This window comes from Nicotiana tabacum, chromosome 18 (genome assembly GCF_000715075.1).
Source record: "Nicotiana tabacum cultivar K326 chromosome 18, ASM71507v2, whole genome shotgun sequence".
Classification (NCBI taxonomy): Eukaryota; Viridiplantae; Streptophyta; class Magnoliopsida; order Solanales; family Solanaceae; genus Nicotiana; species Nicotiana tabacum.
Window position 1 is genome coordinate 23894352 of NC_134097.1, and position 72089 is coordinate 23966440.

At 33.3% G+C, this 72089-nt stretch overlaps 3 protein-coding genes across 11 annotated transcripts; 1 reads left to right on the top strand and 2 right to left on the bottom strand.

Moving 5' to 3' along the window:
• Positions 1 to 7117: 7117 nt before the first annotated feature.
• Positions 7118 to 11810, top strand: LOC107784251 (choline monooxygenase, chloroplastic). Of its 3 annotated transcripts, none has more exons than XM_075236681.1 (10): positions 7118 to 7469; positions 8569 to 8614; positions 8790 to 8925; positions 9280 to 9354; positions 9453 to 9665; positions 9750 to 9845; positions 9974 to 10098; positions 10191 to 10284; positions 11355 to 11405; positions 11537 to 11810. In XM_075236681.1, the coding sequence occupies exons 1-10, from the start codon at positions 7157 to 7159 to the stop codon at positions 11672 to 11674; spliced, it is 1287 nt and encodes a 428-aa protein (XP_075092782.1). In that variant the 5' UTR covers positions 7118 to 7156; the 3' UTR covers positions 11675 to 11810. The 3 variants fall into 3 exon arrangements, with proteins under 3 accessions (XP_075092782.1, XP_016460838.1, XP_075092783.1); XM_016605352.2 differs by having other exon boundaries at positions 9977 to 10098; XM_075236682.1 differs by lacking the exon at positions 7118 to 7469 and adding an exon at positions 7527 to 8455.
• Positions 11811 to 13290: 1480 nt separating this feature from the next.
• LOC107774818 (calcium-transporting ATPase 8, plasma membrane-type) lies at positions 13291 to 47532 on the bottom strand. Of its 7 annotated transcripts, none has more exons than XM_075236687.1 (36): positions 47343 to 47532; positions 46935 to 47014; positions 33478 to 33555; positions 29425 to 29607; positions 27549 to 27665; positions 27418 to 27457; positions 26740 to 26864; positions 26506 to 26637; positions 26305 to 26394; positions 25774 to 25843; positions 24669 to 24739; positions 24486 to 24569; positions 24325 to 24402; positions 24182 to 24253; positions 23834 to 23917; positions 23671 to 23753; positions 23482 to 23590; positions 23350 to 23405; positions 23083 to 23125; positions 22926 to 23009; positions 22600 to 22737; positions 21092 to 21157; positions 20918 to 21016; positions 20222 to 20332; positions 19664 to 19831; positions 18367 to 18426; positions 17052 to 17216; positions 16860 to 16976; positions 16431 to 16529; positions 15803 to 15940; positions 15590 to 15690; positions 14913 to 14958; positions 14686 to 14820; positions 13921 to 14028; positions 13748 to 13839; positions 13291 to 13668 (listed from the first exon to the last, which is right to left on the bottom strand). In XM_075236687.1, exons 4-36 carry the CDS (start codon positions 29596 to 29598, stop codon positions 13560 to 13562), a joined length of 3264 nt encoding a protein of 1087 aa, XP_075092788.1. In that variant the 5' UTR covers positions 29599 to 29607; positions 33478 to 33555; positions 46935 to 47014; positions 47343 to 47532; the 3' UTR covers positions 13291 to 13559. The 7 variants fall into 7 exon arrangements, with proteins under 7 accessions (XP_075092788.1, XP_075092784.1, XP_075092787.1 ...); XM_075236683.1 differs by having other exon boundaries at positions 29425 to 29659; XM_075236686.1 differs by lacking the exon at positions 33478 to 33555 and having other exon boundaries at positions 29425 to 29659.
• A 4320-nt stretch (positions 47533 to 51852) lies between these two features.
• On the bottom strand, positions 51853 to 57280 carry LOC107774819 (uncharacterized). Its single transcript, XM_016594469.2, has 8 exons — positions 56881 to 57280; positions 54820 to 54884; positions 54238 to 54278; positions 53929 to 54119; positions 53435 to 53827; positions 53045 to 53134; positions 52870 to 52931; positions 51853 to 52271 (listed from the first exon to the last, which is right to left on the bottom strand). The coding sequence occupies exons 1-8, from the start codon at positions 57136 to 57138 to the stop codon at positions 52166 to 52168; spliced, it is 1206 nt and encodes a 401-aa protein (XP_016449955.1). The 5' UTR covers positions 57139 to 57280; the 3' UTR covers positions 51853 to 52165.
• Positions 57281 to 72089: the final 14809 nt, after the last annotated feature.

Consider the following 72089-nt stretch of genomic DNA (forward strand, 5'->3'; position numbering starts at 1 on the left):
TCAATTAAGCATGTAGCAATTAAGACATGAAACAAGATATAGGTTATGAAGTAACATCAACATGGAAGAAAGTAACATAACGGTGTATATACACTCGTCACCTCGCATATGCGTTGTTTCCCACATAATACACATAACATGTAGCTCAAGGGTCCCTATTTCCCTCAAATCAAGGTTAGACCCAACACTTACCTCACTTCGCAATCAACTCAAAGCTCAACCACGGTCTTGCCCTTTGAACAAGCCTCCGAATCAACCAAATCTAGAAAATTATTGACCAAATGATTCAAAATAAGCTTTAGAAACTACCCGAATGAAAGAGGTTCAATTTAGATCATTTTCTAAAAAGTCAACAAAAGTCAACCGGGGCTCGCTTGGGTCAAAATCGAGATTCAGACCAAAACTCGATTACCCATACACCCCCGAGCCCGATTGTGTAATTTATTTTGAAATCCAACCTCAATTCGAGGTCTAAATCTCAATTTTACAAAAATCCCTAATTCTACCCATATCCCTAATTTTTACCATGAAATTCCTACATTTGATACTGGAATCTCATGAAATGAAATGGGTAATTGAAAAGAAATAGATTAAAGTCACTTACCAATGAATTTAGGAAGAAAAATATATTGGAAAATCGCCTCTAGGGTGTTCATCGATGAGAAAATGTGAAAAATGAACTAAGTCCCATTTTTCTCCTCTTTTACCCAGATGTGGATGTCACAATTGCGATGTCTTGTTCGCATTTGCGAACATCACAAATGTGAGAAAAGGGTCGTAATTGCGAACCCTGTCTAAGAGTCACAGAAGTCGCAATTATGATATTTTGTTCGTAATTGTGAACACCCACCCTTCGCAATTGCGACAATTGCTTCACAAATGCGAAGCCTGCTCTACGATTGTTGAGTCGCAAATGTGACTCTTTGATCGCAATTGCGATCACTGTCTAGTTCGCAAATGCGAGTCCACCCAAGCCAGCCCATGCTCACAAATGCGAACATTTGTTCGCAATTGCGAGCCAGATCTCGCAATCTGCAGGAGTTCACCAGAAATGACATTGTACCAGTAGTTCTAGCCTTAGCCAAACTCATCCGAATCATGTCTGAAACTCACCCAAGCCCATCGGGCTCCAAACCAAATATGCACAGAAGTGTAATACCATCATAAGAACTTGCTCGTGCAATCAAATCACCAAAATAACATCTAAATCTACAAATCAATCCTCAAAACGAAAACTTTAACAGTGAAACTCAAGAACACTAGAATCACATTTAAGTGTCTGAATCACGCCAAATTTCCAAATTTTGCAGACAAATTTCAAATAACAATACGGAACTATTCCAAGTTTTAATATCAAAATCCGAACTCGTTAGCTAAGAAGTCAACTTTTGGCCAAACCTTGAAATTCTTCAACTTTCAAAAGAATCAAAACAAGTTAGGGACTTCCGAATTAAATTTCCGGCATACACCCAAGTCCCAAATTACAACACAGACCTGCCGAGTCTGTGAAAATACTGATTCGGGTCCGTTTATAAAATATTGACCGTAGTCAACTCAAATTATTTTTTAAGGTTAAAAATTATATTTTCTTCAATTGTTCACATAAAAAAATTTTGGAATAAGACACGGATGGTGCGTGCAAGTCGAGACACGCTAAATAGAGTTAATCAAGGTCTCGGAACATAGAAATGAAGGCTAAAACTCAAAATGACTTATCGAGCCATCACATTGAGGATGCCGGGTTGAAGAAGTTTGTAGCTACAAAATTTCTAGACTATAAAACGGTAGATAGCAAGTCTTTTATTACCCAAGTCTAGGAATTGCAAGTGATTATTCATGATCTCGTTGCTGAAGGTATAATTCAAACTAATACTTTTGTTGAAAGTATTAATTATGCTATTATTACTAATATAATTTTCATTGAAGGTTTGGTCATCAATGAAGCATTCCAAGTTACAGCTCTGATTGAGTAGTTTCCTCCTTTGTGGAAGGACTTAAAAAATTACTTGAAACACAAATACAAAGAGATATCGCTCGAAGATCTCATTCTTCGGTTGATGATCGAAGAGGACAACAAAGTTGCTGAAGTGTCATGGAAACTCAACAATAATGGAAGCAAACATTGTTGAGATACTTCACAACATAATCAAAAGAGAAAGAAGCCTTCTGGACCAAAAAATAACCCAAGCAAGAAGAGGTTCAAAGTAAATTGCTACAACTACGGTAAAGCTGGACACAAGTCTGCAAATTGTCATTCTCTAAAGAAAGACAGGAACAAGGGTCAAGTGAACATGGTTGAAAAGTACGAGGATATTGATGACTTGTGTTTTATGATTATTGAATGTAACTGGTAGGAAATCCCAAGAAATGATGGATTAATTTAGAACCACTCGTCATGTTTGTGCTGTTAGAGAATTGTTTGCTATATATGCTCCCATTGGACCCGAAGGGATACTTTCTATAGGAAATTTTGCAACAACCAAGATTGAAGGATGTGGAAAGATATTTCTGAAAATGACATCTTGCAAGGTGGTGACTCTGAACAACGTCCTTCATGTTCCTGAAAGAAGAAGAACTTAGTATCTACTGCACTTCTCGTCAAGAACGGGTTTAAATGCATTTTTGTATCAGATAAAGTTGTAATAAATAAGAGCGTGATATTTGTAGGAAAAAAGTAACTTTACTGAGGGCCTTTTCAAACTAAATGTAATGGTTGTTGAGAATAATAAAATTCTAACTTCTTCTTACTTAATTGAGTCAAATGATTTATGGCATATATGCTTGGGATATATCAATTATAAAACCTTGCGCAAAATGATTAATTTGGAAGTATTCTCTAAGTTTGAATGCAACAAATCAAAATGTCAAATATGTATAGAATCTAAGCATGTTAAACATCCTTATAAGTTAGTTGAAAGGAATTCAACTCCTTTAGACTTCATTCACACAAATATTTGTGGCATAAAGTCAATACCATCTTGCGGTGGAAAGAAGTATTTCATAATTTTTATTGACGAATGTACTCGATATTGCTACATTTACTTACTTAGTAGTAAAGATGAAGCAATAGATGCATTCAAGCCATACAAAAATGAAGTTGAAACCCAACTTAACAAGAAAATTAAAATGATAAGAAGTGATAGGGGTGGTGAATACGAATCTCCTTTTAAAAAAATATGTTTAAAATATGGAATTATTCATCAAACAATGACCCCTTACATGATCCAATCCAATGGGATTGCGAAAAGAAAGAATCGTTCATTAAAGGAGATGATAAACACTATGTTGGTAAGTTCTAGTTGGCCACAGAACTTATGGGGGGAATCCATTTTCACGGCTAGCCAAATACGTAACCGAGTACCACATAGCAAAACACAATCCATTTCATGTGAAAAGTGGAAAGGAAAAATCCCAACTTGAATTTTTTTAAAGTATGGGGGTGTTTGGTAAAAATGTAAGTTCCTAAACCCAAAAGGGTAAAGATAGAAATGAAAACCATTGATTGTATTTTCATAGGATATGCAACCAATAGTAAATCATATTGATTTCTGGTTCATAAATCAGAAAATCCTGACATTCATAATAATACGGTTATAGAATCAGATAATGTTGAATTCGTTGAAAATAGATATTCGTATAAAATAGAATGTGCGTCAATTGGTGAATGATCTAAATGACCTCGAGAAGGAACAAAAGATAGTACATTTAATGAGGAGGATCCAAAATGTAGTAAAGGTCAAAGAATGTATACTTTATTTGGATCAGATTTTGTGACTTTCTTATTGGAAAATGAGTCTCGAATATTTAAAGAAGCTATGTCTTCTTCGGAATTATTATTTTGGAAAGAGGTGGTCAATTGTGATAGAATCCATACTAAAAATCATACTTGAGTATTGGTTGATCTACCTCCCGGTAACAAACCGTTATGTTCTAAATGGATTTTTAAGAGAAATTGAAAGATGATGGCACTATTGACAAGTATAAGGCAAGATTTGTTATAAAAGGGTATAGACAATGAGAAAGCCTTAATGTTTTTGACACATACTCACTTATTACAAGAATTACATTCATACGGACGTTAGTAGCATTAGTTGCATTGTATGGTCTTGAAATCCGTCAAATGGACATTAAGGCGGCCTTCTTAAATGAAGATTTGGAGGAAGAAATTTACATGGAACAACCTAAAAGGTTTGCAGTTTCGGGCAAAGAAAAGAAGGTATGGAAACTTGTTAAGTCGCTTTACAGAGTAAAACAAGCAACCAAATAATGGCATGCAAAATTTGACCACATAATATTGTCAAATGGTTTTATAATTAATGAATGTGATAAATGTGTATACATTAAAAAGGCTCCAAATCACATAGTCATCGTTTGATTATATGTGGATGATATGTTGATAACGAGTAATGACATTGCCAACATAAATGCGACTAAGCGTATGCTAACTAACAAGTTTGATATGAAAGAATTGGGAGTGCCGATTTAATCTTTAGTATTAAGATCCATAGGACTCCTCAAGGTTTGGCATTGTAACAATCTCATTACATTAAAACAGTACTTGAAATGTTCACGCACTTAGGTTTTAAAGCTACAAATACTCCAATTGACGTGAATCTTACGCTTGAAAGGGCAAAGGTCAAAGCATATCACAATTGGATTATGCTCATGTGTTAGGATATTTAATGCATATCATGAATTGTACAAGATCAGATATAGCTTGTGCTATAAGTAAATTGAGTCAATACACGAGTAATCCGGGTCAATCTAATTGGATGGCATTGAAATGAGTTTTGGGGTATTTAAAACATACCTAAGACTTTGCTTTGCACTACATTAAATATCCTGCGATGATTGAGGGATACTTTGATGCAAATTGGATCACCGGTTCAACTGATTCTAAGTCCACAAGTGGATATGTATTCACTATCGGTGGAGGAGTGTTATCTTGAAAGTTATCGAAAAGAACTTGTATTGCATGCTCTACAATGGAGGCTGAGTTCATAACCTTAAATAAAGCCGGCGAAGAATCTAAATGGCTCCGAAATTTCTTGAAAGACATTCCATTTGGCCCAAACCATTAGCATCAATATGTATATATTGCGATAGTCAAGCAGCAATCGGAATGGCTGAGAGAGTTATGTATAACGAAAAATCTCATCATATACGATGAAGACATAAAACCGTTAGGAAATTACTCTCTAGAGGAATTATCACAATTGACTATGTGAAGTCAAGTGATAACATATCGGATCCACTTACAAAAGGCCTAACTAGAGAGGTAGTTGAAAGATCATCGAGGGAAATGGGACTATGACCGAGGACAAGTCATTGTGGCGGTAACTCTGCCTAGAAGACCGGAGATCCCAAGTTCTAGGTTCAAAGAGATCAAACAAAGTCATTAATAACAATTCAACATTGTTAGCTAAAATTTTGGTCCATTCTCGTAATGATATAATATTCAGTACCAAGGATAAAGAATTAAGGTTTTTAATGATTTTTAAATTTGATACGGGATATATCAAATAGTATATCTATGGGATGACACGTTTAGGAATCATCTATGTAAGTGTGAAGTGTTAGCCGCTTCAAGGAGAATTCTTTAAGGCCAGTTCTCTACGCACTTATGAAATCAGACGGTGTTTATGGATGACACGAACACAATAGTGAGACCCAAATACGGTTAAGGGTTGATTATGTAACTTATGGTTGTCTAGGTATACACCAAAGTTCAACGGTTCAAAGATATTAAATCTACCGATTGACCGAGTATATCCGACATAAGTTCACTACGAAAGCTCAAAGGAAAACTTACTTATCCAGATGCGATTAATCCTTGCTTGCGAATCACACAATTTTTCATGCATATTTCCGTTGTATAACCACTCCCCATTCATGTGGAGGATTGTTGGTTTTTTAGTTCAAAAATTGAGGTGAATAGGAAATGGAGGGGAAAATGAAATTGTGATTGTCCTTCATTTACAATGGAACATTATCCCATATTGAAGGAGGAAAGCTCATTTGTTGGGTGTATATATAGTTGCATTTCTTCTTACTCTTTACAAGTTAGAAAGCATCGCACCGTTTTCGTCGCTCGCCCGGCTCGGCTTCGACTTCGGATTCAGATTTGGATTTGGATTTAGCCAAATGATTTGATTGATGGATTAATTTTTTGGACTAAATTTATTTGTTAAATAGTCAAATTAAATTAATATTGTTAATCTAAATCAACTATTTCTATAACGGCAATTTGATTTTCCTCTGTTTTGATTTTTCCGTTTTATTTTGCGTAAATAGCCATTTACGTAATAGTCGTTTTATGCGAAATGTCATCTTGAAGAGTTGCACCTCTTTGTTTGAACACAACCTGTTGGCTATAAATACTAGGTCATTCCTTTAGATTCTCCTTACAAAAATTCTGAAATCTCTTCTTCCTTGCTGCATTGTTTTATTGCAAAAACAAATAAAGTAAGTGTGATTGCTGCCGCCATTTATGTTCGCTGAAACACTGGGGTTTGATGTACCACTACATGAGTGTGTAATCCGTTCTATCTTGGGAAGAAATAATCCAAAACATCGGGTATTAGGAGGGGATTAAGTTCCTTAATTAAGGAAATACTGTGAATTCAGTTGGCTCGGATTAATTTTTGCTTCTTCTACATTTTTATTTTTTACGTTATTTTTCTATCCAGAATTATTTTACGAATACAAATTACTAAAAGTCAAAAATATCGAAACAAACAAGATTGTTATAGAGAAATTTGGTTATTATAACACTCCAAGTTAATAACAACCTTGCTTGTTGTAATATTTTTTTGGCTGTATTAGGTTATGCAAGAAGCGATGTATTAGTCCTTTCATCATTATTTAAGCATCCCATAACATTCATTAATAATCATCGTATAACAATGTCTCCATTATTAACCACTGTATAAATAATCCCAACATTATAATCATAATAAAACATGGAACCAATCATGAGATAAACGATGTTACTGTTTGGCAGGAATAGGAGAGAAACAATAATAATAATAATAATAATAATAATAATAATAATAATAATAATAATAATAATAATAATAATAATAATAATCTATATAAAGCATATCCAAACATAAAATACCCAAAAGTAAATTAAGACTGACATTCCATCTATCCTATGGCAGTTCTGCAGAAGCTCAGTTCCTTTAATCACTTCTCCAGACAACAACATCAAAAACTATCTCAATTCAAGAATCCCAAATTATGTTGTCCTATAAAGCACAGAATCCATCATCCTTCATTTCAAGTCTCATCTTCACTTAACACTAATTACTCAAACTACCATGATTATGCTCAAAAATTGGTTCAAGAATTTGACCCCAAAATCCCTATTGAAGAAGCTGTGACCCCACCTAGTTCTTGGTACACTGACCCTTCTTTTTATAATCAAGAACTCAATCAAGTTTTCTTCAAAGGATGGCAAGCTGTTGGTATAACATCTTTGCACCTTTTTTGTCTATCTATACTACTATATGCTTCTTTAAATAATAAAAAAAAAAAAGATCATATTTGAATTTTTGCTTAAAAATTACTACTACTAATATTTTGGATTGTGTTTGTTCTTTCTCTGGATTTTCCTGGTTCCTTTGTTTAATTTTGTTTTTGGTCTGATTCAATTTGGAAATTTAGTAGCTTGTCATTGGAATATTAGATTTATTAGCAGTATTTTTTAGACTTTATCGGGGAGAGAGTAGTTACACCAGTTAAAAGGGCAGCCCAGTGCACAAAACATCTCGTGTTTATGCAGGTTCGTGGAAGGGTCGCACTGCTGATTCCACGGCTTGAACCTGTGACCTACACAGAGATAACTTTACCGTTGCTCTTAAGTTCTCCTAAATCTTTGCAATTGTTTTTTTTCTTTTTGATATTAATCTTTGCCTTTATTAGCTCTATGCCTGAAGCATGGATGTTTAGAGCTTTCCTTCTTCATTTGTAATTACGCATATCTTTACGTATACTCTTATTGCTCAACATAGTGAATTAATACAAATACACTCTTATCACTAAACTGCAGTGAACTAATACACATTGTCAAACTTATAACTTAATTGTGGTAAATTAGTATGGTTTGGTGTAAACTTAGGGGAGCGCTTAAGTTTTTACACACACACACACACACACACTCCCTTTCAAATTCCAACTGTATTAGTAAACATAGCTCTTGTGGATCTCCTGCATATAGGCGGCAGTGGACAATATTTTAGTGGAACTTTGTTGAAGTAATTTGCCAATAGTGCTAGGGGAGCTTTTTTGAGGCACAATTAGTATTGATAAAGTTTAGTTTGCAAAGCTCAATTTGAGCTCAACTTGCCTAATTTGCTATTGCGTAGACGCATTGGTAAGAACCTAGTTATGGGGTACAAAACTATGGTAATTGTATTGACTACAGGACAAGTAAAACGAGAGTGTAATGCAGGTTCTTGTTTATTTATCTAGTAGTAGTATTGATTTTACCAATTCTTGGTAAGAGAGTATTAAGTGATCCGCTTTCTGAATGTGAATTTGCTGCAATTCTTTTGCGATTTTCAGGGTACACCGAACAGATCAAAGAGCCAAGCCAATATTTCACCGGAAGGTACTGTTATGCCGTAAATTTCATTATACTATGCCATCGGTATTTGTTAGTTGCAACTGATTCATATCAAAAGCTTTCGCTTAAATGCAAGCGAAAGGAATAACGAGCTTTCGGTCTGGTTAATCTTGAGATGTACCTGTCTATTTTATTCAAGTAGCTAATAGTTAAAATACAGATTGGGCAATGTCGAGTATGTTGTATGTCGAGATGATGGTGGAAAAATACATGCTTTTCATAACGTGTGCCGGCATCACGCCTCTCTTCTTGCCTCGGGAAGTGGGAAAAGATCTTGCTTTGTTTGCCCATACCATGTGAGTTTTTAATTGCTTTGAGCTGATTTCAGTTTTCTTTTCTCAGTACATAATGCGATTTGAAGTCTTACTTCACCATCAGTTTTCTCTTGGTCTTATCATTAATTGTTCTTTCAGTAAATGTGATTACATGTTGGGTTATTGCTGCACCTGGCTGCCCTTTATGTTTTTGCCTCTTGTCAATTTAGTATGTCTTCTTGCTTCCTTTATGTACTTAGCTATTAGCTTCTTAACATGCATCCCAGAGATATTATTATCTTAATATTTGTTCGGTATAGCATATGATACAACTTTAGACATAGTGGAGGAAATACCATCAAATATAATTTTATTTTACCGCTCTTCCTTTTGCAGGGGTGGACATATGGATTGGACGGAACGCTTCTTAAGGCAACTAGAATAACTGGAATCAAGAACTTCAAAGTGAACGTATTAAACATATATTGAATAACCACATTGTCATTTAATGGTCAATACTTAAATGTGGGGGTGATTTGGTCTGTTATGTTTTTCTATATGAAGGATAGGAGATGGGACTAGTTCCAATGAAAGTAGCTGTATGGGGGCCGTTCATACTTCTCAATTTTGAAAATGGAGTTTTGTATGAACAAGAATCTGATTTTGACTTGGTTGGAAACGAATGGCTGGGTACTTCATCCCAAATCTTGGCGGATGGTGGAGTCGATTCTTCATTAAGTTTTTTATGTAGACGCGAATACACCATTGAGTGTAACTGGAAGGTCAGTTCTAACGTTACGGTTAGATCTGTTCATTGGTCCAAAATAAATCGGTCCTTTTCTAATTACCAGTGTGTTCTGTTGTAGGTGTTCTGTGACAACTACTTGGATGGCGGTTATCATGTACCATATGCTCATAAAAGTCTTGCTTCTGGTCTGACGCTTGACTCGTATTCTACCACGGTATGCTCAACACCATTTTCTAACTTTGAGTTGTATTCATTCTTAATTTTCCTCTGAATCCAATTTCCACAAGAGCTACTGTTTAAGTGGATGTCTGTTGTTGTTGCATGCAACTATTAATAATGAAGCAGATACTTGAGAAAGTGAGCATCCAACGATGTGAAACTGGTAGTGCAGAAAAGGACCAAGAATTTGATCGACTTGGATCAAAAGCTTTATATGCATTTGTGTATCCAAACTTCATGATCAACAGGTTGGTGCTTCATATATAGATAAACCGGCTGGTTTCGCTTCAGCTTTTTCATGACTGGTAATTCTTGTAAAACTAATCTGTGGAGCACATAGGTATGGTCCTTGGATGGACACGAATCTCGTACTGCCTCAAGGACCACGGAAATGTCTAGTGATATTTGACTACTTTCTTGATGCATCTCTCAAGGTAAATGTAAATTCATTCTATGTAACGTGTGTTTAATTTCTATATGCATCTCTCGCACCGCTCTTCCTCAGTTCTTTCCTAAGTACTCTGGAGGCACTGAATTGTTTAACTTCCTCGGTTAATTTTCACACTGGTGGTGATAAAATTGTTGTGCTCAACAAGATAAGATCGTGAAATTACTAAGTTGAATTTAGACGTTAGGAGAGAAAAAGCTATCTATCAAGGAGATGATCAGGAAGACATTTCCTGTTATGCATTCCTTCTGGGATCAAAACTTGACATCTGGTACTAGACTGATTTAGTGTATGGTGTCTAGGTTTTGGTTTGGCACCAATTTCTTTTAGGAGGCCTAAGTGTTATAATTTCTAATTTGGTGGATCTTAGACTGCATTTTTACGGATTTTTGTTCGTTTATGTCTAGCTATGCCTTTATTAGGCGTGAAGGGGGGAAGGGGGGGAGTAAAGTTGTTGCCATGTGATCAGGAGGTCACGGGTTCGAGCCATGGAAACAGTTTCTTGTAGAAATGCAAGGTAAGGCTGCATACAATAGACTCTTGTGGTCCGACCCTTCTCCGGACCCTGCGCATAGCGGGAGCTTAATGCATCGGGCTACCCTTTTTATGCCTTTATTAAGCCTGAAGATCCTCCACTACTGAAATGCCATTTTCTCTTCATGGAAGATCTTTTTGGGTACCCGGGGGGGTGGGGGGTGTGGAGCCAGGGAAAGGAGTGTCGGCTGCTCAGAGGTTAGTATGAAGTGGATTTTGCAATTGTAAGGAGAAGCCAAGATCGTCTGTTGGTGGCGTGGTATTTGAACCAAAAAGAAACACATCTCTAGCATATCCAGTTAAGTTCAAAGCTTGAAGTGAATCCTTATGGAGACTTCCTATATAGTTATATTCTAATATTTATCTTCATTGTGTTCCATATGTTACTGGTGTACGGCGTACTTTTACGTGATAGAAAAGGAAAGGAATCATAATTCAAAGTTATGGTGTGTCCAAGTCTTTGTTTTCTTACTTAAAGATCAAATTACTACTTCCAGCAATTGATTCTTTATTTGTTCACAGGGTGACGAGAGTTTTATCGCACAGAGTCTCCAAGATAGTGAGACAGTGCAGGTATAGTAAAAACATGTAAAATATTCCGATCAGCTTTGTTACTGGCATGTCAATGCATATATGCGACTATATGTATCCGATCGTACACAGTCACAAGTGTTGGTTCTAATTTTGCTGTCTACAATTTGCAGATGGAGGATATAAAATTATGTGAAGCTGTACAACGAGGCCTCGAATCACCCGCGTACAACTCTGGCCGGTATGCACCACAAGTCGAGAAAGCTATGCATCATTTTCACTGTCTTCTATATGAAAATCTTTGTAATTGATGTATTTTCAGTGGTAGCAACAACGATCTGTACCAGAAAATTATCTTAACTGTTCCTAGCCCTTTGCACCGTTCGTTGTACCATGTATGGCTTTAATATTGTTCTAAATCACAAGGTATAACGGATCTTATTTGAATTTAGTTACGACGGACTTCCCCTATGTATTCACAAGTACCACTAGGTTTGGTAGACAACAAAAGATTTTAAATGCCACCTAGAAATACACAAAATTGGGCTTACTGTTTCGTTGTTTCCATAAATAATGTTAAATGATTTTTTGAGGCGCCTTTGCTCCTAACCCTATTCGGAGCAAAGGTTATCTTACCAAGTCTCAGAATTCCATAAAGGTTATCACTAAAATACGACGGACTTCCCCTATGTATACACAAATAAGATGATATTTCCTGTCGTGTTAGGCCTACTGTCTATAGGAAAATCTCAATTTTTTGTTCAAGTTGCAAATTCGAGAGTAGGGGCGTCAATAGTTCTGTTCGGTTGCTTATTTTATAAAATTTGTACCATACCTATTTTTCGGTTATTCTATTATGTATAACCAAAATTAGACTTTTCGAAACCAACTCAATCATATCGGTTTCTCTTCGATATGAGTACGGTTCGATTAATTTTCGGTATTTTTTAAAATGTCATGTAAAAGTCTATAGTAAAAGTAAAATGCAATAAAATACGTAATTTTATACGACTTAACAAAATTCTCTAAATATTTTTACTGTTTAAAGGGTGATGAATTAAAAAAAATGAAAGACGGCCAACGTATAGATCAATCAACTATTCTGCAGCAGCATAAAAGAAATCAAGCAAAGATAAAGAAAATATAATCACAGGAGTGAACAGATATTAACCAAGCTGGGACTCAACATAAACTCTATAGAAGATTAAATATCCAAAAGGATAAATCTAAATCATACGAAAGAAACATATTCAATACTTTGTAGTTTACTTCTCATAATCACCAGAATAGTAGAATACCTTGTGGCTTGCTAGTGATTATGGTGGAAATAATTTTGGTTTCAATAGAAGTAGCATAATACATTTGGGAATTAGAATTTTTAGTTTTAATTACTTGTTGAATTGTAATTGTTTTCATAATTCCAAAATTTAAGAAGAAATTTAATGTTTCATTTTGTTTAATTACTACATAATATATTTTCACATATAAATTTATTTGGTACGGTTCGATATTTTTTCATTTTATTTTCATAAAATTAAAAAAACTTAACTGAATTATCGGTACGATTATAAATCTATATAAAAACCTACATTTTTATTAAAAAGAAACCTAAAACTCAATTCAATACGATACGGTTTAGTCGATTTTTAAATATTCATTGACCGAGAATATGAAGAAATGAGGATAAATAGCTATCCTCCGTCAAAGACGATGAAAAAATCACATATGGGTAATGCTATTTTGGGGCCTGTATCCTCGTATTAGTGCTTGCTGATGTGCTTGCTTGTGCTATCTTAAAATTAATGATATGATATAATCAAGTGCAACCTTGAAGATAAATTGGAATACATAGCCAAACGTTGGTGGGTCTATCGTCTAAAGCAAATTGCTATGTAATCAATTCCTCGTATAACAGAATAAACTCATGTTATATGAACAGCAGAAAAGGCTTTTTTTTTAAACCTCCGAGAACATAAGTGGAGTACATACCAGCAAAATTCGAATCTGCTGCAGAGGCGCCTACATCCGAATTTAAAGAGGCAATCAAGAAATATATGTTTATGCTGTTCTACTACATTCACAAAATGACCCAACTAGTAAAATATTAGCGGCAAATTTCTGTACAGTAGCAAAAGAAACGCCACCCTTACAAAACGCAGAGACACTTGTTAGTTAAATTCGTGTATGTATAAATGTCTATGAACACTCCTGTTGATTTCTTCGTCTCGGTAATTTCTTGGAAAAGTAGTCCCCAAATGGCTTCTCAGGGACAGGTATCAACTTCCCAAGAGCAGCAAGGGGCCAGCTGTTGAGTAAAACCAACTTCACTTAGTACCAGAAAAATTACTGGATCAATTAATGACAGTTGATAAGACCAGACTAACCTTATAAGTCCAATGACTATTGAAACAAGCCACAATTGCCAACTCAGTCTCACAGTTGAAACGAATTTTCCAAGAAAGAATATTATGATAACCTAAGGAAAAAAAAAAAGATATTGTTAATATGATAGGTTGATGTTCAACGCCAAATAGAAGGATAGGGATGAGGTATATACCTGAAGCACCAATGTGAAGCCGATGATTGAAATGAACAGACGGTTTTTGTGGACTCCTCTGAATACATTTATCTCATCTGGCTTCCGAGCATTGAATTCATTGAAAACCTGCAGTTTCGAGTCATTAGCAGTGGATTCAGCGATTAAATCTCAGTAGACAGGCAAATATCTAAGCTAATGTGCCTCGTCACAAACAGCAGTATGAAATTTCAGCTTCAGACTTTTTGCCCCTTTTTGCCCCCATCGCCCGAACAAAACCAAAAATAAGGAAAAGGTTAGGAACACGGGGAAATTGAAGGAGCTCAAGAGAAAAAGCTGCCTCATATTTATTTTGAGAATCATTTCCAAAAACACAACCAAAATCCTAAAAGAGAGCAGAGATTACTACCCCTTCCATCCGAATTGGGTTGTCCACCCTTGATCAGGCACGATTAAGGGAAGATTTGAAACTATGAATTGTTTAATATTAGTTGAGAAAACACATGGATGCTTTGACTTTTTTATAGCCAATAACAGAAAAATAACAAGGTGGAGAAGCGAGGCGGCTAAAAATTTTATGGTATTAAACGTATTAGACCTGCTGATTCAAGGAAAGTGGACACTTCTACAATCCAAAAATGTAACTAAGACAATTCCTAGGGGAGAGGACGTGCTTGAGTTCGCACTAGGTACAAACAAGATATCTTTCTTATGTAAGAAAGGAAAAATATACTATGGGGAGTGCAAAAGCCAATCATAGCATGTTTCTTTATCAGCTATTCTTACCTGACACAGGACAAAAGCATTGAAAATCAAGGTATTCTTCACTTTAACAGCATGCTCCCTCGTCTCATGCTCCAAATGCAGAATTTGTTCACCTCGGAAATTGAGGATTAGGAGAACTGTAACTTGATACAGAGCCTGCAGATGTTCAAGCAGGAGATATCAACCTGAAAACTAATGTAAAATGAATATTTATCACTTTGGAACATCAGCCATCAAATTCTTTTTACCTGTATTAATAGGTTTCTCCACATTATATTGGTGACGAGAGGTTCCCTAAGATAGAATTAAACAAACAATCAATTGATGCTGTGCACGAGAAACATTATAACTACGAGGACATAGGTTAGTAATACATAAAGAAGCTGAAAATAAGCTGATACATTTGGGGAATCATTGGCTAGAGCTGCAACTGAACATATTCCACCACTAAATGTTATTAATACAAGTAGGATGCACATCAGTACCGAAGCATGAAAATGAATGGCAGAAGATATTGAGGCAATATAGAAGTCTCTATAATCTAGTAACATAAGTGGAAAGAGTCAGAAACGTATAGAATCCAGCTTAGAGTATAATCACATTAACGTTAGGAATGTAGTGAGAATGTTCAAACCAACTTAAAAGTATCTCACGGCTTCAAAACAAGTTCACTTCCTACACATTATGCGAAACGACATGAAAGAAAAAAAATCTAACAGATCAATAATATTTCCTTATAAGAAATCAACTGCACAGCCACATGATGGATTAGTTATCTCTAAAAGCCAACCCCATCTGTCAAACTACAAATACGCAGAAATGGTAGTGCAGCCAAGCTAATGTTACTTGACAAAACAAACAATATCTTTGCCATTAAAATGTTGAAACAAGCTTCTTTTTTTCAGATATAGATCTACAAACTAACCTTCGACCAACAGGAGCTCGGCGCATTAGATGATCAGTTGGTGGTTCTGTGGCCAGTGCAAGCGCACCCAAGGTGTCCATAATAAGATTTACCCAAAGTAGCTGCACAGGTGAATGGCAAAACCTAAATGATTAACATCAGAACATAGAGGTCGAACACACAAAGTGTGCATCCGCACCACTGATCAATGATAAGAGAGCAGAGAAACTAAACCTGAACAGCATTCAATGGGACATCACCAGCAGAAACTGCAGCAACAACATTAATTATAAGAGCAGCAACGTTAACAGTTAGCTGAAACTGGATGAATTTCTGGATGTTAGCATATACGGATCTGCCCCATCGGACAACCTGTATTTGATGGGATAAAAAATCAATAGAAATAAGTATTGCCGTGCACTGGTCTGAAAAATTTTAGAACTTCAATCACTGCAACTAGAAAAGATACTAATGGGTTTGCAAAATATATCAGGTAAAATAGATCGACTTCTGAACTGCTGAAGGCAATTTAAACGTGTACAGAAAACTTGTATTCTGAGATAGGAACTTGTTAGCAATAAAGAACTTTTCACAAAGAGCCTATCCCAAGTATTTCAGTCAATCCAGAAGATTCAAAATTCCCAGCAGGAAAGTTCATTCCCCACCATTAAAAAGTAATACTATGCACTTTCTTTTAGGTTCCAAAATATATAAACATGACTGTTGGAATATCTTCAAGGCAATAAAATTAGAAAAATATTGTTCATGTTCCTTAAGTCGAGCATGCAAGACAAGTTTGGCGTTACTAAGATAATAAGAGCCTGAGAACTTCCTGCTAAAGCTGCCAGCATGATAAACTGACCTTCACAACAGAAGCAAAATTGTCATCCAGGATGATGATATCTGAACTTTCTTTGGCAACTTCTGTTCCTTGAATGCCCATAGCAAGACCAATATCGGCCTACAAGGCAGCAGGAAAGCAAATTTTATTAGCAAAATATAGCGGTTCGTTGTGAAGGTAACACCTGCCACCCCATGAAAGAAAAACTGAGAATAAACAAGAAAGTTTAACCAGCAAATAAAAGAGTAGAACGCAAGAGAAAAGACTTCATTTCTCAATGGTTCAGCAAGTAACCATATAGCAACAGAACGAAAATCCTCAGGCAGAAGGGACAGTGAACAGGATAAAACAATTCAACAAGAGAATACATAGCTAACATGCACCTAGCCGACCTCATGCTTTCTATAATCATATCAGATAACTACATTCTTAACCAGCCAAGAAGAGCACCTCATGTAGTGCAGGAGCATCATTAGTGCCATCGCCAGTTACAGCTACAACATGGCCCTTACTCCTTAGTGCTTGAACAAGCAAGAGCTTATCATTAGGAGAAGATCTTCCCATAACCTGGACATGATGTGAATTTAAAAGTGAGGAAAAACCTTGTTGAACGACTAGGAATAGTCTAGTTTCATTCCATACCGATATTTTCTCTGCCACTTCCTTTCTATCTTCCTCCGATAAAGCTCTAAACCTCTTCCCTTCAATCAGGTTTGGTTCAGTTGCATCAGCATCAGACTTAAGAATCCCACATTCCAAAGCTATTGCTTTTGCTGTTTGTAAGTTGTCACCAGTGACCATTCTTACCTGTGAATTTGAGGGACAACAGATTTATGCTTTTACATATATTGAAAGGCAGCCGCGCAGCTAAAATATTTCAAAAAGGATTGGAAGCAACAACTTGTAGAACAGTATATCCTATAGTAGTGGACATCCTACAGTATGAGGGTATAACAAAGCTCCCCATGCTGGGACTTCCTAAGTTCAAATATGAAAGGTATAGGGTACAATATGAACAAAAGAAATCATATAATATTACAGCCTAATACAGTCATAACATGTATTGCACACTACAAAGTTTTTCAGAGATGTATCAACCATTTAAGACTTCACCAAGCACGCAAGAGGAACACAGCTTGTCAAAGAAAACATTCACTAGAACATTCACAGAACAGTCTAGCTGGTCACAAAAGTTGAGAACTTCCACAGATTAACAAGCAGCTGATCTGCCTAATCTGTTTGAGAGTTCCATGAATCTGAAACGATCTCTAAGAAAGTATACCAATTAAGCTCAATTCTTTATTGTTCAGGCATCGTACCGTTCATTCAAAACCACAATTACGATCAAACCAAAAAGAATATTGGTATATGCATTACAAAAGACGAGTATCGCAGACTTCCTACCAAGAACTGCCTATCATCCATGGAGTTTACAACTCTCCACATTGTTTCCTTATGACACCAGAAACCAAGTATTTATTATATTAAGGACACAAGTACCTTCAATTGGATAAACTGTATGAAAACTGACAATCTGACATGCTTGAGCAAAATGCCATCGACAAACACAAACAGGACAATTAATAGAAAATAAAATACAGATATATACAGAAGCAAAGATAGATACTTTATCTTAACTAAGAAATAGGCAAATAGGCTAATTACAATATATATATATATATATATAACTACCATACGAAACCAGAAAGGCAAAAGCACAAACACTGAAACATATGTGTTCATAACTAGAGAGTTAAAAAATCATTCTAGATAAAGTATGTAATCTGAGGTCCAGTAAGCAAAGGCTTTTTCCTTCAAATTTATGGTAACACAGAGATGCGACCATCATTGAGCTAATAACACATGAAAAAACAAATAATAAGAATTAAGGCAGGATTACACTCAATACAACGTTGTGTTTCAAAGAACCAAATGCAAATGCATTGTTCCAAATTACCTTCACTCCAGCATCACTACATAATTGAACTGCATCTCTTACACCTGGGCGGCATGGATCCTATAAGATACATGTGAAGAATTAATTACATGTGATAAGAGCAAATTATACGATACTTATGCATTATATATGCTTAAAATGGAAAGGTATGTAGAGAAAAGAGAAAGTGAAATGAATTGTAACTGCAGAACAGGCTATGAGAGTGCACAGTAAGTTTAAAACTTAGCACCCAGTTCCTTAAGTTATCCAGGGTTAAAGATAGAGTTGAAGCCGGAGTCGACTTATACTTTTTTCAAGGTTGAGCTCAGTCAAAGACTCATTCAAAATTCAAACGGCGAGCTAGCTTTTCTTCCTATTTCTCGTATAATTATACCCCGACCCCACATGTGGGATTACACTGGGTTTGTTGTTGTTTGTTGTTCTTGTTGTTGTTTTTATTGAGAAAGACGTAAGTCATCATTTCTGCAATTAAAAATATTTGAGGAGGAAAGCCTAGTCCTTGGCCAGTGGCCCTAACCATCACTCTTATCTCTCCATCCATTCCAACTTCCTAGCCACCATTGCTACTTCTTCTCCAAGTCGTAGCAACATGTTCACCATTCAACCTCCCCATGGTTTTGGTTCCCCACCAGACTGATTTTGCTTCGCTGCTTAAATCTTTTTCACCCTGTTCTTCACCACTGTTGCTCCATAGCATCTCCGCTATAAGTTTCAGTGCCCGAAGACTGACTACCTTCCACTCTCTTACTGCTGCTTTCCAGCTGGAAAACCTAACTTTATTTTGAAGATCTCATGGAATTAATGTCAACAAGGCGATATATCATCTCCAACCTCAAGCTTGGGGATTTGCCTTCATAGACGTACTATTTATGGGTTTCAATTAAGAAGCGTTATCAGGTTAAATAAAGCAAACTTGAAAATTATCTTGGTTGTCAGCTTCCAAAGTCGCTTTATCTGTTTGCCTGCCCTAGGTAAGCCTACGGGGCACACAATCTCAAGTTGCTGAATCATCTCCTTTGTGTGAGCACGAGCCGCAACTTTCAGTCAGCCAAGCCCAAAAACAGTACAGAAAAGGATCAATTCAAGATTACCCCATAAAGATCTCAGCTTAGTTTTGATTTGACATGCAAATTTACACCCTTTAAACAGACTAGCAGAATAATTGAATAACTTGGAGTTCTTTAACATTTTCTTCAGTCTGCTGCAGAAAAGTTACCCTTGGCGCGTAGAAGAGAGAAATGTCCTATAAAAACAAAAACAAAAAAAAAAAAAAAGGTTTAAAGGTTTTGCAAAGTACCTTAATGCCAACAATGGCAAGTAATACCAGATCACCCTCAGGTATTTGCCATTGCTCTACTTCTTCTTCGTTGGGAACTTTCTCAACGTCAAATTGTCTGTAGGCAATAGCAACGCATCGCAAACTTGATGCTGCCATGTCATTGATGGATTGCTTGAAATGTGACACCTGTGGACCACAAATACTCAGAACTAAAGCTGAAAATTTATAGAATAATGCTAAATCATTTTCGGGTCAGTAGAATTATGCTATATCTTATGCAGCAGCGCATAGAATTGATAACTGAAAATTCATAGAATAATGATAAATCTTTTCTGGGTCAATTGTAAATTTTCAAGGAACACACCATTCAACCTCGCATTGTTCTTATCTTTTGAATTGCCCAATTCAAATTCAATGGTTCACAGTACAAATACTCGGAGTGATAACTGACCGATATTCCTCAAAATGAAGAAAAAATAGTGCACTTTTTAAATCAGGTTAAAATTGCTAGTGAATAAATAATTTTTAGTTTCTTCAACGGATCAACTGCTTGATAAGACCAACATTTACACAAACCTTATCATCACCCAGAGGAACCACCGACCCATTCTCATCAATGAAACTTGTACAACAAGAGAGAACAATCTCAGCCGCCCCTTTCCAGTGCAAGTGAACCTCAGAATCATGCTGCAAAACACCAAACCACACATGCAGCATCAATACTTCTCTAATCAAGAAACACGGTATTGGTAACGCCTAAGGCATTGTTTGGATATAAGACCAATTTAATAAGGTGGTTTCTCAACGATCATAAAGCTGTAAGAACTAAATTACGACTTCCAACCTTCCAGATAGCTTTAAGACTTTTTCCCTATCACAAGGAAAACTTATGGCACCTAAAGAAGAGATGGACATGTTCTTTTGACAAGTAAGAAGAGATGGACACAGAAGCAATTTTCTGTGAATCATCTGGATACCAAATAAAAGAACCAGGTTTTCTGAACATCAACTAAGCATCTTTTGGTCTTTGTGCTAATCAACTAGAAAAAAAAATCCTGTGGAAGTGCCAGAATGATAAAAGCAACATGAATAAACAACCTTTACACTATATGGCTACTATTCTTAACAATGATGATATGGGAATCATATGTCGGTTTTTATATTAGTTTGATTTTCCTGTAAAGTCCTCAAGTAGAGTATCAAAGGTTTAACACTAAAACCAGTCATATTATATGCTAAGAAAAGAAGTTTCAGAATTGAGCATTGCATTACCAGCTTCACAGCAACGCCACCTCTTTTTTTCTCTGAGTTGAATGGGAAAGCATGAATAATGGATGCTTCTGATTGTACTGCATCAAAATTCATCCCTAGCTGTAGAAGCAAGAAACAGTTTACTAAAGAGAATTTTGACATCAATTACTATAAGCATAAAGCAAGCATAATTACATTGACAGCCCATTGGAGAATAGCTTTCTCTGTCGGCGATCCAGAAATCTCAGCAGCACCACCACCCTATCAGAAAATGAGCAAGCACGTGATCTTCAATTGCAGTATCTTCTCTATCTAGATGCATAAAGGTAATCCCCACAAAATGATAAAGCAAAAGCGGTAAGACCACTCATAACTGATAAGTGATAACACGAAGTCACACCATAAAGAGTCAAAGGACTCCACAGTGGCAGAGAAGGTGCTTCAGCAATTGTTTAGTTAGAGAGTATTCTCAAAACAATATTTGTTGTTTTCTTTGATAAGCAGAAAATTTGTACACATAAATCATTAGCATGGACCCTAGGGCCCATGTTGCTGGACATATCAAGCAGTATCTAACCACCCAGAGGATTTTTTGCTGACAAATCCACCACTTTATACAACCATTTTATAATTGCTATTCATCCTGCAGTTCATTCTCCTCTTAATATTCAAAAAGCCTAGAGTGCACCAGCACTGTAAATCCCTGTCAACTTAGCAAGTAAGCTTTCATTAATTGAAACACTATATTTCAAGGCTACTCGTTCATGTCAAAACTCGCCATCACTTCTAGCAGACGACAAGGGCAACATACAGCTCAAAAATTTCAACTACTATATTAAAACGTAGAAAATTATAAATATAAGCGAGGAATACAGTTTCTAAACTAGTATATATGGAACAGCAGATTCACACCATTCAGAGTTATTAGAATACTCAACATCAAAAGTTCCTCAAACTTCTATAGTATATATCCGCAGCATATTGTTAAGCATAAGTGCAATCAAGAACTCCTCTCTATTCATAATAGACCCACAAGTCAGGTGTTAGTGTAACTTGATTTTACTTTACCAAAAGTGTTTCATTTATTCAAAGGACAAAAAAATAAACACCCATTTGGAAACAATACAAACACTGATTGAGACTATCAGCTGGGAGCAGCTAATGATACGCCACAACCTAAGAAATAAAAGCACAGTCCATTCTCTCTCATTTTAGTAGATTCAGCCTCAGATCATTAACTTAAGACCCACTTGTTTACACCATAACCGAGGAAATGATTCCCCGGTCATCCATTTGACATGATCTGTAGCCCAACATATATAGCCCGACTCGTGCATGTATCAATTAGTAGTGAAAGAGAATACTTTGTAACAGTTGAAAAGTTAATATGATGGAAAAGGCAAAAAAACCTACACCTCAGTCCCAAACAAGTTGGGGTTGGCTCATATGATGGAAAAAGCATTACATCAAAATCTAAATCAATATATTAAATGCCTTTGACACTTGAAACATGTGAAAATCGTACGAAATAATATTATGAATACTATAGCATTAAGCATTCTGAAAAATCCAAAGACAATGCAATATAAATTGGAGTACGGACACTTAACATTTTGTGACCCGAATTAAATTAAAATCTGAAGGCAAAGGAGAGAAATCACGTCTAGGCTCTCAACAGAGCTGACAATTCTTTATTAACTTACCTGTGGCACAAAAATGCTTCCAGTGGTATTCAGTCCTACTCCTTCATGGAGTAGAGACAACACAGTTGGAGGCACTGCAGATCTATCATCAGGTGGATCAATCTTTTTACCGCAGACATATGCCTCAACCACAGTCATCTACAAAGGAAAAATTAAAATAGAATTGAAGCTCGGCAGATTGTAAAGCAAAGCTGTATACAGTATAAATTGGCTCTTCACACAACATCAGCGCTAAACACAGTCACAACCAAGAAGGGGAAAGTGGAACAAAAAAAGAAAGGAAGAGAAAGTGGGGAAAAGTACAAGAGGTTGTAAAAAAATTCCACCTGATTCAAAGTCAAGGTTCCAGTTTTATCACTGCAAATTGTAGTTGCAGAGCCCATAGTTTCACAAGCAGAAAGCCTTCTCACCTGCAGTTAAATGTTGTTTAGAACACAGAGAATATCTTAAGAAAAGAATTCAGAGAATGATTACTGCTCCTACCAAAGCCTTATCTGCCATCATTTTCCTCATTGAATAGGCAAGCCTGCAAGATTACAGTTGACCACAAGTCAGACTACTTCAAACCAGTTGTGGAAACAGAGGAATATATTATTGCAAAGACAAATAGTAAATACTCCAAAGTTGATGAAGAACACAAGGTCCAAAATAATTAATCACTTGGAGATCTACCTTCACAACCACACTCAGATTTGAGCTTAACAACCAAGGCATCTAAAAGAGAAGCAAGAACTGAAGGACCATACTTACGTTAGGGTAACTGCCAAAGGAAGTCCTTCTGGCACTGCCACAACCACAATAGTAACCTACATTTTCCACAGGTTCGCTGATTTCAGATGACAAACAATTAAAGAACATAAGGTCATTAAAAAGAGCACATACAGCAACAGTGAAGATCTTTATAGCTCCATCTACAGCCTTGCCAACCCTTGTTTTCCCAGCTTTGAATTGAACAGTGCCGTCTGGGTTATAAGTATGCCCAGTAAAGAATCTGTTCATAAAATCTCAAACTTAAGACTCTCGGAACAGTAGAGGCAAGCGATAAGAGCGTCAATTGAATTCCAGCACTACCTGATCATAAGGACAATCAGAACAGCTAAAGCTACAGTGAGACCAACTATACCAATGAAGGTTGCCACCCCATTCAGACGGACCTAAAATGAATTAATCAAAACAATTTAAGCAGTGAATGTTGATCCTTCAACGCAGTCATAACATTTTACACTCAAATAACCTGCAATGGTGTTTCCTCTCCATTATCCTCTGTAATGCTTGCCATCAACAATCCCCATTCTGTGTTTATTCCAACGCCTATCACCTGAAAATGAACACTGATGTGTTTAAAATCTTTCGATCGATCAATCGAGCATGCCTCAATCTCAAACAAAGTTGGAGTTGATCATATGAATTCCGTGTAAGCATTCCGCTCTATCCAGGCCCAAATCATTCCAATGCTTTAATAATGTCTTTGCAACAAATTAGGGATCTCTAAAGCCATTTGAATATTAGAAATTAAAGTTTAACAGGAAATGACCAAAGTAGTCCCTTCAACACACTGACGTCATACAGAAAAAGAGCCTACCAGCATCGTTCCATAGCCATCGGCTACTTTGCATCCAGACATAAGGAAAGGTGATTTTAAATCCTTGTGAACCTGGGTAACAAATTAATACCAGTTAAAAAGGAAACAGCAGTGTAACCTAAGAGATTACTAGAAACACTCACAATCTTGCTCTCTCCTGTCATGCTTGATTCATCAATTGCAAGAGAGTGACCCGAGATTAATATTCCATCAGCAGGTACCTGCAATCAATGTAGAAAAATAAATTCATAGAAAGATTATATCGTAGTTACAACATCAAAAAAGGGAAGAAAAAGAAACTGACCTGGTCACCAATTTTCAGAGGCACAACATCACCAACAACTACATCAAATATTGAAACGGGAATTCTCCGCCCACCTCTAACAACCTGTACAAAGTACGCTAAGAATATTTGAAAAAAACAAAAGGGAAGGACCCTAATCCTAACTCTCACAAGCAATACACCAGGAAAGAGTAGAGGACAAACCTCAATTTGTATGTTCTGCTTCTCTTCATTAAGATTTTGAAACTGAAGTGATTGCTTATAGTCACTAACAGCTGCAAATACATACAGTAGAAATGTCCAGTTACAAACAGGAGAGCAAGAAAATGAACTTTTAAACTAAGGCTTTATTCATTAGTCAGATATAATCCAGAGGCTAAAAAGTTTCTATGCAATGGCTTACATCAACAACTTTAAATTTGGGAAAACAAATAAAGACAAGTAAAGGCATGTTAGACTTTAGATGCCTTTTTAGTCAGCTGTTTATGCTATTGTTGTAATTGAAACTACTAATCAAGAGCACAGAAGATTTTCTGCTCTGAACTCGTTTTCCTTTCACAATTTCTTTTCCAACTCATATGCTGTGTTTACTCGTCTAACTAGACGAAGAATCACAGACTTGACAACATCTGCATCCTTACAACAAAATTATGTGATAATGCTTTTGGTATTTCGGTATTGGCACTGAACATGGAGTTGTTTTTTTATCCTACAAGTTGCTTGCAAAAATGGGCAGTTTACCTCAAGAAAAAAACCTAAATAAGAAGTGATACTGGAAATGTTAAGTTGTAGAAGCATTGGTTGCTAATAAAAATCAATTTGCCGATGAGGAACTTGGAGGGAGATATTGAATTATTCATGAAATGTTTACCCCAGTGCAGGATATGTTCATCCAGAGCTTGAGTCTTAAGTCTGTTATACATTATCACTAGTATAATGCACAAAATAATGATCTCGCCTTATCCCATCGGGCATAGCAAATGACTCCAAATTGGACTACTACTATGTAAAAACCCTCCAAGTATGATTGGCATATATATCAAACTACGATTATCAGTATGGTCATCAATCAGCCTCTCAAGTCTATACCATCCTGAATTAAATATCAACTAACCTAATCAGTCTCTCAGTCTTTCCCTTTCTAAATCAATCAACTTAAGCAATCTAAAGACCGAATCCGACCATGTTATTGATAAATTATCCAGTGTTAAGAGTTGATTTGACATTGCACATTTTTATCAGCCAAATTAAACACAAGTTTAACATCAAGACCTCTACTGAAATAAAATCTCTATGTAAATCCTTGTACCTGTCACAACTATGACAATAATCACTGCCAAAGCAATGCTTCCCCCATCGTACCATCCTTCTTTTATACCCTAACAGAGCAAGCTTAATTAGAGCAGAGAAGAAACTCACAAGACAGATATTAAATTACTTGTTTGAAGACAAAACATAGTGGAAAAGTTAGACATAACATGCCAAATAATTGATGAGAAAAAGGAAAAGAATAAAGATGTTCATGGACACAAATTGATGGATATTGGTGCATTGTTCTCTATATCATATGTGCATTTCCCATAAAAGAAAAGGAACATAAGAGCTTTTTTTATAGTTAAGAACGCAAAAGATTTTACTAACACAAATGTGTTTTTCAAGATCTACAAAGCTATAACCACTCACCCCGGCCGCAGTTGTGTAAATCTTCAAATTATATCTCCACTCAATATCAATAAAGGAAAACAAAGATTCTTTCTACTGAAATTTCAATAAATAGTTTCCCAGTGCAGGATTTATATCTTAAAATCAGGAACAGAAATTATTATGTGTTTCGACCCACCTCAGTCTTTATGCCCAGCGCCAATGATGCAGCTGCGGCTACCATCAAAATAATCAGGGTTGTATCACAGCAAGCTTCCCAGACAAACCTCTACAGTGGAGAACACAAGAAAAGGGTAACTATGTTTGATGATAAATAATGTGATAATGATTCTCAACAACAAATCACGGCATTAAATGATGCAATAACTGTAACACATACCCAGAAACTCCTCCCTTTCTTCCGAGGATATGTGTTGGATCCATATGCATTCTTCCGTTTCAGCAGATCTACTTCATCTCCATCAATTCCTTTATCTAAACTTGTTTTCAACTTCTCTGACACCCCTTTAACCTGATGTTACAACATTTCATAACAGAAATAGAGAAGACTATTACTTCATCCAGCACTCGTATGACTCAAAGAAAAAAACTAAAGTTTTGAAGGTGAACTTGCCCCTCCACATCGCTGCAAAGCAGGGACGTCGTGCTCTCTAGACATATATGCCAGCTCCTCTAGGCTGATATCAAACTCGCCAAGGGAGGTAGTAGTTGGAGGCAACGTCTTAAGAGCCCCATCCCCTAAAATAAGAAACATGTAAGACAAATTAGTATTCTGCCAAAACATGTGACAAACAGAAAAATCTACTATTTGAAAACACGACTAAAAGATGCTTCCTCAAAGGTGCACCTATAGCAAATTTTTCAAAACTATAGCGAAACAGCCCAATGGTATTACTCACCTTCAACTACAAAACAAAGTCACTGATTCTTTTGGCATAAAATATCAGCAAAGATGTAGCAATTGCAGTAAGAGAGTAACTATGGAAGAAAGTCCTACGTAATTTGATTACCAAGTTTTCCTTTCTGTCATAAATTCTTTGCGGCAACTATTATCTATCAGCAATTAACTCTGCTTCTGTATTCTTGGTTTGCGCCAACAAGCATATTTTAACCTATTTTTTAATTTTAGTATAACAACCATGAGACATATTTTTTTACTACCCACTTTTCCCCACTTACATCAGCATTCCGGTAATTAGATACGGACAAATTTAGTTGAAGCTAAACAGTCAGAGCTGTCACAACATAGATTTCACTCTATGACTTAAAGTAAGCATCAGGAAGTGTTTACCATTGACTGTTCGCCCCGCTTCTTGAAAAAGAACAGCTGCCTGATTCATTGCAAAGAAAAAAGGAACAAACAATATTTACTTCCATTTAAAGCACTGAAGGGTAACATGAAGATTGGAGAGTAATATTTACCCGAATAACTTGGGCATGGGTTCTAATTTTAGCAATCAATTGCTTTCTTTCTTCTTCCTTTTTTAAGTCCAAGGTATATCGAAATCGACGAGAAGCATTAAGGACAAGCGCAGCTTGCTGAAAGATTAGTCAGATCAGCAAAAGTTTATACCGATCATAAATAAATGGAAGAAAAGCAGTTCCCAAGAATTTTGAATAACAAATTAAATTCATAAAGGGAAAAGGCAAACATGCAGCAGTTGTCTAACCGGCAAAGAAACAAAGAAATCTAAAGCACCAGCTTCTCCAACACATCGACAAAACAAGATATAAGAAAAGACAATTCACATAACCAGCAAACGAAGTGCCCTCTCCCATTTTGGAAAATAAGATTTATTGTCTTCTTGATCCTGGGATTGGCTTCAATTACAGTCTCACCACTGTAGTAGTGTCCATACATTCCACAATTTAAAAAAAAAAATCACCCTTAAAGTAATGTTAAAAAACATAATGCTATAGTAAAGGAACGTGGACGTTGATAGCCACATTGCATTGGGTAAGAGAAAATCTTTGAGACACCACATATATCCCTCAACTGCTCAACCCATAGAAGACCAATACGCAATTCTCATAATAAAATAAACACTACCACCAAAAAAATGATAGGTGAAACACTAAACAAAAACTAATAATCAAAACCCACAAAAATTGGATGTTTTGACTTACCAGAAAAACACTGAAGACTGTTACCACATTATTTAGCACTCTCAATATGTAAAATCAAAATTGACCAAGTTGAAACCAAAAAAAAAAAAGATAAAATAACCAAATAGGCAAATGGTCTTACAAACACAGTAAACAAAGAATAAGCCAAAACCATGGATCCTTGAACCCATCACCCTAGCCACCTACCTAGCACACACACATCACAAGCACAAAACTGAAAGAAGAAAACAAATTGAAAAACACCCAGTTGAATTTTCACCCTACACATGACAAGACATAACACCAACAAAAGTAAAAAATACCCCAACATAATGCACCCCAAAAAAATCCCACTGTATGCCCTGACATGTAAAAAAGATTTAGATCACCAGGTGATCTAAAAACGCAATTGCAGGTTCTCTATACAAACATTAATTTGTAACCTTTAAAAATGGAAAGCAATCTTCTAAAATATGTCAAAATACACAGAAAATTTTTACATTGACAGTGCATATAACTTAAACTCAAGAAAAGCAAAGAAGAAACACCTAAATAAGACTTCACCCCAAAAAAAATCACATAAAACAAACAAAAAACTACTACTCTTCGGTCCCAAACAAGTTGGACTCAGCTATACTTAAACTCATCTCATGCCAACAATTATGCAAATACAATAAAAAGTGTTCAAAGTTATGTAATTTTTCTCAATGCGTAAATCTCAAAAAGGCTAAATCACTCCAATAAAGCATAGACCTACCGTAAAAAGTATTAATGTCTAAAACATATTCTCAACTAATATGTCATCTTCTCCTTCTTCCAAGTCCGGTGCACTAAACTACCACTATGTGCGGGGTCCGAGGAAGCGGTGGACCACAAGAGTCTATTGTATGCAATGTTACCCTGCATTTCTGTAAGAGACTGTTTCCGCAACTCGAAACTGTTTCCACAAGGGTCTTAACTAATATGTATCGCCTATAAATACACCCTAACAAAATGCACCCAAAAAACCCATAAAACAAAATTAACAAACAATGAAGAAATGTCCGAATAAGATTTCACCCCAAAAATCGCAATAGAAAAATATGTAGGAGGTTACTCCATTTAAACTCGTATCATGTCAATATTATGCAAGTACAAATCGAAAAATTGAAAAATATTAGAATAAAAATCCATTCAAAAAGGAAGTACTAACCCTCCAGCGTTTCAAGCGGTCAATAGGAGCACTCTTAGTCCTTGGAATATCAAAAGGACTTCCACCACAATCCATAGACCTGCTACTGCTGCCATTAATCCCAGCTTCCAAATCCTCATTACTATTCTGATGCCGCCTATACGGCGAGGTTTTCACATTTTCTTCACCACTCATCTTCTGTGACTGTCGCAGGAGAGATGACACCAGATTTGACACAACAATTTTTTTTTTCTCACTGTATATTTTCAAATCTCATATAAATAAACACACAAAAAAAATCATATAATTTTACTAGGGTTTATCGCCTAACACCGACCAAACCACATTAATATTTAAAATACCAAGAAAAACATAAATATATAAGTGAATAAATTCTTTAACAAAGCAGATCAACTACTTAAAACATATATTTAACCAAAATCAGTATTTTCATCTCGAACTATGTGCCATTAACCATAAAAAAATCTAAAAAAAAACATACATACTGTCTTCAATTTTACTGTCGCTAAATTATATATTCGTGAATTATTTTACTGTATTTTGAATTTCATAGAAGAGAATGTAGTGAGAGAGAATTACCGATTGTTGGAGTAACCGACGCAATGTGACAACTGAAGTGCAGAGAGAGCAATGTAAAGTAAATTGCTTTTGTGTTTTCGTAGAAAGTGTTAGGAAGCTTCCTTCCCTTTTTAGGAGTGTTTTTCAAAGAAAAAGAAGATTTTTAAACTTCCCTTTCATAAAAATGAAACTTAGTTTGTACAAGCGGTTCTGCACATGGTACAACGTCTAAAAAAAAAAAAAAAAATCCCTTTTCGGATATTTTTAAGTGTAATACGAACGTAATTTACTGATTATAAACAATGATATTTTTACGTAGTGTAGGGTGATATTCTTTCCTGGGTCATCAAAATTTGTGATTTAAACCATACTATTACTTCATTTTTAATCAAAAGTTCCGGGTCCAATACTAAACATACGCTAAAAATAGGACTTCAAGCTAATTTGAATTAATCGGTGGGGTACGAAATATACACCAAGGAATCAAAAAAGTAGATATTACTTCATCAAATAGGGTTATTAATTGCACTAATGTCCCAATTAAAAAACACTCCCTCCATTCCTATTTATATATCTTAGTTTGACTGGACATAAAATTTTAAAAAATAAAAAAGACGCTTAAATCTTGTTGTCTTAAACTAAAAATGTGTGCATTATACGAAAATATTCTTGAATCTTGTATCTTAAATATGTTATGTAAAAAGTTGGAGTTATAAAAAGAAATATTTTTTTTAACAGAATAAATTAAAAAAGAAAGTAAGACACATAAATTAAAACTGATTGAGCATGATATAACGGAATTTACCTAATGTACAAGTTAAACTTATTATAAACTATAAGTGATGGTGCCAAATTAATTTTTTTTATATGTTGTATAATAAGTGAAGCATGTATTACCCAACAATTAATTTTATTTCATCTCATGTACCCCAATATTGGCACTGCTATTTTTCTTTTGATTTTGACAGTGGTTGTTACAGGTACTATGATTTTATTTGCTACCCAACCTTAGTACTAGGCAAGTAAGTAATTCTATTCGTAGATAGTAAGTCTGTTGCGTGTGGAATAAGTAAAAGTACTGTAATGTTTACATGAAGTAGGAAATTAATTTACTTATAGGAAATTAAAGTTAAAAATTGTAAACGTATTTATTGATCCTTTCTCATGAAGCAGGCCAATCTGGCTGGACCACGCTAGTCTTTAGCTTTTTCATTTTCTCAGAAACGCGTTTTTTTTAATTATTTAATCTTACTTTTTTGTTTATTGAATATGGTATTTGGAGTAAAATATTTATTTCATTTTTTGCAAAAAAACAACGCGGTTTTTACTTTTGTTGTATCTTGAGGAAGCTCTAAAAGGGAGGCACGTTGGAGGATACGTGGGATTTGGTGGAACCTACTAATAATGACTATAGTATATAATAAAACTACGACATGTTTTTAAGGATTGTTTGTCTCGCTTACTAATTATGTTGAGATTATAGTATGGAATAATTAATTGATTGATTAACAAAAAAAAAGGCAGCCTAATACATACGAGACATCCTGCTTTTACACGAAGTTCGGAAAAGGATCGCACCCTAAGAGGTAGGGTATAGATAGCTTAATTGAGTAATTAAATGTAAAGGATTTTTATACATGAATTATTTACTATAAAAAAGTTTATCTTTATCTGAATTATTACTAATACATGTATTTTTATTATTCTCACATAACTTATGATATTAATAGAAATCAGAGGCGGATTTATAGGGCAGGACACTGAACCCATAATCTTTCCACCAAATTAGGTATTTTATGTATATATTTTTTATAATTGGTCTAATGTTGTTTGTTGACACTCATGCTCTAAAAATATTAAATGGTCTACTTTATTGAAAAATGAGTTATTTACCCAAAAAAACAAGGATCGATTCTCACATAGTATTTTTTTTCTCATTTCTTTAATAGTGTGCCCATGTTCTAAAAATTGTAGATCCGCCTCTTATCAAAAATTTTCACAAAATTTTATACTAGATTAATTGTTCTAATGATACAGCCAAACGACCCTTACATTAAATCTTAAAATATAAATATTGTGAATATATGACATTATTTACAAGGACAGATGGGTTACATGCACCATACCAGATATAAAGGACATTGCTGTGTCTCCCAACAAATGCCCCCACATGACTATGACTTTATATGAGTCATTAAATATTAATTTCTTCTTCTGGGGGTTAACTACGTGTTTAGGAGAAGTATATCTTTATATTTTGGTATTGTCTGATATAACTGAAAATGACAACTTAAAAAGGGCGTATCTAATTGTTTTGTTTCTTTAAAAGTATGTATTGTTTATTTAGTGTCACAATTAGGTGGCTTTTGTCTGAGTTTTTGCAGAAACTCCTTTTGCTAACTCTGTTTAGTGGAAAGTGTTGGTTTGACATGTTTATGCAAGAAACATAATGTCTTTTACAAAAAAAAATTAAGTTCAGTTTTTAAATCTTCCAAAAAAATATGCACGTCCTTTTTTGATTGGAAAAACTTTTCAAATGAGCACCTTTTTTAAAAAAAAAAATTCAAAAACTGAATCCGAAAAATTTGCTTTTCCTTTTTTTTTTACAAAAAACAAACCCGGATATGTTATTGATTATTCTAAGACCTTTTATTTTATGATATTAAAACTAGTCCCAAGATATGCACATTGTACGTGTATCCTGTTTCAACGAGTAATTTTTTTTAAATCACATAAATATTATATTAAAAATAAATTTAAGTTATAAAATAAAAGTATTAATCATAAAATTGAACCATGTACCATAATGGTTCATTTTTGGTCTCTTTCATTATTATGGGTTCTCTTCTCTGTTGCATGTGATTACACTAATTAAGATGAATTATTGTAGAATAAAGTTTTATTTTGGGAACATGATCTTGCCACTAGAAGTGTATCTATCAAGTATCTCACTTCAGAATACAACAGAAAAAAAAAAACTTGAATTTAATAGAAAAATACATTTGAAAAAGGGAATCATGAAACCTATATGAAGTTTCAAATAATATGGTGATTGTATATATAATTATTCAAACTAACGTGTGCAGGAGTGGAGCTAGAAGTACGGATACGGGTTCGACTGAACAGTATATTTCTGTTGAAAAATTTATTAAATATATATAAATATTAAATTTAATTAGAACTCAGTTTCAAAAACTGACATTAAAATTCAGAACTTATAAAGTTAAAACTTGGCTTCGTCTCTGATTGTGTGAGGCTATAATTTACCGACAACAATTTTTCTTCCAACAATTTCCTAGTATATTCCTCTAGTAAATGGAAAAAATACTAATTGCATTGTGTGGAATAAAACTAAATATAAACATATAATATCGTGATTATGAAAACTCCTTAAATCTAGGTTTCATTTTTTTCCTATTTTATTATTTAGATAATTAGCCAGGCAAATAACCCAAGAAAAAAAAAATGAAAGCAATATCAGATAATGGAAAGTACCACAAAAAACGAAAGGCTCCTCGTCTCCCTTAGCTTGTTTCTTCTTCTTTTAACTTTCAGAATCAGCTAAAAATAAAGCTGAAAATTATAGATGGAAACTAAGATAAGAACTCCTCTTAAATAAATAAATAAATAAATAATGCAAGAGAGAGAGGAAGAATAAAAAAGAAATACTTCAATTCTTTGGCTATAAAAAGGAAATGATGATGAAACATTTGGCTCCCATTACAAAGACATTCACATCTATCTGCACTGAATTGATGGGTCACTGTCCATAAATATCGTCGACTGCCCTTTTATATCATTCCTTACATAAAATAAATAAATAAATAATTATATTCTCTTACTACTTTTTTTAAATATATTTTTCCTCTCTAGTTATGCTTCATTTGAAAGAAAAGAATTTAAAGAATGCCAAATGTTCCCATTCAGTAATCGCTGGATGCAGGCCCTTTATGATTATGAGATTCTTCACTTTCCTTTTTCTTTTTTATATTACTCCATTAAAAAACAACTGCTGAGTAAATTGCATTTTTGAGGACGTATTTGTTCCAGCTATTAAACAACTTATAATATATTCCAAAGCAAGACAATCCAACCAAGAAATATTAAATTGTGCGATATCTTATCTTATAAAAGATTAAATTGTTAGACAATGTGCATTTTACTATATTTAGTTATGTTTTCAATTCGCATCTCTTAACGTGCATGTCAAATTCCTTTTATATATTAACCATGTGAATTTATCTTCGATAATAGGTGATAGTAAAATTTAAGCGTAAGACTTTCGATTTTGCTCAGTTGAGGAATATAATGGAGGTATACCCAGTGGCGAAGCCACATGGTCATAAGGGTGGTCAGTTGTCGAAAATTATACTATATACATAGGGAAGAAGTATATAACACATATTGAACACCATTTATCGGGAGAAAATTCACTGCTTTTAAATTTGAACACCCTTGATCGTCACTAGGTATACCCTCGACCAATGTATCAGCTAGGATATTTGTGGTAGGGGGATAGAACTCGAAAGCGTGGCCAAGGTTTGTGTCCTTCCAAATGGTTGAGGTCGACTCGGTGATCAGAGGCTTGTGTGGAGGACACATTGCAATTATGGGCTTATACACTGATATTTTTCAATTATTTTAGGCTCAAGCAGAATATCTGAAAATACCTCTAAACTTGGTTCAGAGTATTAGTTCCCTCCTCAAACTACATCTAATCTTAATCATCCTAAACTTGGGTGTCCGAGCTAAGTTTAGGGAGGCTTTTAAGTAATATAGAATCGTATGATCGTCTCAAATTAAAAGTAAATATGAGAGGATATCCTTGTTTATTTTTCCTAATTTTCCTTTGTGTGTAAATTGCTAGGAAAAGACTGTAAAAAAACAAACAAGCTGTGATTGATGAGTTGATGAGTCATGAGCAGCTGATTTCACGTTAAGGGTCTGTCAAGGGGATATAAAAGCCAGCAAAGCAAATTTTTGAGTTGCCGACTAACAACTCCCTATCTCTTGATTCTCTTTACCACCCAATACAAGTAAAGAAGTAAAGAAGTAAAGAAGAAAGCGACTCCTTATAATGAGACAAGCAGGGCAAAACTATGTGTGCTCAAAATTAATCAATTAATATTTTCGTCAAAAAATTATATTGTATATATAATAAAATATTATTTATTATATTAATAGGAAATAAATTTTAAACACCTTTGTAAAAGATATTTAAAATTTAAATATTCTTATTGAATTTTTTGACTTCACCATCATATATTGTGAAAAATAAAAGACATATAAATGCAATTCTGGGGTAAAATATAGTGCAATATGATGAAGGGTTTAAACTTTAATCCAACTTAGATATTAGTATACCGACCTGACTATGTTACCTTTATTTTCCAGCCACACAGCTAATTTTTATTTTCCTATATTAGCAGACCGACCTGACTAGTGCTACTTTCTTACTTGACGTGACTTATCCTACGAAGTGGAACGAGAAAAGTTAATGTGATTGAAATTCAATCGTCCTCTTGTCTATTCTTAGTTTTTCAAGGAAGAGAAATTTTCTTATTCGCCGAACTATTCAATTCTGGAATCGGACCTGCTATTAACATGGATATGCAAGATATAACTACAGTTGAAGATGCTTTTTTAGCTTTAGAACCGTATATTCGGATAATAAATTCATCATAGGTTTCTGCACAAGATTAACACAATTTACTAAGGGGTTATTTGGCATGGTGTATAAGGAAAACTAATCATGATATATAATTTTGTATAACTTTATTTAATGTTTGATTTGAATTTCGAATTATATATAATTAATTCTTGTATAACTTAATATATCAATTGATGTATAATCTTATACTACCATGGAATAACTAATACATCTGTAACTTATATATGGATAAAAAACAAAAAGAATAAAATTATCCTTGTCTTTTTGCTACAAACAAATGAAGGACAAGTATCCAATGGTATAATTGTAAGCTCATTCCTTTTTAGTTTAAAAAAATAAATAGATATTTGAATGATATGTTGTATGTCTAATTTTAGTGCAATAAATTAAACACCCACCAAGAAATAATTTGTGTACTACTAATTCATACATAATTAATCTCTGCATTAAAATTCATGTATAATATAGTAGCTTTTCATATCTTTATGACTATTATATTTGTGTGACGACCCAATAGGTCGTTTTAAGTACTAGCCTTAATTCCAGTGTTCTGAGATTTGTCATAACTTCACTTGATATTTCTTGATTTGTGTGCGTGCTCTGTGTCACTTTTCGGAAAGTTTTTACGTCAAATTTTGAAGAAAATGTGATTTTTGACCTAAAATGAGATTTGAGTTGACCACGATCAACATTATTGGCAAACAATCTCGGATCGGTATTTTGACAATTTTGGTAGGTTTGTACGACCGTTATTTTTGAACTTGTACGCGCGTTTGGTTAGGGTCCGGGGTGACCCAAGTGCATTCCGGCGCGTTATGTAAAAAATTATGAACGTGAGTTTTAAAGTTGAAATTCTTGAGTTTGATGACCGATTCGTATTATTTGATGTTATTTTGATGACTTGAGGTAGCAAGCAAATTTGTAGGATGTTATTACACTTGTGTGCATGATCGATTTGGAGCCCGAGGGGCTCGGGTGAGTTTCGAATGTGTATAGGATGAGTTTTGGATAGTTTGAAGATTATTGGTGCAAGCCTGCAGATCTTGCATTTGCGAGGTCTGGCTCGCATTTGCAAGCCTCGCTTTTGAGATCAATAGATCGCATTTGCGAATATGGGTTGGGGTTGGGTCTTCGCATTTGCGAAGAAGGGGATCGCATTTGCGGACAATGGGTGGTCGCATTTGTGACCTTGGAGTCGCTTTTGCGACATGGAAATGGCGGCTGGCGGCTTCACATCAAGGTCGCAAATGCGACATGGAAATGTGGGCTAGCAGCTTTGCAAATACGAAGCTTATCTTGCATTTGCGATGAAGAAACTCTTTGCATTTGCGAGACTTTTGTCGCATTTGCGACTTTACTGAGCTTGATTCACTGATCGCATTTGTGATTCGTGTCTCGTAATTGCAGATATCGCATTTGCATACAAGACTCGGCAAAGTGACATCTGCAGCTGGGTAAAAGAGGGAAAAGTCGGAATTTAGCTCATTTCACTATATTTTTTAACCCTAAATACTCTATGGGCGATTTTTGAGAACTTTTTCTTCCAAATTCATTGGTAAGCAACTCTAATTCATTTTTCATCAATTATCCATTACTTTTCATGAGCTTTTAAAATCAAATTGAGGAATTTCACAGTAGAAATTAGGGGTTTTGGGTAGAATTTAAGGATTTTATAAAAATTGAGATTTAGGCCTCAAATTGAGGTCGGATTTTGAAATAAACCAGATAACCGGACAATGAGGGGAATGGATAATTGGGTTTTGGTTCAGATCTCAAATTTTGACCAAAAGAATCCGGAGTTGACTTTTGTTGACTTTTTCAATTTCGTCAAAGATTGAACCTTTAACATTCATGGGTAGTTTCTAAAGCTTATTTTGAACTGTTTGTTGGTCTATTTGCTACGTGAATTGTATGCGGGGACAGCGTATATGCAATGTGACGAGTGTATATGCGATGTCATGGGTTATAACAAGCAGTTGAGTTATTTACATTTATGTCATTATTTATAACATGTTATGTCTCTTTAATTGCCTTGATTGCTACATGTAACTTAATTTTTATCCATACCTTACTTGTTATATGTTACTAAATTGCTACTTGTTTCGATTTATTTATTCCTCACTCAATACCTGCTTATCTTTATACGTTCCTACTTGTATTAGTTGTATATCTTTATTGTCTCATGTCTTTACTTTCCTTTATTATCTTTACGCTACTCATTCCACTTTAATATGTTATTCCGATTATGTGAGCTATTTAGCTATTCTGAATTGTCAAGATTTGTGATTACGAGGTATTGCTTATTCTCCATTTGTATTGGTAGTTCCTTGATGTCCCATACGTTTCATTCTCCGTTTGTATTGAGATTATGTTATTAGTTGTGTTGCGTGATTTGTGTTAATGAGTTAATATTGAAAATGGGTTGTGCGCCATAACAGTAAAGAAATGAATTGATATTGGGATCAGGTTTCACGCGGCAATAAATATTGTAAAATGATAATGGGATTGGGTTATACACCGCAATAGGTATTGTAATAAATGTTAAGATCTGATTGCGAGCCGCAACAAAGTATGATGCGTTGTAGATGTTTGTAGTTATATAGTTTTATATCGGTACTGTGATATGATATTTGAGATGATGTTATTCTGCGCCCCTCTGGAAGTTGACCTTCGGGTTCGCTTTTATGAGTTTACTGGTTTATTTATATTTTTGTCTTATGTTACTATTATTCGTACATGTTTATAGTGAGTGTCTTGTCATAGCCTCATCACTACTTCGTCGAGGTTAGATTCGACACTTACAGAGTATATGTGATCGGTTGTATTCATACTGTACTTCTATACTTCTTGTGCAGATCCCGATGTTGGTCCCAACTATGCGTAGAGGAGTTCACTCGGATTGACTTGCCAGGAAACTTGAGGTAGAGCTGCTTGGCATTCGCAGTCCCTGAAGTCCTCTTCTATCTTGTTTTATTGTTATTCTAGTTTCAAACAGTTGTATTTCACTTCAGACTATGTTTGTAGTATTTTAAACGCTCATGTATTCGTGACACCAGATTCTGAGATTGGTATAGATCGTGCTATTTATGAATTTATCATACGTATTTTAGTTTTTACCAATCATTAATTATTATGACTATTCTATTTTAAATTGTTAAAATTAATTAATTAATTAATTAATTAACTAACACTGGTTTGCCCGGTAAGTGGATGTTAGACGTCATCACAACTCCACGATTAGAATTTCGGGCCTTGACAATTTGTATTATTGTCCACTTTACTCCTAGGCTTGACACGATTTTAAATGTGTTGTGAAGATTTAAGGATTAATGTTTTTTTCTACAAACAATATTTTTCTTATTGTTTATCGATGTGAGATTTGCCTGAGAAGTTACTTATATTCTTTTAGAAACTCATCATCCTCATTAAGATCGGAGCTCACCATCTCTTCAGTATTTTACATAATTACATAATTCTAGATGGGCATAGTTATTTGATCAGTGCCTATGAAAAATAAGAGTTACAGTCACATCTTTGTATAACAATATTCTTATATAATAGCCGTTTATTATTAAAGTCAAGTTTTTCTCGGGACTAATATTTTATGTTATATTATAATAAATATCCTCTATAATAACGTTCACTATAGTATTCAAAAAATATTGAGACAAACTACTATAGAGAGGATTGAATGTATCAACTTAGTCAAGGTGAGCATAAACATAGAGATTTAGACCGCATTTGAGGGTTCCTTTTTCATTCAAATTCAACTATGGGAGCTGATTTCAGACCGAAGCCGTAATACTTCAAGTCAAACATCATCTATTAATTTAATACTAATTCAAATAGAATATGTTGGTTTATTTAAAAGGTTTATGTCACTTTCGTTTGTACTTGTCTTGGCTTTAGTACTTCAGGTATCAGGTTACATCTTTTCCCAAGTTGTGATCGTAAATTCGTAACCAAGAGATACTTTTTTTTAGCTATATTATGTCTTTTTGGTGTACTCTGTGTTTGTATATATTTCTTCATTTCTAAATTACCATAAAGTTAAGCTAGAACTTACATTGGAAAAGAATCATATATATGTGGATGGACAAAGAAAGGCAGGTTAATATCCACAATATTAAACAGAGAATATTCTAATTCTTGTATCAATGCTAGTGCACAATTAATCTACACCGCCAACTAATTTCGTGGGGCGGATAGAATCGCTGCATCTCTATTTCATAGGTCTCAATTTCAAATTATGAGAATGAAAAAATTATGATAGAGAGCATTTTCCTCTTACATAGGCCCTTTACGGATGTAGTGTTAATTTTTATTATGATTTATTTGAACTTAGCAGTTTTGGTTCAGATTCTGTATATATAGTAAAAAATCAAAACATAATAAATTTTGAACCTAGTAAATTAATGGGTTGTGATAGAATCCCGAACTTGAACACACAAAGTTCGAATTGTAGATTTGCCCCTACATGTATCTTGATTAAACGAGTATGTTGCCTCCAGGTACCAGATGGTTAAACCAAAAATACACAAATTACATAATTAAGAGGGTTGTAAATTAACGACATTAAGATAGTGTGGCAGATTAATTTCATGGCTTCATCTCAACACTACAATAATTTCTTGTCATTCAATTAGTACCCACCCCTCCTCCTAAATAAAAATATTATTTATAATACTTTCTTTTTCATGTTATAAATAGATTTTTTTCATTTCAACAAATAAGTATATTTTTTTCATGATATAAAAAAATATTTTTTCATTTTAACAAAAAAAAATACTTTCTTTTTATGTAGAAAAAGTATTTTTTTCTCATTTCAACCAAAAATGTATTTTCTTTTTATGATGTAAAAAAATATTTTTTTTATTTCAATAAAATGAGTATTTTCTTTTCATGGTGTAAAAAAAGTATTTTCTTTTATTTCAATAAAATGAGTACTTTATTTTTCATGTTGTAGAAAGAGTACTTTCTTTTTCAACTAAAAAAAGAGTTTCTTTTTAGTGATGGAGCACAAATTTCAACGTTATTTTTGTGTAAAAGTAAAGCATCACATTGGTTCCTTTGGGTTTATGTGAATTTTTAGAAGAATGATTAAATTTTCAAAGAAAATAGAATCCTCTTAAAAAAAGTATTTTCTACTCTCTAACCAAACACTAATAGAAAATATTTTCCATTCACCAACCAACAAGGAAAAATAAGTGATAAAACCACTCATTTTCCATGATAACATCTTTTAGGAAAACATTTTCCTCCGTATCAAACACACCCTATATCCAAATGATTCAACAATACGAAATTAAGTCGATAACTAACCCTTAAATGTTTTTTTCAAACAAATTAAACTGATACTTTTAACTTAGTCTTTCATCCTTTGTCTTATTTGACACTTTTAAATCTTGATGAGAGGGATAACTAGTGAATTTCAATTTCTATTAAGTGATGTTCAGATCAACTATTGCGCGTTATTTGACTATTCTATCGAATATATGTTACCTCTCACCAGCATAGGTATCGAGTGGATCTACCTAATTTTGATATTTAAAGGGTGTTTGGCTAAGCTTATAAACTAGTCAAACTGGCTTATAAGCATTTTTTGGCTTATCTACGCGTTTGGTAAAATTAAAAGTGTTTATAAGCCAAAAATAAGTCAAAGCCATAAGTTGGTCTCCCCCAACTTATCAAATTTCAGCCTATAAGGACATTAAGTTTGACCAAAATATTTACTATTCTATCCCTAAAATACTTCTTTTTAAAACAAAACTTTTCGTATACCCAGTTCGTAAGCTGCATATTATTAATTTCAGCACTTTTATCCAAACATGTAACTGCTTATTTTTTAAATCAACTTAAGCATTTAAAAGTGTTTTTCAACACCTAATACTTATTAACTACTGTAGATCAGCTAAGCCAAACGGGCTCTTAGTATTCATCCACCGTTAGTGACTTCCACATCTTCTCTCATGTGTATACTAAACAATAAATAGATTTATGTTTCCATGGTATTAAACTTAATGATATCGATGCACTAGTAAAACCTACTTTAAGCGTCTTATAATATAAGCAATTCCAAAAGTAGGGGTGTACATGGACCGAGTTGGTTCGGTTTTTATTAAAATCAAATCAAACCAATTATATCGGTTTGAATTGGTTCGGTTTTGTCGGATTTTTCGGGTTTTCGGGTTTTTTTTGTTACATGAATATTATTTCAATATTACTTTGTTAAAATTATAGATAAAGTTTTGATAAGTGAATATATGTTTAGTAAATATGGAAAAAAATTGACAAACATATGATCTATTAAAATATTTTAATGGGAGAATTTTTTTAGTAATACGTGGTAGTTATTTTTTTAGTCGTCTAACAATAATTTTTCGTTAATTTACGCTTTCAAGGTTAATACATGAGAGGATCCCAAATATTTCTACGTTTTCTAAAGAAAATTCACTATAGTCTTAAAAATATAAATAAAATTTATATATTTATATGTCGGTTTGGTTGAGATTTTTTTACTCAATACCAAATCAAGTCAAACCAAACCTAGTCGATTTTTTTAATCGGTTTGATTTGGCTTTTCGATTTGGTACGATTTTCCAGTTCGGTTTGAACACCCCTATCCAAAAGTATAAAAGTACCTATATAATGATGGATTGGGGTTTTATCCTTTTCTTTACTTGATCAAGTTTCTCAATACAACACAATTTGTATAACAACTAATTATTAATTATCTACAATATATTAGTGTTAATTACTTGTGGCTTTCCAACCTACAAATCACGACCAGAACAGTACCTTTCTTCATTCTACAGAAAGTAGATAATCCCTAAATATGAAGCTGGAAAAAAAGACAAACGTGCACTTTGAGAAGTTACATTGTTTTACTTAGGAGTATTTCTTTTTGTGGACGGTGGATTTATTCTGATTGTCTGTTTAGATATACAGTTTTAAAACTCATAAAAATCGTATTTAACTCAACTAGTTACTTTTACTTCCTTTTTCTACGCTTTTGTTGGAGAGTTGGAAAGACTAACTTGGTCGATACTTTTTTTTTTTTCGAGTAAATTTTATAGCTGGTCATTCAGCTTTGTGTTCATTATTCAAAAGTTAATTTTTTTTTGTATTACGTAAAAATTATTTAACTTTGTGTTCATCACTTAAAAGTCATTTTTCTTTCTTTTGTTACACAAAACTTATTTTACTTGGCTATAATTATCACAAAAGTCATCTTGGCCAAATTTTATAATGCTTTTACTCGAAATGTCTATTATGCCCTTGACATTATATAAATCCTCTCATTTATTATATAATATTTTTTTACCTAGGTATTTTATCTATAATTAAAATAACTTAATATTATTTTATTTATTATTTTTATAATATATTTGTACATTTAATTTTTCTTTAACGTTAATTTTCAAGATATATTGATAGCATTATTAAATTTGTCAGTAACATTACTGTGAATAAATCTCAAGTCAAAGTTATTGTCTAATTAAATACTTTTAATAAAAATTATAAAATCAAAGCTCACAGATTTATCAACCAAGTCATATTCATTAATCCAATCAATAAAATACCAACATTTAGCACAGTGACACATCAAATTAACACTGTAAAAAAAAACAATATTAATAGATATAGTTTTTTTAAAAATTAATATTAAACACAAATATTTTTGAATTTTTAAAAAATTGACTATAAAAAACTATCATTTGTTAAACAAATATGTTTTTATTGTTTCAAATAAATTGTTTTTGTAATTTTTATATTTTACAATATCTTCATATTTGAATATAATTAAACAAATTCAGTGCCATGAAAAAAATTAAATATACGAATATATTATAACTATAATAAATAAAGTAATATAAATTTATTTAATTATAAATAAAATACCTATGTGAAAATATATTATATAATATATAATACAGAATGTATTATATAAATAAGAGGATTTACAATATCAAATGCATAATTGACTTTTCAGGTGAAAGTTTTATAAGATATTATCAAAGTGACTATTGTGATAATTAGAGCATAGTAAAATAATTTTTGTGTAACAAAAGAAAGAAAAGTAACTTTTAGGTAATGAACACAAAGTTGAACGGTTTTTGCGTAACAAATAAAAGAAAATAACATTCGGGTAATAAATCCAAAGTTAAATGACTATACATAAAATTTACTCTCTTTTTTCACACGTTTACAAAACGGAACAACCAATGGTTTAAATTAAAAGCCTATAGAATGTCGAACTTGTTACAGTACGTTTGGAAATTGTGACATTAGTCAGAATATCCTCTACATTGTCAGGTTTCGTATTAAATTGCTATCTGTATATTCTTTATTCTGTGTATTAAGCACGATAACCATATAAAGATGAATTAATTTGCCAAACGTTGTAAATTGCAACTATATGAAGAAAAACTAAAGAAACCAAATACAAAATTGGCTGAACAAGCTTTGAGTACTGCATTGGTTTTCTTAAAGGAGAAAGATGAAAAGTGTGGCTTGTATCGAAGAATCAAATGGACATGGACGAGGTAGAAGAAAATCCAAATAATGAAGTCGAGTTTGAGTTTGTGAGGTTGTTACATAATTGTAAAAGAGAAAATCTCACTTTATACCTATTAATTCCAAATTATTTACCCTTTAATGCCCAGACTCAAATTATTTACTACTCCTACCCATACTTCCCAAACTATTTACCCGCTAGTTTCACTTCCTATATATTTGCAAAACCCCCAAATGGACGAGGTGGTGGAGAAAGTAGAAAAAGTAATATTTCTTTTTGAAGAAACATACAAACAGACACAACAACACATCAATTCCATTCAGAAATATGGCAAATCGACAAGATTAATTTCAGAAGAGAAAAGTTCACTCCTAAGATTGAATATCCACCATTGTTGGGCTTGAAGCTCAATTTTATTTTTGACGATTTCTTGTTTGATTCAAAGTGGTGCTGTTAAATATTGCTTATAGTACCTTCTGGAAGTTCATACTGAAATTTGATAGCATTTAGACCTGATTTGAGGTGATTGAGATCGAAATTTTCAGTTGAAAATCGAAGAAGAACACAACTACAGTATACCGCTAAGGTATACAATATGTTGTAGGAGTATATAGCTATACTGTAACAATACACTATTATAGTTTACAAAATAGTATACCGCGACAGTATACTAATATACTATAGGAGTATATAGTTATACTGCAACAATATACTATTATAGTATACAATATATTGTTATAGTATATTGTAATAATATGCAAGATACTGTAACAATATGCTGTAATAGTATACAATATACTATAATAGTATACTTATTACCCATAAATTCACTTGCCTTTTCCCTTTTAATTTGTTTTAAGATTTTACCAAGCGTGAGGGGCAAATTGAAAATGCAAAAAATAAATAAAAATTATAGTATGCTATATGATGTAACGATATACTCTTACAATTAAATCCTTTTAGAATTTTTAATTTTTTTATTGACAACTGATACTATTTTAGTTCAATAATTGAATTAATTTTTTTTAACTCAATGCGTACAATTGTATACTCTGTTGGTATAGCTATATACTATACTAGTATCATATGTTAGTTAATATTTTTTGGTTTTATTAACTACATTTAATTGGTACACAATTTGATTTTTCTTTAGTAATAATATAAAAAAAAATAAAAATAGTGAAAACAGTAAATGAAATAAGATTATGAAGAGAAAAAGAATATAAAAAAAGAAGTTAAATGAAATTAGAAAAGGAAAAAAGAAAAAAATAAGAAGAAAACGAGAAAAAAAGAAAAGGAGAAAAGAAAAAAAAGAAAAAAGAAAAGAAAATAAGCATAGAAATAAAAAAGAATTGGAGAATAAAGAAAAAATTTCCCACAAAACCTACTATGGGTAGGAAATGTAATTAATTTATGGGTAGGAAAACAAATGGGTAAACAAGGGTAAATAGTTTTATTTTTGTGGGTAACTGTGTCAAAACCCCATTATAAAAATAACGAGTTCATTACTTAAATTGTCACTCAACTAATCGAAATTATTTAGTAAAGTCATCTTTCTTTCGTTTATAACAAAAAAGTCACTTAACTATGCCTATAGCAATTAGAAGACTACTCAACCTAATTTCTAAAACTTTTAACTGTCTTTTGATTGTTAAATACCTATTTTACCCTCTAAATTATCAAATTTTTAAATTTTTTAAAATATTATTATTTTTTCTCTTTTTAATCTACATTGTGGACTTACCTATAGAACAAATATATTTTATTTATAAAATAAAAAAATAGTTTTCAGCTTATATAATGTCGAAATAATAATATAATTGAGCATAATTTTCAATATATATATATACCTTTATTTTAAATAATTATTTTTTATATTACTTGCATAGAATAAATATTATAAAACATTTATTTTTTTTCATTCTCAATTGTGTAAATAATTTTTTTGAGTTTTTGTTGTTAATATCAAAATTATTATTACGAACAAATTATTCTAATTAATTTTTATTATCATGATCAATATTTTATTATTCCAACATTATATATGCTTAATACAATTTTTTTAATTTATAAATAAAATTTATATATTCTATAGGTAAGTCAATAATATAAATTGAAAAGAGAAAAAAAAAATATTAAAAAGTTAAAGAAAAATAAAAAGAAAACAAAAGTTGATAATTTAAAGGGTAACATAGGTATTTGGCAATCAAAAATTTGAAAAATCTAGTTGAGTGACCTTCTGAATGCTATAAGAATAGTTAAATGACTTTGATGTTAGAAACGAAAGGAAAATGACTTTAGTATGTAATTTCGGATAGTTAAATGATCATTTGAGTAATGGACTCTATAAATAACATTATGTTTAAACCTTTAAATTAGATGGTCATATAATTCATCTTTAATTTCTTCTTATTTCTTTTTTGGGGGTGGGTCTCTGCTAGTACTAAAGTCAACGAGGTAAGTAAGAATTATTGCAATATCATACCAAAAAGTTTGTTCTTTTGCTTTTTCCCCCCTCACTTTTTCCCGAATAATATCTGGATAATAGACAACTTAATTCTTACTGAAAGACATCGAGCTTCCTGGAAGCTCGAGCTCAGGAACATACATACGTCATCTCTATCACATTATCCAAAAATAAGATTTTGTGTTGATTGAAATTGTAAAATAAATAAATAGTATATGAAAAGAATCAAATTAATGCACAATTATTCATTTTACTTTTAATATTTTATTTATGGACATAAAGTGAAATATACTTGCCTTGTGAATAATTAAACTTTGAGGTGAAGGAAAAGTCCTCAAGAATCAATCTGAATAGGCAATTTCTCGAATCCACCAACCTATTCACAGAGAGACATAGAATAAACATGAATTAATACAAAGTGTCAAGAATATAATCAAGAATCTAAGGATAATATCGAAGATATTAAAGCCAAATGCGCGTAAAACTTGAAATAAAGAGGACTGTATTTATTTATTTAATTCTTAGGGAAACTCGCAGTCGCTATCTTTTGGGTGTGCACTGGGTAACTTGCTCACTGTGCAATAGCTCATGTACAAATCATATAAAAATATGTAAACCGCACTAGGCAAGTCCGATACGATGAGCTCTAACTAAGAGACTGCTAGTGAGAGGAATCGATATGAGGTCTCGCATGTATCACTCACCCAACCAACTCAGCCAAATCTTGCGCAAAGATGACTGTGCTTTACTTGAAAAAATATATACTTTTTCCTTGGTTCTTACTCTGATGTGACCAAAAGGCAGAATCACTTAAGCTCAAAGTGTTGTGAAGTTGGAAGTGAGAAAGGAAGATATTGCAAAGAGTTCAAAGATACTAAATTGATGTCAATCTTTAAATTGCAACTACTCTTTTTCCCTTTTATATTTTTGGTTAAAGATCATGAGTAGTTGACAAGTCTTGGTCATTCTAACTGGCTTTAGGAAATTTCCAGGAAATTGCTGAGATGACCATGACCCCATTAAAAGTGGAATTGAAGGACATTCCAATTTCTTTTTTTCAGAAAAGAATTATTGTAATTGATTATGCAAAACCAATGTGCTGCTAAGAAAGATTGATAGAACAGATTTGTTGGTTTAATTCTGTGAATTATAAGATGTATTTGTTTTGGATTAATGGTTTTTTGTTCTTTTCTGTCTTATGTTTGAGCTATTAATTTCTGTCTTCAGTTTCTGTAAGGAAGAGTTATGATCTTGAAACATGGACTTTTCTTTTTTTGTGCGTGTGTGAGAGTGAGTCAGTAACTGTTTGGCTGTTTTTTTCTTAGCACGCGTTTGGACAAAAAAATTGTATTGAAAAAATTGGAGTTAAGTTGAGAATGGTATTTGGATTTAAAATTATGTTTGGACATGCATTTTATTTGAAAAATATTACAGTTTTCTGAGTTAAAAAAAAAGTTTTTTTGGAAATTTTGAAAAAGTGTTTTTTTTGAAAAATTCATTTTCGAAAAATCTCTAAATACTTGCAAATTTTCATGCACAAACACATTTTTTGAATTAAAAAAGAAGAAAAAAATAATGGACAAATGGGTTTTTATAGCCCGTTTGCCAAGCTTCTCCAAATCTAAAAATGCTTTTTTTTCAAAGTTGAAGTGTTTGTCCAGACTTTTAGAAGAAAAAAAGCGCTTTCGAGCATAAGCATAAGCAGTTTTGGAGAAGCAGAAAAAATTAGCTTCTCTCCAAAAGCACTTTTTTGAAAAACATTTTTGAGAAAAATACACTTAGAAGCAGTTTTTAAAAGTTTGGCCAAACATTAATTGTTGTTCAGAAGTGTTTTTCAAATTAATTAGCCAAACATAAACTGATTCTCGCCAAAAGTACTTTTGAGAAAAGCGCTTTTAAGAAAAAAAACACTTTTCAAAATAAGCTTATTTTTACAGCTTGACTAAACATGCTATTAATTTACTTGTGTAATTTGGTTACTATGAAATATATTACCACGCTTTATAATTTTGAGATGGAAAATTAGAAATCAAAGGTTGGAAAATTTATCACAAGTTGTGTAGTTGCTTTTGTGTGAAAGGTATCTCTTGGAATAGTTCATTAATTTGGGAGTAAATCAAACGCACTAATAGATTAAGGTTGGGATTTCCCATCAATAATCTTGTCTTCCAAACACATAATTAGATTAACTTCAATTGTAATTCAACTTGCCATTGTTGCTTGCTGCTTGCAGACTCGAAAATCTCTCTTTCGCCTCTCCTCCCTGTCTCAATTCTGATTGATAAGCTTCTTCATTCGAGCAAGCGGAGGTCTAACGACTCCCTTGTTGTGTTGTATTTTGTGATCTTCCGCTTCAGTCTGCGTTTTTCGGATAGTCGGAACCCGATGTTGATTTCCGATTTAAGTATTAATCGTATCAATACCAATTTTTCAGTACAATGATAATTAAATTTACAGTCAAATATTTATAAATATTTAGTGAATTTCTTAACACATAATCATATAACACTCTACTTCCTATTCACTAATTATATTGGGCTTCCTATTTATGTATATTGTTTTTATTCTCCCTTCCCTAAATATGCTTCCGTATAGAAATTTTGTTATTACACTTGTATGTGGTGCCTTTCATGCATCTATTATCATGCATTTTGATCAGTATACCATGACTTGGTAGGTTATCAAGTCTTGTTTGATATTCTCAACCAAAAAATTATATTTTTAAATTTTTCTATATATAAAAACATCAAAAGGAAAACATTTAGAAATTTCACTATTTGTCATCACCCGACTACATGCAGAGGTTGAATGATAGCAATCAATATCTCTAGCTATCTGAGCTTCTTCTGCCCTAGAATTTTGTTAGTATATATTTGTAAATTGGAGCAAGCACTCAAAAGTTCCATAATGAATATTCGACCGAAGCTATCAGGATCGAGCTTCTTCATTTTTGGTTCCATCTGACGTTTGGTATCCATCTTGGGGCGATTAAATTTGGATTCACGTCTACTACTAGAATTCGGCCAAATTGACCGCGGTCGATCAACCAACTTCGGTCGTAAAAAAAACGGCCAGAAAATCGACCGAAGCCGATCGGTTTTTTCAAAATATTTTATTTTTCAATTTTTTTAACGAAATCGACCAACTTTGGTCGGGTTTTTTTTTTGCGCAAAAATGCGGGAAACTATTTTTGCTTCTCGCGAACTTTATTTTTCAAAAAATCGACCAACTTTGGCCGGTTTTTCATTTAAAATAAATTAAAATTAATATTCAAAAATCGATCGGTTATTTCGGCGGGTCATTTTAAAAAATCGAACAATTTTGGTTGATAATTTATTTTTAATAAAATCGATCGACATCTTTTTTTTTTTTTGCATGAAAATACAATTAAAGAGTATAAATGAAATAAAAGACAGTCTTAAAACAAAGAGCACTAATGTTCTAATGGTAGAATAGTATCTTGAGTATAGACCTCGCTTCGATTCCCAGATGGTACATTTTTTAGTTACATGATTAAAAAACCGACTGACTACGGTTAATTTTTCGGTAATTTTTTATTTTTTGGAATTTAATTGACCGATCGAAGTCGGTCGGTTGGCTCTACCGACCATACGATTACCGACCACCACGAAACGGTTGGTTTTCGGCCGATTTTTGCCAATTACTGACCAACATCGGTCGGTTTTGATAATCGATTTTTCTCCTTTTTTTAACTAGTGGTCGCCTATTACCCATTATAGGGGGAAGTGCTCTCTACCAAAAAAAATATTTGCAAAGCTCAAACTCAAACCTTTTGGTTAAGCATGGAAGGTTCCTATCCATCCCACCACAATCCCTTATGATATCAAAATCGAGCTGATTATTGCAGAATTATTAGTTGATTGCAGTTTCTAAGACTAGCTTTGTATGAGTTTGATTTGGATCCAGCTTTTCTAAGACTCAGTTACGTACACAAGAATTTTTCTAAGCGGTATTAATATTTGAATAAATAAATAAATATATTACAGTAGCGACAAGCAGGAATTTTTGTGTACGTTAAATAAATATAATTAAAATATTTATTACTTATAAATACAGATTACAAATCGACGAAGCGATGTTAGGTGCAAGGTGCCTAGGACACACATTTTCCATATATTCTCTCCCTTTTTCATTGGCTTATAGGCGATTTGGATTTGCATGGTGAAAAAGATTGATCCGTTTCCAACAAACATGAGATGACGAGCATGTGACTTGGATAATGGCCGACTTCCACCGTCCATTGCGTTTATTTCTTTCTTCTGCACTAAACTTCTATTCTAAATCATATACCAAACCCTACGCAATAGTTTTTGTGCTAAAATTAGTAAAGACATGTTAGTGAAATTTTTTATATATATATATATATATATATGTTGTTGGGGTATTATGCTATGCTTGATTAGGACGATATACAGGATTTGAGGTAAATAGGAGAGAGGTAAGACATTGTTCGTGATAGATTCCGAATTTAAATTCTCAAGGAGAGTGTAGGTTCTATAATGTATACCTAATTTTAATTATATTTATTTTTCGCACATATATATATAGGGAGCAACCTCCAAACACTAAAGCCTATCGTTGAATCCGAACTAATCTTTCTCTATCAACTTTTTTATCCCTTTCAAAACAAATCAGAATTCCATCCAATGCAAAATCGCTATAGAATTGGATGAAAAGAAATTAAAGAAGAATATTGCTTTCACTTTACATTCCTAATAAACAATTGGAAGCATAGTATGAAATCAATATTTCACCCCGAGTGAAATATACAACGCGTTTTGCTTCCTCTGAACCAATAGATAAAAATTCAGAAATCAATTAATATCAATATATACACGCTTATCATTTAACCATGGTAAGTGACATGTTCTCCATTAATTTATCTTATACTCCAAGTTAGTTAACCTAAGATCAGCGGGTTAAGATTCAAAAAATTTACACGTTGTTTTATAAAAGGAATCTCCAATTAATTATCCTTTTATATATCCATGCCATGCCACCTTTGCTACAATATCATGGCCCATGGGGTTCAATTGTTCACAACAACCTATTTGGACTTTAAAAAAAAAAATTATTGTGGGATCTGTTTCAATGATCCAATCAACTAAACCCTTAAAACAGGGAACTAAACCTTATGATCTCACTAATGAAAATGAAGAAGTTAAAAATAAATAATATGACAAAGAAAACCAATTGAGAAAATAAAAAGGAAACACCAGTCCCTCATATTAAGAGACTTGATTGATTAATATAAATACAAATTCATGAATTATCAGTTTCTGAGCTAAAAACACACTTAAAGAAATTAAGAAACAAGAAAAAGAAAACGCGAAGGACCCTTTTTTCAGTGTTTCAAAGGCGGGATTATCTTGATAGGGTCAACTTCTAAGTTTAACAAAATCTTTTACCGTTCTGCTTATAAATTCAAAACCCACAACTACAAAAAGAATTCCTTTTCTTTTTAAAGGATTTATAAGTTTTACTTGGGCAACAGCATGAAAGAATGTTACTCCTCATCCGAATAGTTGAACTTGACCGAGTGTGATTGCAAGTCGATTTGCCCTCCTCTGTAACTACCTCGCTTCTTCTTGGTCTTCTCATGTCGGAAATCCCTGAGAAAATAGAATGCATAATTAAACTTTGCCAATGAAACACAAGGTAGAACCTATGCAGACCATGAACATGATCACGACTCTCACTATAGAGCATAGCAATTAATAGCTTCAATAACCCCCACCCCAGCCCCCTAAAAAAAGATGAGCAGAGAGTAAGGAAGTAGAGAACAAGTGAAAAGCTTAGTGCAAAATGATATTTATTGCTAGTGAATCTTGATGAGTGAAGATTTGTGATTTTCCAAGGCATAGTGACATTAACAAATGTAAGCAATCTAAGTATTCCTACCCGAGTCCAGAAATTTCTTTTCCCTCAGCATGATAAGAGCTATCTACTAGGTAACAGTCATTTATAATTTATTTCAAGGGCTTTTTTCATTTTTGTCCCGGGCGCCAGCCCAAATATGTGTTTACACTGGTTATGTATATCATATGTATATTTATGTATATCGTATGTATATTTATACTTAATATGCAAAACATATACATTTTCCAGCTATTATTTTTTAGGGAGGCCCAAAAATGTAATTATCCCTTAATTTTAATTCAACCTCATCAAGAGTAAATTAACGGTCTGGACAGGAGTTGGAAAATATACCTTCCTCTAACCTGGCCCAAAACTTCCTGTGCCTTTGCACCATAGCCAATGTCTGCGCCATCCTGGAACAGCGGTACGTGGAGAGGTGGAAACGTCGGTTTCATGGTAAAAAAATGAATAACCAACATATACTTAAACGAGTAAAGACGATGGAAGACTCAGAATCAGATCCTACCTTTGCCCAATAAGAATTATCTTTAAGTCTATCATCTTTAAACTGCACTTGCTCGATTTTCACTCTTTGAAATGCATTTACAGTTTTTGGCTGCACAAGCAATCAAAATGCATTTTCAGAATATAGGTAATAATAAATAAAATCAAGCACGATTCAAGATTATTTAACGAAAACTTTATCCAAGCATGACAGAAACCTTAAAAGATTGAGATTGTTCTGCAAATTAGGAATCCTTTTAAATCATAGTCCCTTCAGTACACGACCACAATTCAAGAGTTGTACTATGACATTAACAATTGACAGAAAATTGCGAACCTCTCTTGTTAAGACTTAAGCATATTGACAATCTAAGGTCAAAAAGGTAATAGTAGAAAATAGACGCATGCATACCTCTGCTGATCCATGAAGTTCTTTCCTCGATGATTTCTGCTTAGCAGAATTGTTCAACTCATCCTGATGATTACCAACACTGACTTCACCATTTTGTTCTTGTTCGGCAATAGCCTTTGATTCTTCCAAGCCATCGGTCTTTCTGCGTTTTGATTCTTCGGTTCCAACCACCTCAACTCCCTCGTTTGAATTTTCATCAGAAGCTGATCTTTTCCTCTTCTTGGAATCCTTAGAGTCAGTAGCACCATTCTCTTCCTTGGACTTCTTCTTTTTATCTTTTTTAGTTGTTTTCTCGGTAACATCATCATTATCATTGCCTATAGGTACTACACCGTCTGATTTCTCCTCAGTTTTCTTCTTTTTCTTCTCCTTCTTCTTCAAGGGCACGTCCACCTGCAATCGAATAACAACAGACTCTTCGGTTGCTTCAGATTATTCTCGCAATAACACAGATGATCAGATATTCAATCACTCATCTAAATTGGATTGCTAACCTTATCATCTGCTAAAACCTCTTGAGTTGTAGTAGTATTTTTCACCGATTTATCAACACTTTCCGGAAGAGAAGCATCTGGAACATCGCCATTTTTGTCTTCGCTTCTCTTTTTCTTCTTTTTCTTACTAATTGTTTCCTGCGAGTCAGCAGCATTAGTAGCGACGATGTTCCCATTTGCGCCATCAGGCCCTGCACACCAAATCACATTAGATAAAATCAAGAAAGAACAACACCGCTAACATCACAAATACAAGCTTCACGAAAGAAACCAAGTTTAAGATGAACCAAGATATACCGATAAAATTACCTGCCTCACGGTGGCCCTTAGAGATTGTATCCTTATCGGTACTGCATATTTTACAGCAAGTGAAGTAGCATGAGAAAAGGGGATCCGAAATAAAATTACTAAAATAATTGCACAGTCAAGTAAGAGAGTACATGAAGAAAGCAGCTTTGCTAAAGGAACCTATCGACCTGCACGCCGCGTACAGGAACTACCATATCAATTGTGTTTAGAGGCGGACCTATGTTATAGAATGAGGGGTCACCAACACCCGTAATGTTCCGCAAAAAATCCATGTATACATGTATATGTCTTTAAAAGATAGTGATATATTAGTAGTGGCACCCTATATACAAAGCAAATTTTGGTTGAATGCAATTGACCAAATGTGCATCCGCTACCTCTAAATCCTAGACCATTTATTCTCCCCTCCCCACCCCCAAAACCTGCTTTTCTCAGTCAACAAATAGTAAATATAGATGTGTACTTGAGAAGTTTTAAAATCAAGCACTCTTTCTTCCACATATGCCAAGACAGAGGAAAGTAGTACAACACAAACAGTTATCGTCACGATAAGTCTAGTTAAGTGATTACTTCTCAACATACCAGTTGTTTAGATACTTGCAAAATATATCCTCCAAACTGTGGGAGCAAGACTTCCAACTGTCACCCTGCATCAAAAGCACAAAGACCTCAATGACTGTACAACAGGCAAGTTGAAGATTCAATAGTGACATCAAGATTTTCCATCAAAATGAAGGAATCAACCACAAAAGTACATATGGTATTCTCTCAACAAATCCTTTAAACCCTCACACACGGGACCATTGAGACCTAGCACATACTTCAGTCTGTAGAGCACAATGCCAGATATGACATAAAATGTGATTCACTAAAGTGGAGGCTACTTCTACATAGCAAACCTCAATAAGTAGCATTTTTTGCTCTTCTTCATAAAAGAGAAGGCAATATTCTTCTTTTACAGTGGAAAACTATAATCCGGGATATAAATGAAAAACACATTTTTCAAGCGCAAAAAAGAACTCGTTTATTGAACATTTTCTTCTCCACAGAAAAACAGATAAGAGGAAAGGGCAGCCCGGTGCACTAGCTCCCGCTATGCGCGGGGCCCGGGGAAGGGCCGGACCACAACGATCTATTGTACACAGCCTTACCCTACATTTCTGCAAGAGTTTGTTTCCACGGCTTGAACCCGTAACCTCCTGATCACATGGCAGCAACTTTACCAGTTACGCCAAGGCTCCCCTTCGAATAACAGAAAAGAGGAAAATTAAGAAAAAATTCTTGACTTTCTAGTTTCCAAGGAATTTCGGCATGTCATTCCTCTTAACACCATTTTTTAGATGGTAAGCAAAAGTTGTATTAATCACAAGCACTAAGATGGTGTCGAACGTTACAATTGTAGCCTTGCAGTTCCATAACTAATCAGTGAGAGAACTAAGGAAATCTATGAGAATATCAACATCAACATCATAAAAATATTTCATTTTACACCAATAAGCCCAAAGTGAAATGCAATTGTATTTTAGTGTTAGACTGTTTGTATGTTCTCTTCCTTGATATCACCCACAGTATTCCTCTTAAGCCTTAACACCATTTCCTTTCAGCAAACTCACTGTTTAGCCTAATAATTGCCACCTCACCCCTACTTAATATCTCCCTTCTCTCACTTATTCATACGAGTCAATCAAACAAACTCCGATTTTTATGATATTTTGACTCTGTACTACTCAGCTTCTTCTCATGAAACCAGCTATCCTCTTTCTTTTATTAATAAGGAGAACCAACCAACCATCCTACTTTAATTACAGAATGCAATTCATTTAGACAGAAATTCAAAACACCAACAAAGAATTCAGTGTAAACAGCATTCAACGAACTCCATCAATCAGAATATTGGTATACTTTATTTTTTGGTTTACCCAAAAACACTACTCCCTCTTTCAATATTTATATGACCAGTGTTATCAAAGGCGAAAAGTGCAAAAAACCTCTAACGTCGGTAGGGGCTTTAAGCGCAAAGCACAAATAAAGAGTGGGTTTTAACGAAGAAAGGTGCAAATAGAGAAAAACTACAAATATGTATGTGTAGTCCAAGACTATTATCAGTAAGCATGAATGCCAAATATATGGACAAAAAAATTGAAGAAAATTTAAGATAAAGTGAAGTATCAATTGTTTAGAGTCGCCTCTTAAGGATTAAGCTCATTGGTAAGGAAAAATATGCCTTGGAGCCTTGATGACAAGGCTGAAGCGCCCGCTAAGCAAGGCGCTCAACATGTTTTGAGCCTCGCTTAAGCGCGCTTTAAGCACGCCTTTTGATAACACTGTATATAACATAGTAATTATTCGAGAAGTGTTAATTTTAACTATAGAGACTGTAACTTATATTACTTCTATGTAGTTCTTGACTCTGATCATCAATGCGAGGCAGATGGGACAAAGTCACCGGTTCTTGGATATCTAAATTTCATTTCAAAAATAGGAATTTCCATCTGAATTGAGACTAAAACTTAGACCATTTGACCCTCTAATCACAACCAATAGTAGCAAACATATAACACAACAGTTTTCAAAAATCATGGGTAAAAGTCACATTTTTAAAAGGTAAAATGTTCAAGAAAGCAAAAAGGGGTAAAAACAAACCTCAGTTTGAGTTTCTTTAAGGAAGTATTTGAGGGTTTTGGAGAAGCCATTGAGGTTAAGATAATGGAGTATAGATTGGTGTAAAAGGGATTTGTTTTCTTGAGGCTGATGCTTCTTAGCCATAATAACAAGATTGGACTTTGAGGACTGAGCTAGAAGCACCTGCCTAGGCTTGAAAGCTAATAAACCAGCTGCTGATGATGATGAGGAGGAGGTGCTAGGGTTTTGCAGCTGTTGTCTGGTTTTGGTTTCTAGCATATATTAAGGAAAGTGTTTTAGGGCAACCGCAAAAAAATGTCTCTGCCTCGCAGATATACTTGTGGTCGTGTACTTGACCATGAACATTGGGACCAAGAAAAGAAAAAAGAGAAATTCGTTTTTTTTAAACCTAATGGTCCTTAAGTTGGGTTATTGTGTGACCATAAGGACTTATGTTTTTAAGTTCGGTAAAGAGCCAAAAAAATCCTTGAATTATTTGAAATAGTTCAAATTACCCTCAGTTTGTTTTTGGTATCAAAACTATCTTTGCCGTCTATGTTTTGGACCACAAATGCCCTTAAAAAGTTAGTCGTACCAGTAGAGCTGAAATGGCAATCCAATTGGATCAAATTTGTTGATGTGGCCGAAATACCCTTCCTTTAGTGCCGTTCAAAACCAAAAGGTAACCGTTAACCGAACCGAACCGATGACTTATTGGCTTATTGATATCGGATTATCGGGGTAATGATTGGTGAACGGATTGAGATTTTGTAATTAACGGTTTAACGGTTTGGGAGCGGATTATTTAATTTTCTTATCGGATAAACCGTTAACCCGTTAAGAATTTTTATATTTATACTTTTACCCCTATGTTAGTAAAATCATTGGAATCCATTTTTTATTCCATTTTTTCCTTTGTCGAGTAGATTGAATTTTAAAAAGAAAAAAAAAAACTAAAATCTTGTATGTAACCTGGTATTATGCGAGGTCACGTAAAAATGAAAGCATGTGCATTCATGTCATATTTTTTAGTACCTAAATAATTCAAAATAATTTAGAGATAAAACCTCTAGTCTTTTCTAAAGTTATTAATAGCTTTGTTAGGTAGCATAATAGCCTTAATTTATAGGTGGAAATACTTCTTTTTTGACTCATTCGACAATCGGGTACAAATTACGTAGATTTAACAAATTCTATCATGTAGCAACAAATTACGATTGTTCAAAAAAAATTATTTGATTTATCCGTTAAACCGCTCGATAACCGCCCGATAATTATTATCAATCTGCTCGTCGTTTTATTGGATGGCTAACAAATTACTACATTTATAATCCGATGATCGCTAAGCCAAACCGTTAAACATAATTATCCGTCCGATCCGCCCGATAAGCACCCCTACCTTCCTTTGTGCTTTGTTCTTCCTTGTTGACCCATGCATACAAAAAAGAAATCAGAACACTGAAATACACCAAAAATATTCTTTCATTATTCTTGTTTGACTTGCTCTACGGACTTTGAAACTCTAATTTTGAAGTGTGTTGAAGATTGTTTGAAGTTGTACATGTGTGTTAAAGGATCGAGCTCATTGATTTAGTTTTAAGGTCAACAGATCTGAGGCTAAAATTTTAATTCAAATGGTTGATTGTTGTTGGAAAATTTGTGTAGCCATTCTTTGTGTGTCGAAATTCGAAAATAGCTGCTGATTTGAAACCTTCTTGGTGAATTTTTTTTAAGCTGTTGTTGGGTTATTGAAGTGCAGAAATTTTATATCAAATTTGAAGAGATTTAATTGTATGTTATTGTAAATTGCTTGGATATTGTGAATGAAGCTGAAAATTGGACTTTAACAACTGATTTTTTGGTTTGAAGATCTGAGCTAAAACCCAAAAAAAAAAAGAAGCTTCACGGAAGACTTCTTAAAACCTTGAAAATCTGGAAAAGGGTTTTGTAAATTTATGATTGGTTTGATCTAAATCTTACTATAGATTGTTGGGGTTGATGTTGTAAAAATATGACGAATAAGCATTTAAAAGTTTAGATCAAACCAATCATAAATTCATAAAAAAGAATAAGGGAAAATGCATAAGTATCCACTGACTTATACCCGGATTTCCAACTGCACACTTTATCTTTACGGGAATCCTATTACCCCCTAATTTTTTTTAAATGGAATAAATACCACCCTAAAACTAGACAGGAAACTCTTGGCAAGTGGTGAACTACACGCGCTGTCACACGTATATTTAGTGCTTTTTTATTCTTTTTTTTCTTATTTCTTATTATTCTCATTTTTGAGTTATTTCATTCTATTTCTTTTTGTTTTGGTCACCGGCGACATAAAATGGTGGTCATCGAAATTTCAAGGACACCATTTTTTCCGGCAAAAAAGAAATTTTCCGATGACAGATTTTTATCTCGATCTGAATGTGTTTTGCTTTATATAAAAAAAAATTCTTGAAGTGTAATTTATGTGTGAGAGGAAGAGCAAAAGAAAGAAAAACGAATATAAGTATAGAAGACTTTTTTCAGTTAAAATTTCAATACCTCAATTTTTTCCGGTGTGGGAAGGTTTTTCGATGATGAATTATTTCCCCTCAAATCTGAGTGTATTTGCTTTGCTTATCAATAGATCTTTTTGAGAGTTTAATTTGTGTGTGAAATGGATAGAAGGAGAAAAAAAATAGAATAATCGGAAGAAAACGGTTAGACAAAGTCACCGGTGAGAAGAAACGAAAAAAGAAGTAAAAGAAAAAAGACAAGAAAAAGGAAAAGGAAAAGGAAAAAAAGTAAGAAAAAATGGTAAAAATACACACACTTTGTCACGTCAGCTTTAAGGGTGCAAATAATCTATATTATATTAAAAGGAGAGTAGTATGCATTGTGGTTAAGCCAAGTGGTAAGCTAAAATGAAGCTACTTGGCAATTTTAGGACAACATTAATAATTAAAATTATATATAGAAACATAATTAATGGAAGTAGTTTAATGAATCTTATACATAATCTAAATAGATCTTAGACAAATCTAATCTATATATCTATAATTAAATTTATATGTATATTTGTATCTATATCTATATCTATATTTATATTTATATTTATATATTGATCTACTCATAGATTTTTTTCTATATTAGCTAGAAATATGAAGGTGAAAAAATAATTAAAAACTATAATAGAAAAAACTAAAAATATATAAAGACGTAAATTGAGATAACCTATAACTATTTATACTTTGGAGTAAGTTAAAATATAAAATTAAACTAAAATTTACTTCTTAAGATATTAAGAATTTATTGAGTTTAAAAATTAAGTAATTTCAAGCAGCAACATAAGATCTTACATAAAATATACAAATTATTTATAAGGTAAGAGAAAAATTAAATAATCAACAAAAGATATTTTAATAATAAGAATAATAAATTCATATTAATATTGATAAATCGTACAAACGAATATTTTATACGTAAATATTACTATAACATTTAGATATAATGTGTTCGAACAATTAAGAAAATATTTTTCTATGATTATATTTGAATTAAGTTCAGTTAGTTTAAATTTGAAAGCATAACATAATTTTTTGAAAATATGGTCTAATTAAGAAAATAGAATGATAAAAATTATTTGAATTTGAGATGAGAAAGTTTTTAAATTTTTATCTATATTATATTATAATGAGTGTGGTAAAAATAGATATTAAATTCAAATAGGCTAATAAAAATTCACATGATAATGCAATAATATTAGGTATCGAATAATATAAAGTAAAAAATAAAGAATAAAGAAAAAATAAAAAATCAGATTTTTTATCATAGGAAAAAGGGTAAAACTTATTTAAATTTGAGATGAGAAAGTTTTTTATATTATACAAAGAAAAGTCATAATATAAGTTCACATAACTCAAGTCTAACAGTTAAAATCAATAACTAAAAAAATTGAACAATAAAAAATAAATTAGAGATAATGTAAGGACATTTATAAATCATAAGTTTAGAGAATAAAATAAAATAAATATACAATACTTAAAAATATTATTCAATTTTAAATAATTTAATTTTTTCGAGCAATGTTTTTAAAATAAAATAAACATTTATTTCATAATTAAAAAATTATATATTTATCTTATATTATTAAAGAAAAGTAGTTGATAATGATATTAAGTAAATTTACAAGTTAATGAAAAGTCACATAAAATGTAATAAGACTATATATTATATTAAAAAATAGCAAAATTATGTAAAATTATTAGAAATTTACTATTAGAAATTAAAAGAAAAGACTATTTGAATTTGAGATTAGAAAGTTCTAAAAACTATGACGCGAATGCTCAAATTATGGATAATACCACGAAATTGAAGTCTTACTTATGAAAAATAAAACAATAATAAAAAATAAAAAAATTCAATTACAAAATAAATTTCTAATATAGGTAATTTTACAAAAATTAAATTTGCATCTTAAAACTAAAAAAGAAAGAAAATTATGTAAAGAAATAAAATGATAGTGAAAATATTATACAAAGATATAATATGTTCAAATAATTAAGAAAATGTTTTTCTATGATTAATATTTGAATTGAGTGTGTTAGTTTGAGTTTGAATGCATAGCATAATTTTTTAAAAATGCGGTCCATTTTAGAAAATAGAATGATAAGAATTATTTGAATTTGAGATGAGATTTTTTTTTAAAAAAATATTATGTAAAGAACTAAAATGACAGTAAAAATATTACTACAATATTTAAAAATAATGTATTCAAACAATCAAGAAATTTTTTCTATGATTAAATAAATTTTAAAAATACAAAATAAATTTCTAATATTGGTAATCTTACTAATGAAAATTAAAAATTAAATTGTATCTTATAGCTAAAAAAGAAAGAAAACTTAACTGCATCTAATACAAAATTAATTATATGAGAACTCAATACATTTGGAAAATGAAAATCAAATAACTTATGCATTAATATTTTAGACTAATTAAAAGTTACAATTTAAAACAAAATATGCCATTATTTTGGCTCTAGGTAAAACATTAATAAAAAAGCTAATTAACATTTGTAGTAGGGAAGAGAATGTACATAAAAAAAAATAGAGGTAGTGTGAGGATACTTATACTTTAAATTAATTTAAAAATAGATAAATAAATAATAAAATTATATTTAAAAATATTACTGATAAATTTAAATGATTAAAATATTATGAATAAGAGGATAAAAGCATAAAAATATACCAAATTTCAAGAATAAAATATTTATTTTTATTAAATACTATTAGAAGGATAAAAAGCAAGACATTAATTTAATTATAAGCTAATAAAAAATTATATGATAGTATAATAATATTAAATATTAAATAATACAATAACTATAAGAAAAGAAAAAAAAAGAATTTATGTAAAAGTGATGTGATGAATAAGATATATTTGACTTCGAGATAAAAATAAAGTGATAATAAGAATTTTGTTAAGATAATGTGATCTAATGTGCTCGAACAAGATAGATCACAATATGGCATGTTTAGCATTCTTTAATATCGATAACGGAATGAAATACAAGTACCAAAATCAAGGGGTTAGGTTGCTACAATTATATATTAAAAAGATTGGTTGTTCACTACGAGATTTGAACAATAATTTCATATCATGTTTCATAATTAAATTCTCATGTTATATAATTTTTATCTGAGAGGTTTATATTTTAAGGTTATTTGTACATGATTTAAACAACCTACACCGCAATTTGAAATGATTTGTTCGCGCATCGCGCGGGTACTGATACTAGTTCTACTTAAAAATAGTTTAGGATGGTAATAAAACCCCCCACAAAGGTAGAGTGTGTAGTTTGGAATTCGGGTATAGGTCAGGGGATACTTATGCATTTTTCCAAATATTAAAATAACTCAAAAACTAGAAAAATTATAGCTTGAACTAGGCTCGAGCTAAGACATCTAGAAAAACTCTAAAAATTCAAAAACTAGCTAAATTACAGGCTGAACAATGCTCAAGCTGTTATGATAAAAATCAAAATATGGTGGATGTCTACTCTTCCTCCATGATCTTTCTCTCAAGTGGTTAATGACATATTCAATGACATATTTTCTATTTTCAATGACATATTCCATGACATATTTTCTTTACTTTTCATGCCTATATAAAGGCCTTATAATAGATAGGAAAATACATACAATTGAAGAAGAAAATCTCTCCCTTCTCTCTATCTCCATTTCTTGTTCATGTCTTACTAAATTGCTTTTATTTCCTTGTTTCATATTGTTACTTTGAGTTATATTTCATAACACGTTATCAACACGAGTCTCTAACCAATTGTATATATATCTACAAAAAATTTCCTACATCCGGAAAGATTACAATTAAAAGCTATACATATCATCACATGGTTAAATGTAAACAGAAACTACATATGGTAAGTAATGAAATGTAAGAAGGTATGGTTATCTTACACTTGTCATTCCTCTAAAATCTCATATGCACACAACTTCGTACTACACCTGTATTGCATAAGCACATATTAATATTACATCTTTTATATTACATGAATGGAATAAAATTTTCGAAGTTCTATATGTGAAAATCATAGTAGCAGTTAATTGTTGATATGATGCATGTCATGGTAACCAAGGATATTTTATATAAATTTTCTTATGCATATTTGTGTGTTAACTATCTTCAATCTGTCATGCCGCTTTTAACATTTTCTTTTACTTGGATGAATATTTTTTTCCTTTTGGATTTTTACACTTGCATATAGTACCAAAAAAAAGGAATAAAAAAAATGGACATACTGATTAAAAGCATAAATCATCTTGAATAAAACAAGAAATACTTCACATCTTTATCTAGGTTGATTAATTACTTCTTTGAAATTTGGAAAACAAACCAGCTATTGAGAAAGTGTACTTCATAATTTATGGCCGTATCATTTGAAAGCAAATAATGATTAGTATGACTATTAGAAGAGGTATTTTTGAGTATCCATGACCTACTTGATGCTTGCTACTGACTTACCATTTTTAAGTATTTTAGATGAATGATGCACAAGCTACAACTGGTAAGTTGTTACCTATAATATCACTTTTCAGGTAATATAAATGCTGAATTTATGTATTAGTATTATATATGTGTTGTTACCTATATAGTGTACTTTTGATAAATTTATTCACTAATTGCTTGGTTGAATTGAGTGAAGGTTGGCGTTAAATCAAATCCAATAGGTAGGATATACCCTGAAAACAACAATATTTTTGAGAAAGACTCAATAAATATTATGACAATGATTTTATGATCCTTTTAAATTCTAATAGAATTTAGAAGAAATATTCTGACTACAAACGGTTGTATTTCATATAGATGCTACAAATAATTAATAAAGCTTTACGCTGATTTGAGATTTGTACACTTATTTTAGAAAGAAAATTTGATTTGCTAAGTTGCAAATTAGTTGTGTATAACTTTCTTGGCATGTGATTGAAATTAAGGCTTGAGAATGAATCTCAATATTGTTTAGCCTATTATGCCATTGATTGAGGGTAAGACATCGCGATCAAGTCCTGATGCTCTATAATGATAAGAGTTGGGTTTAAGTCTCAATTTATTATTGTCTAACATGCCTTTATATTGGTAAAACATTGGGTTTGAGTCCCAATGTAACATATTGGTATAATGATGACTAAAGAAAAATAATATATTTTTCATGAAAAAGCATGAAAATTGTCCCACTTGATTTGCTCTATTCTTGAAGTGAATGTGATAGCAGTGCATAATAAGTTTCAATGAAGACAAGTGGTTGAACAATGAACGTGGGCGTTCCAAATATCAAAATAATAATAATCATCACTATGATTATAAAAGAAGAACAATAAGGGTTCTCAAAATAGTCCTTCAAAATGTGAAGCAATGTTTACCATCAAATTGGTATGAAAATAATAAAGCACGTCGATGATTATGATTCATTCCTTGAAGAGAATGTGACTTGTGATAAGCATTGAAAATGCAAACCCATTCATAAAGTTGAATGTGTCAATATGTGATAAAAGTAATGAATAAAGACGTGCAATTCATGATTATATGAATACCACACAACTCACCTCTAAGGGAGGTTTGAGTGAAATAAAGAGAATAAATATTATTATATGGTTACATGAATATGTCATTGGTCGTGTACATGTGATACGCCAAAAGGTATTTTGTCATGCCTTATAAAAAGTTATTAAAAGCAAAATTAAAGCAAGAAATGATTTTGCTTATGATGATTCTGACTATGACAATTTATTATGATATAAGTTTCTCCATGAAGAAGACATTTACCATATGAATGGTATGATATAAGATCTTGTAGTATAAAAGTTGTTAAGAGCTCCGAAAAAACTAATTTGTTACTATCCGGATGAATAAAATTATTCATGACATTGATATTGTAAAGTCTCAAAAGAAACTTTTTGAGTTTCAAATGTATAAGTCAAAGTGGTTGGCATATTGAGACTATAAATGAAAGAAAGATTGAATATCTTCATATTTCTATAATCATACCGGATAAATATGAAAGGTTACCCGATCTTCTTTCTATTTGTACTACACAAAAATATAAGCATGATGCTGGAATCATATGCCACAAGTAAACTAGAGGTTTACTAAAACAAATATTAATTGGCATGACCAGTTGGCCATCTCGGTTCAATTACGATGCGAAAAATTAATTGAGAATTACATTGGCATATATTGAAGTAATAAAAGTTTCTTCAAGAATTCTCTTGCGATGCTTATTCTCATGATATACCAGTTACAGGTTGGGATTGAATCCCTTGATTTCCGGAACAAATAAAAGGTGATAAATATATAGGTCAAGTCACCTGCCATGTGGACCATTTACTATTACATGATTTTAATAGATGCATCTATTATATGGTCACATGTGCATTTGTTATCAACTTGCAGTTTGGTTTTTGCAAGATTGCTTGCTCAAGTTATTAGAGCACAATTCCAGAATATAAATTATGATGATTTATCTTAATAATACTGGTTTAAATCCAAGTTGGTTTAGCAGAATTTGTATGCCTCCAATTATAGCTAAATCAAAATTCCCAAAAACAAAATTTGGTATGAGATGTATTATTTAATATACAACATCGCTTGTACGCATCTAGCCAAGTTATAAAAATTTCTCCCTATCACAATCGGTTCAGGGTCAAGAACCAAATAATTTCTATATAGAAATATGGATGTGCTATATGATTTAATTATGCCACCAAAATGCACAAATATAGTTCCCAAAGAAGGTTGAGAAATGTGTTGGTGATCCCAACATTAGGGGGATAAAATGGGCAGCTGAGAAAGTGATATGTGAAATAAATTATTATGAATACATATAGATCCTCGTACAAGAAAATATGAACTTGAAGTTCAAGTGATAATTCATTTACAAATTATTGCCAGACACATTTGTTGACCCAAAGCTAAATGTCATATTTCAGCTGCTAATGCTCCAAATAGAATAAAGTCCATAAGGGACAGAGTCTATGGCACGCATGAAGCGTAACAGACCAATCAGTTCCAAAGATAAAACTCCTTGAAGAAGGAGAGAGACAAATATTCAAAATGGTCATAATAAGGAGGCAAGTACCCTAGAAGAGCACCATGACATAACACTTCATAAGACATCATGGGAGAGGCTCAGGTACCTAAAAATAATGAGATAAAGAGATCTCAATAAGTTATGTCTTTATTAGGTAATAATGGAACCAACATAAAATGACCGTCGACGATATTGTTAATATAATGTAGCGCTCAATATTATTAATATTGACGAGGATCTTGAGATTAAATCTGTCATGAAATTTGGACAGATAAATGATTGACCAAAATAAAATAAAATATACGCAATCAAGATTGATTTCACCTGAAAAATGTGAAGTTGGACGGATAGTCCCAAACCTGAAAGTATAAAGCCAGTGGAGGTATAGATATGCTCTTGTGCGAAAAAAGACAAGTCGATAGACATAAAGACGACTTGTGTCACAAGAAGATTTGTAAATATCCTGACATTGATTATATAAAGACATGTTCTCTTGTGGTGGATGTAGTCATTTCAGGTTTTAATCTGGCAATACATAAAAAAAACTTGATATGCGTATAATGGAAATAATTGAAGGATTTAAATTGTTCTGAAGCATATTATGGTTCCCAAGAAATTTATTAATTAAAGCTTCAATAATCCTTATACGGATTGAAACAATCAGGGCGCATGTGGTATAATCGCCCGAGCAAATACTTGTTGAAAGAAGGGTACAAGGATAATTCAATTTGTCCTTGTAAAAGGATCCGAATTTGAATTTGTTATAATCGCCGTGTATGTTGATGATTCAAATATCATTAGAACTCACGGGGAGCTTCATAAAGCAGTAGAATGTTTAAAGAAAGAATTTGAAATGAAAGATCTTGGAAAGACAAAATTTTGTCTTGGTCTACAAATTGAATATATGAAAGATGGAATTTTTGTCCATCAATCAGCATACACTAAAAAGATTTTAAAGAGCTTCTATGTGGATAAAACACATCCATTAAGTACCCCGATGGTTGTGAGATTACTCGATATAAATAAAGATACACTCCGACCTCATTAAAGTAATGAAGAGCTTCTTGGTCCTAAAGTACCATATCTTAATGCAATTGGTGCACTAATATATCTTGCTAACACTACAAGACCTGACATAACTTTTTCAGTTAATGTATTAGCAAGATATATTTCCGCTCAAGGAGACATTGGAATGAAATCAAGCACATATTGCGTTATCTAAAAGGTATTACCGATGTGGGCTTATTTTATGGCAATGATTGCAATACCGATCTTGTTGGTTATGACGATGTGGGGTATTTATCTGACACACACAAGGATTGATCTCAAATATGCTATGTGTTTACATGTAGAGGCACTGTCATATCTTGACGATCGACTAAGCAATCAATCGTTGCTACTTCTTCTAATCATGCTGAGATAATTGTTATTCATGAAGCAAGTCGAGAATGTGTATGGTTGAGGTCTACTATACATCTTATTCGAGACAAATGTGGTTTGAAGTGTGACAAACTACCCACAGTTTTGTATGAAGAAAATACAACATGCATAGCCCAATTACAGGGAGGATTCATAAAGGAGTTAGGACAAAGAACATTTCACCTAAATTATTGCTCACTCATGATCTTCAAAAGAATGGTAATATTAATGTGCAACAGATCCGTTCAAGTGATAATATGGCTGATTTATTCACCAAATATCTACCGACGTCAACCTTCAAGAAACTAGTGTACAAGATTGGGATACGAAGGCTCAACGATGTGAACTGATGATCTCATCAAGGGAGTTAATACACGTTGTACTCTTTTTTCCTTACAAGGTTTTGTCCCATTGGGTTTTCCTTGCAAGGTTTTTAACGAGACAACCAAAAGGCGTATTTCTAAATATGTCTACTCTTTTTCCTTCATTAGGATTTTTTTCCCATAGGGTTTTTTCCTAATAAGGTTTTAACGAGACACATTATTTATGGACATCAAAGGGGGAGTGTTATGACAAAAATCAAAATATGGTGGATGTCTACTCTTCCTCCATGATCTTTCTCTCAAATGGTTAATGACATATTCAATGACATATGTTAGCGGAAACGTAAAAGAAAGAACACAAGATTTAACGTGGTTCGGATCAAAATAATCCTACGTCCACCAAAGAACAGTTGCCTTTTTAATATTAACAAAGGAAGGGGAGAGTTTCCAATTACACTTAAGAGAATCTCTCTCTTAACTCTCTACTCACTACAATGTGTTGTATTATTTTTGGGATGGTTTCTACAAATGAAAGAGTGCATCTATTTATAGAGGTAAAGACATCCTCTTGATGTCATTGGTGACATAAAACTACCTCCTCTTGATGTCATGGGTGACATCAAAGGAGGAAGCTTCCTCCTAGCATCCACACTAACTCTTTCCACCAACTCTTCCAATTGGCATGCCATTGTTGACTAAACATAAACCAACACCTTCAATCTCTACCTTGGTTTGCGTTTCGAGCGTGTGTGTGAACAACTCTGGCCAAAACTTCTAAGCTTACTGAGCAACCCCGTTGTAAGAAACAAGAAGAATCAAACCATTGTTGAACATACCACCTCCACCTAACAACTGTTCTCTTCGGAGTTGCATCAGTTGATGCACACCCCCGCCAAGTCCTTGCAGTGTGCAAACTTAGCGAATGGGACTATCTTGGTCAACATATCTGCAGCATTATCGTCTGTGATAACCTTCATGACCTTGATAGTTCCCTCTTCAACAACATCTCGAATAAAATGAAATTTGACATCAATGTGTTTAGTGCGCTCATGAAATCTATGATTTTTCATTAGATGAATAACACTCTGTCTATCACATCTAAGAGTTGATTCCAGCTGAACCAAACTCAATTCCGCTACTAAACCTTTCAACCAGATAGCTTCCTTCACCACCTCCGCTGCTGCCATGTATTTTGCTTCTGTCATAGACAAAGTGGCAATCGACTGCAGAGTCGACTTCCAACTAACGGCACTGCCAACGAGGGTAAAGATGTATCCAGTTGTGGACCTTCTTCTGTCAAGATCTCCTGCATAGTCAGAATCTACATAACCGAGAATTGAAATACCTCCACCACTTTTTCGAAAGGTCAGACCAACACCAGAAGCTCCTTTGAGATATCTCAATATCCACTTGACAGCTTCCCAATGCCTCTTTCCTGGGCTGGACATGTATCTACTTACCACACTTACAGATTGAGCAATATCTGGACGTGTGCATACCATAGCATACATAATGCTACCAACTGCACTGGCATAAGGAATCTTTGACATATGCTCCACCTCCATCCTCGGACTGAGGCATTTGTAACTCTGAAAGTTTAAAATGAGAAGCTAATGGTGTACTTATAGGCTTGCACGTATGCATATTGAATCTCTTGAGAACCCTTTCAATATACCTCTTCCGAGAAAGATGTACAACACTGTCTACTCTTGAAATCTCCATACCAAGGATTTTCTTTGTAGCTCCTAAATCCTTCATGTCAAATTCCTTACTCAACAGTTTCTTCAAAGCATTTATCTCTGTAATGTTGTTAGCAGCAATAAGCATATCATTAACATACAACAGTAAATAAATCATTGAGTTACCAGACATCTTCTTGTGATACACACAACTATCAAATGCACTCCTTGAGAATTCATATGTAGTCATGAATGCATCAAACCTCTTGTACCACTGTCCAGGGGATTGCTTCAAACCATACAAAGACTTCTTTAGTTGGCATACGTGATCTTCTTTTCCCTCAGCTAGGAAACCTTCAGGCTGATCCATATAGATTGTCTCTTCTAGATCACCGTGTAAGAAAGCAGTTTTGACATCAAGCTGTTGAAGCTCCAAGTCAAATTGGGCAACCAATGCTAGTAGCACGCGAATTGAGCTATGCTTCACGACTGGAGAGAAAATCTCATTGTTGTCAATTTCCTCCTTTTGACTGAATCCTTTTGCAACCAATCTCTCCTTGAACCTAGCATCTTCCACTTCAGGAATTCCCTCTTTCTTTCGGTAGACCCACTTGCATCCAACTGTCCTCTTCCCCTTTTGTCTTTTCACTAAGACCCATGTCTGATTCTTGTGAAGAGACTCCATCTCTTCAGTCATGGCTAACCACCATTGTACAACATCCTTGCAAGAAGTTGCTTCAATATACGAGGAGGTCTCCAGATCCTTAATCTCTTCTTGTGCAGCTACGAACGCATATGCAATCAAGTTTGCTTGATCTATAAGGCGTTCCGGTTCTCGTGTTTGCCTCTTCTCCCTCCCCTTTGCAATTGTGTATGGTTCATTGACAACAAGTTCTTCAAGGTCTACATCTTCTGACTCATCTTTAACCTGAGTCTCTTGATCCTTTTCCTTGGCAAGCTCCACCGGAAGCTCCACCTGCTCATCGTTCTTATTTCCTGAAAACTCCACGGAAACTTTACGGGGATCAAGTATAGAGGATTCATCAAAGGTGACATCTCTACTAACTATAAATTTGAGTAAAGACAAACACCAAAGTTTGTACCCTTTTACTCCATCCACATACCCTACGAATATGACCTTCTTAGCCCTTGGTTCAAACTTTCCTTCATTAACGTGATAATAAGCTGGACACCCAAATACTCGTAAATATGAATAGTTAGAGGGTTCACCTGACCATACATAATTCGGAGTCTTAAAGTCAATTGTCGATGCTGGAGATCGATTGACAATATGAGCAGCAGTGTGAACTGCTTCAGCCCAAAATACTTTGGACATTTTGGCTTGTAGGAGCATACAATGAGCCTTTTCAAGAAGAGTTTTGTTCATTCTCTCGGCAACTCCATTCTGCTGTGGGGTATGCCTGACAGTCCTATGTCTTGAGATCCCATGAACCTTGCAGAATTCATTAAACTCTTCATTGCAAAACTCCAAGCCATTGTCTGTGCGAAGATACTTGATTTTCCGCTCCATTTGATTTTCAACCAAAATCTTCCACTCTTTAAATGCTTCAAAAGCATCACTTTTTGCCTTAAAAAAATGCACCCAAATCTTTTGTGAGAAATCATCAATGAAAGTGAGAAGATACCTCTTTTTGCCCTTCGATGGAAGTTTAGAGGGACCCCATAAATCTGAATGGATGTAGTCTAGCACTCCTCTTGTCTTGTATTTGCCAGTGCTGAAGCTGACCTTCTTTTGCTTCCCTAGAATGCAGTGCTCACAGAAGTCAAGTGTGCTGATCTTCTCACCTTCCAAAAGGTTACGATTGCTCAACATCTCCAGTCCACGTACGCTCATATGACACAGTCTCATGTGCCATAGTCTTGCCTTGTCATCATTAGATAACTGCACTGTAGATGCATTTGCAGAGCCAACAATGGTGCTTCCGGACAATGTGTAAAGGCCGTTCTCCAGCTTGCCTTTCAGCATGACTAAAGAACCTTTAGTCACCTTTATAGTTCCTGCTTCGGTCATGTACCTGTAGCCTTGTTCATCCAGAGTACTCAGGGAGATCAAATTCTTCTTCAGATCAGGAACATGACGGACTTGTGTAATAGTCCTCATGACTCCATCATGACAGCGAACCCGAACTGAGTCAATGCCAACTATTGCACAAGTTGCATTATTGCCCATTACTACGGTTCCTCCACTTTTCTCATAGC

Coding starts and splice junctions, on each gene's coding strand:
- LOC107774818 (XM_075236686.1), bottom strand. CDS start 29,598: ATGAGTGGTGAAGAAAATGTGAAAACCTCGCCGTATAGGCGGCATCAG. Junction 22,738..22,925: donor GAACCTTGACTTTGAATCAG/GTGGAATTTTTT, acceptor TTTCCTTTGTAG/ATGACTGTGGTTGAGGCATA. Junction 16,530..16,859: donor ATGCTCCTGCACTACATGAG/GTGCTCTTCTTG, acceptor GCTGCCTTGTAG/GCCGATATTGGTCTTGCTAT.
- LOC107784251 (XM_075236681.1), top strand. CDS start 7,157: ATGGCAGTTCTGCAGAAGCTCAGTTCCTTTAATCACTTCTCCAGACAA. Junction 8,615..8,789: donor AGCCAATATTTCACCGGAAG/GTACTGTTATGC, acceptor GTTAAAATACAG/ATTGGGCAATGTCGAGTATG. Junction 9,355..9,452: donor TCAAGAACTTCAAAGTGAAC/GTATTAAACATA, acceptor TATGAAGGATAG/GAGATGGGACTAGTTCCAAT.
- LOC107774819 (XM_016594469.2), bottom strand. CDS start 57,138: ATGCTAGAAACCAAAACCAGACAACAGCTGCAAAACCCTAGCACCTCC. Junction 54,279..54,819: donor TGCAAGTATCTAAACAACTG/GTATGTTGAGAA, acceptor TAAAATATGCAG/TACCGATAAGGATACAATCT. Junction 52,932..53,044: donor ATAATTCTTATTGGGCAAAG/GTAGGATCTGAT, acceptor CCGCTGTTCCAG/GATGGCGCAGACATTGGCTA.